Source organism: Coregonus clupeaformis, chromosome 30, assembly GCF_020615455.1.
Source record: "Coregonus clupeaformis isolate EN_2021a chromosome 30, ASM2061545v1, whole genome shotgun sequence".
In the NCBI taxonomy this organism is placed as follows: domain Eukaryota; kingdom Metazoa; phylum Chordata; class Actinopteri; order Salmoniformes; family Salmonidae; genus Coregonus; species Coregonus clupeaformis.
Genome location: NC_059221.1, coordinates 834271 through 893101, shown reverse-complemented (window position 1 = coordinate 893101; position 58831 = coordinate 834271). Strand labels below are relative to the sequence as shown.

At 42.8% G+C, this 58831-nt stretch overlaps 1 protein-coding gene across 1 annotated transcript; it reads right to left on the bottom strand.

The window, feature by feature from the left end:
- Positions 1-18097: 18097 nt before the first annotated feature.
- LOC121545965 (choline/ethanolaminephosphotransferase 1-like) lies at positions 18098-48346 on the bottom strand. The gene is made up of 9 exons (XM_045209395.1): positions 48064-48346; positions 46984-47517; positions 40967-41114; positions 25756-25897; positions 24370-24454; positions 23901-24032; positions 21304-21462; positions 20769-20894; positions 18098-20413 (listed from the first exon to the last, which is right to left on the bottom strand). The coding sequence occupies exons 2-9, from the start codon at positions 47401-47403 to the stop codon at positions 20270-20272; spliced, it is 1356 nt and encodes a 451-aa protein (XP_045065330.1). The 5' UTR covers positions 47404-47517; positions 48064-48346; the 3' UTR covers positions 18098-20269.
- Positions 48347-58831: the final 10485 nt, after the last annotated feature.

The window sequence follows — 58831 nt, the reverse complement described above, 5'->3', positions numbered from 1 at the left end:
CATTCAGATCTAGGATGTGTTGTTTAAGTGTTCCCTTTATTTTTTTGAGCAGTATACATTGTCAGTCACAGGCGTCATTAGGAAATGTGTTGATGCTGTACCCACAATAACAATACGGACAGAACCCAACCAAAAACCCTGGATGAACGGAGCCCAGGAGGCTGGTAAGGGGAGGATGGCTGGAACAGAGCTAATGGAATGGAATCGAACACATGGAAACCATGTTTGATGTATTTGATACCATTCCGCTTATTCTGCTCCAGCCACTACCACGAGCTCGTCCTCCCCAATGAAGGTGCTACCAACATCCTGTGGAACGGAGATATCCGTACCATGCTGAGAGCCCATACTGCAGCATTCAATGTGAGCAGAACGGACTCTGATGACTTGGTGGTGTGCGACTCGTACAAGGCAAGCAGGTACAAGCTCCGCAAATCCGTAAGGGATGCAAAAAGACAATACAGACTCAAACTTGAATCGATTTTCGACAACTCAGACTCTAGACTCATGTGGCAAGGACTACAGACTATCACGGACTGCAAAGGCAAATCCAGCTGTGTGGTGCCCACTGAAGTCTCCCTCCCAGATGAGCTTAACACATTCTATGCTCGCTTCGAGGCAGACGATACCAAGCCATTCAGTAAGGCTCTCGCTGCTCCGGACGACCAGATGCCTTCGCTCTCCGAGGCTGATGTGAGGAAAACTCTTGCTGGCCCAGATTGCATACCTCAGTGTGTGCTGACCAACTGGCGGGTGTCTTCTCAGACATCTTCAACTGTCTCTCTCCCAGGCTGTAGTCCCCACTTGCTTCAAGGAGACCACCATTGTCCCAGTGCCCAAGAAACCAAGGTGAGATGCCCAAATGACTATCCCCCCGTTGCACTCACCACGGTCATGATGAAGTGCTTCGAGAGGCTGGTCATGGCCCACATCAAAGCCAGCATGCCAGGCACGCTGGAACCACTCCAATTTGCCTACCACTCCAACAGATCCATGGAAGATGCCATTTCCATCGCTATTCACACGGCCCTAACTAGGGCTGTTGCGGTGACCGCATTACCGTCACACCGGCAGTCATGAGTCATGACCGCAGTAAAATTCTATGTGACCGCTGAGTCACGGTAATCTCCTTTTATGCACTCTGGACATGTGTTAGTGGTACCCAACTCACTAACGATCATCAGGTCGCTAATGGCCTGGTACTCAGGGCTCTGTTGTCCCTCTAACCAAGCTGACATCAATGTAAATGCAATCGAAAATCACTTCAAAAACTTATCATCAAAACAGTATGTGCTTTTAAAACTCACCTTACTGTGATTGATCAATTTGAAGAAAGTTCAACACAGGTTGAAACTGAGTGGAAAACATGGTCATTATGGATGGTTTCAAAGCTTAACACAAATATGGACAGCGCTTTCTAAGGTGATGATTAATCCAAAACCACCATATGCATATTAGAGTTTATGCATACCCATAGGCCTATAAATGAGCCCAAAAACGTAATTAAAATAATATTGTGCTTTTATACAACACATAGCCAACCGGCATATTACAGAAGGCAGAGAAGTGTTTTAAAACCCCCTGATTTAAACAAATTCAGTTGGCCTACAGTACATTATAGTGAATTTGATTTTGAATAGCCTTGTAATAGGGCATTTTTTATATTTTCATAATTAATAGACTGAAACATTACCTGTAGCTACAGAACATCTTACCACCATGCGTGTCCATCTCCTCCCCTTTTGCCTTCATTCCTTTCTACAGCACGCAGAGAGAGGGGCTGTCAACAGTTTAATGAAAGAGAGCGAAGAGAGAGGGGCTGTCAACAGTTTAATGAAAGAGAGCGAAGAGAGAGGGGCTGTCAACAGTTTAATGAAAGAGAGCGAAGAGAGAGGGGCTGTCAACAGTTTAATGAAAGAGAGCGAAGAGAGAGGGGCTGTCAACAGTTTAATGAAAGAGAGCGAAGAGAGAGGGGCTGTCAACAGTTTAATGAAAGAGAGCGAAGAGAGAGGGGCTGTCAACAGTTTAATGAAAGATGTTTCGTTGTGAAAACATGTTACTATCGATGTTCCCGAACAGATTTCACTTGGTTTCCCAAATTAAGTACTGGGTAGCTGCAAGAACAGGGCTGGAGAGCCCATGGCATACAGAGTTTGGGCGGAATATCACTTGTGCATTGCGAAATAACCGGAGTAGCCTACCCCACATGGGATGAACCGGTGGGAAAGTGGCCTCCATTCCTATTGGAGTGCCTATGGATGACATGTCTTTTTCCTCTTGCCCCTGTTCCTGCCAATTTGATAATAGGCCATTCTAAATCTAAACTACTTTTACATATTAGTAAAGATTAAATTGAGAATATTCTGATGGGTGAAATAATTATCACTTGATGAGAGCTGCAGAGAACAGCGTGTGCAGCCTGAGGCAAGGAACAGAGCACAAGCTTTTTTTGCAACTTTCTCAAATCATCAATAGCCTATAGTCGCATCATGCAGCCCATATATCTTTTGATTTCTAAGGCATATTCTAAGGTTTGTATCATTCACAACTAAAGTTGCCAAATAACTCTAAATCTAGCATACAGGACTTGTACTCCTGAGTGGCGCAGTGGTCTAAGGCACTGCATCGCAGTGCTAACTGTGCCACTAGAGATCCTGGTTCGAATCCAGGCTCTGTCGCAGCCGGCCGCGACCGGGAGACTCATGGGCGGCGCACAATTGGCCCAGCGTCGTCCAGGGTAGGGGAGGGAATGGCCGGCAGGGATGTAGCTCAGTTGATAGAGCATGGCGTTTGCAACGCCAGGGTTGTGGGTTCGATTCCCACGGGGGGCCAGTATAAAAAAATATGTATTCACTAACTGTAAGTCGCTCTGGATAAGAGCGTCTGCTAAATGACTAAAATGTAAATGTAAAATGTTTCAAATGACCACTTTTACGCTCAATATAGCCACTTCATATGCGTACCAGTGGCGTTTTGAGCCCCACCAGTTTAGCTAAAAATACTAATAATAAAAAATATATAGATACTTTTTTGTTGTTGTTGCCTGTGTTGCATGTTATTTTGGAATTAATACATGTCACATATCAGTTTGCAAACAATCATTGAGTTAATAAAGCCGCATACAAACATGGTCTCTTTTTGCTTTCTTGAGTAATTCAGCTCCGAAATGCAGGTGTTTCAGCCTAGCTCAGTGCTTTCTGTGGTGGTGGGGCAGCCAGCGGAAAATACATAGCGTAGGGGTTGGTAATGTTCTCTAGTTGCGCCGTGATTGGCTCAGTGTTCTGTCACTCATGGGGACACTACCTCACCGCAGAATCTACAGAGAGAGCTCGAAAATTCAAGCCCCTTGGGTGCTGCCATACATTAGAAGTGCCCATCCAAGAAGGCTCAAGGTCATTGGCCACAGATAAAATGACGTCAAATCACGTTATACCTACAGTAGCTTTGATTAGACTGATCATGTCAACATCATACTTTCAAAATCTTAGGTAGCAAGCTAGACAAGCAGTCATCATCATGAATCAAGTCGACAATCTACTGGCAAATCCTTTTCAATCCTTCTCATATGAAGATAAATTATAGATAAAACCTATCGTGCTCATCGGCCATTGGACATTAACATTACACAACAAGTCGGAAATCGCAAATTCAACAATGAGTGGTTTGGAAGGAATCAGTGGCTAACTGCAAGCGCTGCAAAGCAATCACTAGCCTGCTATTCAGTGGTCCAAGTCTGGGTTTAAGGGTCTCTTTTTTTCAAACATAAAAGGATAAACATTCACATGCAACACCAAGGGCCAGAAAAAATTGAATACATTGGCCATGCTGTCAATCCAGCATGACTTCTGCAGCGTTCAAAACAACTGGGAACTTGGGGAAAAAAACTAGCTCTCACTGGGAAAATACGTTTTGAACGGTCATCCAAATCGGGAACTCTGGCCTCTTTCTAGAGCTCCGACCTGAAGATCACTGACGTCATGATTGGACCTTGTTTTTTCCGAGTTCCCAGTTGTCTTGAAAGCACCATAAATGCAGAGAATGCCAGACTTTGATGACAAAATTTGCCCACAAGAAGGACCGCCACTCATCTGTTCAAGTGAGCACAGCACAACAAGGTGAGTCCAAAAACATATTGTATGCTGCCAGGGAGACGCTGACTTCGGTCACCAGCTGTACGGTGTTTCCTCTGACACATTGGTGCGGCTGGCTTCCGGGTTAAGCGAGAAGTGTGTCAAGAAGCAGTGCGGCTTGGCGGGGTCGTGTTTCAGAGGACGCATGGCTCTCGACCTTCGCCTCTCCCGAGTCCGTACGGGAGTTGCTACGATGGGACAAGACTGTAACTACCAATTGGATATCACAAAATTGGGGAGAAAAAGGGGGTGAAAAGTAAAAAATAAAATAATATGCCAGGGAGATATGTATACTGTAGGTAAGAAAGTAATACTAAGTGTATGTTGTGTAGTAAGCTGTTAGTAGCCCAAGTGCCTCACCCTAATAATTTGGTCCTTTTCCCTCTCATAACTTAGCCTACTGTTCTGACTTGGTGGTGCACATGTAGCCTACAGCCTGTTTTAGAGAAAGGTAATCATCGAATATTGTAAGAGCTTTCATTGTCTGCTCACATGCCCCCTTTATTTATCCTAGGGTTCTGACTTGGTGTACAGGGAGAATACTGTAAGAACGGCCCATGCTCTGAATTCTGTCACTGTACATTTCAAAAATGCTGAACAAATAGTTATATTGACTACGTCCATCTTAGCTCGCTCATTAATGTCTTAATCTAAATTACAGATTGCCTCTTATCCGCTCATTGTTTCCTTATGCCATAGTTTGTACATCTCAATTCTCAGTAGAAACCACATTTGTTTAAGTAAGTCAGACATATCAGCTATGTTTTTTAAAAAGGCAGGAAATGAGGCTGAATGAACAGTTTCGCTGCCAGACAAGGTTCGGCTGATAGCCAGGTGTAGCAGTGGTAAGGAATCACTCCATGGTGATGAAAAGAAAGCTCTGCTGTTGGGACAGCTTTATGTAAGCCCTAACAGTTTGTGGGCACCGTTTGTCACCGTTATAGTGCAATGAATGTATTGTTTAGTGTTGTTTTGTGTAGTGGCTTTGCTGGCATGCATCTAAAAACATTATTTTGAGTTTGCCCCACCAAGATTTACATGCTAAAATCGCCACTGATGCGCACTATAGCTCCGGAATAGGAAAAGTATCCTTTCTATTTTAGTTCATTTATAATCTTCTTACTATACAATCATATAGCCTAATATAAAATAATGGCATAGGACTTATAAGCATATTTTGTCTGCTAAATGAACAAGCATACAGCCTATGGCATGGCACATAGCCAGATAACATACGGTAGGCCAACTCATATTCTATTCTTCTGAAATACATTTTCTTCATATCATGTTTCTTTAGACCTGCCTAAAATAAATAATGGATTTATTGTGATGGTGGATATTCAATTGATTTATTCAACTTTTTTAAATGCAGTGGTGTAAAGTATTTTTACGTAAGTCGTTTCTTGGGGTATCTGTACTTTACTTTGCTATTTATATTTTTGACAACTTTTACTCCACTACATTCCTAAAGAAAATAATGTACTTTTTACTACACACATTTTCCCTGACACCCAAAAGTATTCTTTCCTTTTTTTCAATTCACACACTTACCAAGAGAACATGCCTGGTCATCGCTACTGCCTCTGATCTGGCGGACTCACTAAACACAAATGCTTAGTTTGTAAATTATGTGTGAGTGTTGGAGTGTGCCCCTGGCTATCCATAAATAAAAATAAAAATAAATAAAATCGTGCAGTCTGGTTTGTATAATATAAGGAATTTGAAATTATTTATACACTGTATATACAGAAGTATGTGGACACCCCTTCAAATCAATGGATTCGGCTATTTCAGCCACACTTTTTGCTAACAGGTGTATAAAATCAAGCACACAGCCATGCAATCTCCATAGACAAACATTGGCAGTATAATGGACTTACTGAAGAGCTCAGTGCCTTTCAACGTGGCACCGTCATAGGATGCCACCTTTCCAACAAGTCAGTTCGCCATATTTATGCGCTGCTAGAGCTTCCCCCGTCAACTGTAAGTGCTGTTATTGTGAAGTGGAAACGTCTAGGAGCAACAACGGCTCAGCCGCGAAGTGATAGGCCACACAAGCTCACAAAATGGGACCGCAGAGTGCTGAAGCGCGTAGCGCGTAAATATCATACGTCCTCGGTTGCAACACTCACTACTGAGTTCCAAACTGCCTCTGGAAGCAACATCAGCACAAGAACTGTTAGTCGGGAGCTTCATGAAATGGGTTTCCGGACCTCCCGAATGACACAGCAGTCTAAGGCACTTCATCACAGTGTTGCGGCGTCACTACAGCCTGTGGTTCGATCCCAGGCTGTTTCATTACTGGCCGTGACCGGGAGTCCCATAGCGCGGTGCACAATTGGCCAAGCGTCATCCAGGTTAGGGGAGGGTTTGGCCGGGGGGGCTTTACTTGGCTCATCTCGCTCTAGCGACTCCTTGTGGCGGGCCGGGCGCCTGCAGGCAGACTTTGGTCGTCAGTTGAAACGTGTTTCCTCCGACACATTGGTGCAGCTGGCTTCCGAGTTAAGCGAGCTGGTGTTAAGAAGCTCAGTTTGGGGGGTCATGTTTCGGAGGACGCATGACTCGACCTTCACTTCTCCCGAGCCCATTGGGGAGTTGCAGCGTTGAGACAAGATCGTTTCCATTGCATTTCCGAAGAGCCGCGCACAAGCCTAATATCACCATGTGCAATGCCAAGCGTCGGCTAAGTGGCGTAAAGCTCAACGCCATTGGACTCCGGAGCAACGTGTTTTCTGGAGTTATGAATCACACTTCACCATCTGGCAGTCCGACGGACTAATCTGGGTTTGGTGGATGCCAGGAGAACGTTACCTGCCTGACTGCCTAGTGCCAACTGTAAAGTTTGGTGGAGGAGGAATAATTGTCTGGGGCTGTTTTTCATGGTTCGGGCTAAGCCCCTTAGTTCCAGTGAAGAGAAATCTTAATGCTACAGCATACAATTACATTCTAGACAATATGTTCTTCCAACTTTGTGGCAACAGTTTGGGGAAGGCCCTTTCCTGTTTCAGCATGACAATGCCCCCATGCACAAAGCGAGGTTCATACAGAAATGGTTTGTCGAGATCGGTGTGGAAGAACTTGACTGGCCTGCACAGAGCCCTGACCTCAACCTTATCGAACACCTTTGGGATGAATTAGAATGCCGACTGCGAGCCAGGCCTAATCGCCCAACATCTGTGCCCGACCTCAGTATTTCTCTTGTGGCTGAATGGAAGCAAGTCCCTGCAGCAATGTTCCAACATCTAGTAGAACGCCTTCCTAGAAGAGTGGAGACTGTTATAGCAGCAAAGGGGAGACCAACTCCATATTAATGCTCATGATTTTGGAACAAGATGTTGTCCACTTACTTTTGGTCATGTAGAGTACTTTTACTTTTGATAGTTAAGTAGATTTAAAACCAAATACTTTTAGTATTTTACTAGGTATTTCACTTTTACTTGAGTCATTTTTCATTAAGGTATCTTTGCTTTTACTCAAGTATGACAATTGGGTAGTTTTTCCAACACTGTTTAAATGTAGATGTTCCAAAGGTGCACATCAGCAGCATGTATGTGTGGAGGCTTGGAGATGCTAAATGTGTTTATGTTAATGAACGTCAGTTACCGTGAGACCTGCAGTCTTTTGCATGACAATAACCGTCTAACAAAATGTAATGACCGCCACAGCCCTAGCCCCAACACATCTGGACAAGAGGAACTCCAATGTGAGAATGCTGTTCATTGACTACAGTTCAGCATTTAACACTATTGTCCAAGTTTTTTTGTTTTTTTGTCTATTTTGTATATATTTCTCAATTTTACTTTTCTTTCTTTAACTAAATATACGTTCCTGCAACCCGCCTCACCCAACATGGAAAGGATTCTATTATTTCTTTATAACTTTTATCAAGAACCTTAAGCTGAAACTAGTCTAGCTGCAACCGAATGGTTGTTGTAGCCAGCTAGCTAGCTACTTGCTATTAGCCACCGTTAGCGGTCTAAACCATTGTCCGTGGCCTGCATTACCCACCAGCCACCTCTAGCTCTAGCTTGGACAATTTGTCGGCCAGTCTGCACAGCGTGCTATCGACTCAGAGCATATCGGATTTTCTGCCGGAATCACTGGACCCTAGCGCCGGATCATCGCAACTAGCTAGCTGCAACCGAATGGCTGTTGTCGTTGGCTAATTACCATTGCCCCTTAGCAAGCACCAGTTAGCCTTGAGCTAGCCTCGAGACAGGCCCATCTCCCGGTTATCTACCTCTCTGTCAACCGGACGGGACCCCCTAGTGTTGACACGGAGCCCTGCCGATCCAACACGACTGGTCTGCCGACGGAATCGTCTGATGTGGTTTCAACAGGCTTCCCGTTACGACGTCGACCACGAAGATCCATCTGCTAGCCCCGGCCCGTTAGCACACGCAAGCCGTGGCCTCTTGCTCGTCAGTGATGTAGCAGACCCCGAACTACCTCTGAACTCTCCTATTGCTGTTCACCGGACCTTATGATAACTCAGCTATACAGCTCTTTATACGGTACCGCATCCTGTTTATGTTTAGCCTCAGCCCAAACTTTGTCGCCATTACCAGCTGTTGTCTTAGCTCTCTCGAATAACACTTATGATTGCTTTATGCCTCTCTCCCATGTCAATATGCCTTGCTTATTGCTGTTTCGGTTATTTCTTATTGTACTATTTCACTGTAGATCCCCCAGCCCAGCTCAACCTGCCATAGATAGCTCCTTTGTCCCACCCCCCATACACGCGGAGACCGACTCAATCGGTGCCTCCAGTGATGCTATCTCTTTCATCGTTACCCAACGCTTAGGTTTACCTCCACTGTACTCATATCCTTCCATATCCTTGTCTGTACATAATGCCCTGAATCTATTCTACAACGCCCGGAAATCTGCCCCTTTTTTTCTCTGTACCCAACGCACTGCGTTAGCACACTCCGCCAACCAGGATGTTCTAGCAGTGTCTGAATCCTGGCTTAGGAAGGCCACCAAAAATTCAGAAATGTCCATCCCCAACTACAACATTTTCCGTCTCGATAGAACTGCCAAAGGGGGTGGGGTTGCAATCTACTGCAGAGCTCTATCATACTATCCAGGTCTGTGCCCAAACAGTTTGAGCTTCTACTTCTAAAAATCCACCTTTCCAGAAATAAGTCTCTCACTGTTGCCGCTTGCTACAGACCCCCCTCAGCCCCGAAGCTGTGCCCTGGACACCATAGGTGAACTGATTGCCCCCATCTATCCTCAGAGTTCGTACTGCTTGGTGACCTAAACTGGGATATGCTTAACACCCCGGCCAACCTACAATCTAAACTAGATGCCCTCAATCTCACACAAATTATCAACGAACCTACCAAGTACAACCCTAAATCTGTAAACATGGGCACCCTCATAGATATCATCCTGACAAATCTACCCTCTAAATACACCTCCGCTGTCTTCAACCAGGATCTCAGCGATCACTGCCTTATTGACTGCGTCCGTAATGGGTCCGCAGTCAAACGACCACCCCTCATCACTGTCAAACGCTCCCTAAAACACTTTAGCGAGCAGGCCTTTCTAATTGACCTGGCCCGGGTATCCTGGATGGATATTGACCTCATTCCATCAGTAGAGGATGCCTGGTTGTTCTTTAAAAGTGCTTTCCTCTCAATCTTAAATAAGCATGCCCCATTCAAAAAATTCAGAACTAAGAACAGATATAGCCCCTGGTTATCCTCAGACTTGACTGCCCTTGACCAGCACAAAAACATCCTGTGGCGTACTGCATTAGCATCGAACAGCCCCCGCGATATGCAACTTTTCAGGGAAGTCAGGAACCAATATACACAATCGGTTAGGAAAGCAAAGGCTAGCTTTTTCAAACAGAAATGTGCATCCTGTAGCACTAACTCCAAAAAGTTTTGGGACACTGTAAAGTCCATGGAGAATAAGAGCACCTCCTCCCAACTGCCCACTGCACTGAGGCTAGGAAACACTGTCACCACCGATAAATCTACAATAATCGAGAATTTCAACAAGCATTTTGCTACGGCTGGCCATGCTTTCCACCTGGCTACCACTACCACGGCCACCAGCTCTGCACCCTCCGCTGCAACTTGCCCATGCCCCCCCCCCCCCACTTCTCCTTCACACAAATTCAGACAGCTAATGTTCTGAAAAGTCTGGACCCCTACAAATCAGCTGGGCTAGACAATCTGGACCCTTTCTTTCTAAAATTAGCTGCCAAAATTGTCGCAACCCCTATTACTAGCCTGTTCAACCTCTCTTTCGTAACGTCTGAGATCCCCAGAGATTGGAAATCTGCCGCGGTCATCCCTCTTCAAAGGGGGTGACACTCTAGATCCAAACTGTTACAGACCTATATCCATCCTGCCCTGCCTTTAAAAAGTATTTGAAAGCCAAGTTAACAAACAGATCACCGACCATTTCGAATCCCACCGTACCTTCTCCACTATGCAATCCGGTTTCCGAGCTGGTCATGGGTGCACCTCAGCCACGCTCAAGGTCCTAAACGATATTATAACCGCGATCGATAATAGACAGTACTGTGCAGCCGTCTTCATCGACCTGGCCAAGGCTTTCGACTCTGTCAACCACCGCATTCTTATTGGCATACTAAATAGCCTTGGTTTCTCAAATGACTGCCTCGCCTGGTTCACCAACTTCTTCTCAGATAGAGTTCAACGTGTCAAATCGGAGGGCCTGTTGTCTGGACCTCTGGCAGTCTCTATGGGGGTGCCACAGGGTTCAATTCTCGAGCCGACTCTATTCTCGGTGTATATCAATGATGTCGCTCTTGCTGCTGGTGACGCTCGGATCCACCTCTATGCGGACGACACCATTTTGTATACATCTGGCCCTTCATTGGACACTGTGTTAACAAACCTCCAAATGAGCTTCAACGCCTTACAACACTCCTTCCGTAGCCTCCAACTGCTCTTAAACACTAGTAAAACTAAATACATGCTCTTCAACCGAACGCTGCTTGCACCCGCCCACCCGACTAGAATCACTACTCTCAGCGGGTCTGACCTAGAGTATGTGGACAACTACAAATACCTAGGTGTCTGGTTAGACTGTAAACTCTCCTTCCAGACTTACATTAAGAGTCTCCAATCAAAAGTTAGATCTAGAATCAGCTTCCTATTTCGCAACAAAGCCTCCTTCACTCATGCTGCCAAACATGCCCTCGTAAAACTGACTATCCTACCGATCCTTGACTTCGGCGATGTCATTTACAAAATAGCCTCCAACACTCTACTCAGCAAATTGGATGTAGTCTATCACAGTGCCATCAGTTTTTGTCACCAAAGCCCCATATACTACCCACCATTGTGACCAGTACACTCTTGTTGGCTGGCCCTCACTATATATTCATCGCCAAACCCACTGGCTCCAGGTCATCTATAAATCACTGCTAGGCAAATCCCTGTCTTATCTTAGCTCACTGGTCACCATAGCAACACCCACCCGTAGTCTGCGCTCCAGCAGGTATATCTCACTGGTCATCCCCAAAGCCAACACCTCCTTTGGCCACCATTCCTTCCAGTTCTCTGCTGCCAATGACTGGAACGAACTGCAAAAATCTCTGAAGCTGGAGTCTCTTATCTCCCTCACTAACTTTAAGCGTTAGTTGTCAGATCAGCTTACCGATCACTGCACCTGTACACAGCCATTCTGTAATTAGCCCACCCAACTATCTCATCCCCATATTGTTATTTATTTATCATTCCAGTGTTAATACGAAATTGTAACTCTTTTGCACTATGTCTATTTATTGCCTTACCTCCATAACTTACTACATTCGCACACACTGTATATATATTTTCTGTTGTATTTTTTGACTTTATGTTTTGTTTACCCCATATGTAACTCTGTGTTGTTGTTTTTATCGCACTGCTTTGCTTTATCTTGGCCAGGTCGCAGTTGTAAATGAGAACTTGTTCTCAACTGGCTTACCTGGTTAAATAAAGGTGAAAAAATAGATCATCAAACTAATTGCTCCCCAATCCCTGCTAGGTCTAACAGGCCCAAACACATCCCACTGGGACAAACATCAATTCAATGTCTATAATTTCGTTGAAATGACGTGGAAACAACGTTGATTCAACCAGTGTGCCCAGTGGGATACTTTTTGCTTCACAAATAACATCCATGACACTAGATTTGTACGTAGCAAAGGCACTCTCCACCATGACTGAATTCCCTGGAAGTTTTCAACCGGGATTAGAATCGAGTTCGTGTTCAAGCAGTGTGTTGAACTATGTCACAGAGGAGACAAACTATCAGCCCTGCAAGCTGTCACCCACTTTAACAATATTTTCAGGCACTAAATTCTAGTAGGCTGATTGGAAGTGTAGAGCGCTTCATACTTTTAGTGAGAGGAGTTTACATTCCCCTTTTATTTTGGGACCACTCAACTATTATACCTGATATGGAGTGTGTTTGTGTTTTTGTGTGTGCCTGCTGCATAGTTGCGTCTGTTTTGTATTACCTAAAAAGGAAGATATGCTCAGCATGTGCCCAAAGACGCAGCGTTCGGAAACCGCAGCGCTGGTGTCACTAAGGAAACACACACCACAATCACCTCTGTTATATGTTGCACAAGCACAAGCATTTCACTACACCCGCAATAACATCTGCTAAACACGTGTATGTAACAAATAACATTTGATTTGAGTTTGAGTCAAACCATCAGGCAAAGAATGTTGAAACAGGCCAGAATGGAATCTGTCAGTGTTTCCTGTTGTGTACTCAAAGAATACTAACCGTTTAACCACAGCCTTCTTACATCTGTAGAAAGACCACTCACGTGCTTGAGTAGAGAGCATTGGGGTCACTGCATGTTGAGATGACTGCATATTACGGGAAGCAATTATGGTGCCTGTATAGCCTATTTAAAACAACATGTTTTGTTTAGAATTTGATTCGAATTATTCACTCTCTTTTTAGGCCTTATCAATAATGAATGTAATCTTGCTTATTGACAACATTTTGCATGTCCATGCTCAGCCATAATGCAATTTACAGTAGGCCTACCCCTATATCAGTGCGAATGCTACACTACATGACCAAAAGTATTTGGACACCTGCTCGTCAAACATCTAAAAATCCAAAATCATGGGCATTAATATGGAGTTGGTCCCCCCTTTGCTGATATAACAGCCTCCACTCTTCTGGGAAGGCTTTCCACTAGATGTTGGAACATTGCTGCGGGGACTTGCTTCCATTCAGCCATGAGCATTAGTGAGGTTGGGCACTGATGTTGGGCGATTAAGCCTGGCTCGCAGTCGGCGTTCCAATTCATCCCAAAGGAGTTCGATGGGGTTAAGGTCAGGGCTCTGTGCAGGCCAGTCAAGTTCTTCCACTCCAATCTTGACAAACCATTTCTGTATGGACCTCGCTTTGTGCATGGGGGCATTGTCATGCTGAAACAGGAAAGGGCCTTCCCCAAACTGTTGCCACAAAGTTGGAAGCTCAGAAACGTCTAGAATGTCATTGTATGCTGCAGCGTTAAGATTTCCCTTCACTGGAACTAAGGGGCCTAGACTGAACCATGAAAAACAGCCCCAGACCATTATTCCTCCTCCAAACTTTACAGTTGGCACCATGCATTGGGGCAGGTAGCGTTCTCCTGGGATCCGCCAAACCCAGATTCGTCCATCGGACTGCCAGATGGTGAAGCGTGATTCTTCACTCCAGAGAACGCGTTTCCACTACTCCAGAGTCCAGTGGCGGCGAGCTTTACACAACTCCTGCCGACGCTTGGCAATGCGCATGGTTATCTTAGACTTGTGTGCGGCTGGAAACCAATTTCATGAAGCTCCCGACAAACAGTTATGTGCTGATGTTGCTTCCAGAGGCAGTTTGGAACTCGGTAGTGAGTGTTGCAACCGAGGAGAGAGGATCTTTACGCGCTATACGCTTCAGCACTCGGGGGTCCCATTCTGTGAGCTTGTGTGTCCTACCACTTCGCGGCTGAGCCATTGTTGCTCCTAAATGTTGCCACTTCACAATAACAGCACTTACAGTTGACCGGGGCAGCTCTAGCAGGGCAGAAATTTGATGAACTGACTTGTTGGAACGGTGGCATCCTATGACGGTGCCACGTTGAAAGTCACTAAGCTCTTCAGGAAGGCCATTATACTGGCAATGTTTGTCTATGGAGATTGCATAGCCGTGCGCTCGATTTTATACACCTGTCAGCAACGAGTGTGGCTGAAATAGCCGAATCCACTTATTTGAAGGGGTGTCCACATACTTTTGTATATATAGTGTATGTATATACAGTGAGGGAAAAAACTATTTGATCCCCTGCTGATTTTGTACGTTGGCCCACAAACAAAGACATGATCAGTCTATAATTTTAATGGTAGGTTTATTTGAACAGTGAGAGACAGAATAACAACAACAAAATCCAGAAAAACGCATGTCAAAAATGTTATAAATTGATTTGCATTTTAATGAGGGAAATAAGTATTTGACCCCTCTGCAAAACATGACTTAGTACTTGGTGGCAAAACCCTTGTTGGCAATGACAGAGGTCAGACGTTTCTTCATCTCAGGAGGGATTTTGTCCCACTCCTCTTTGCAGATCTTCTCCAAGTCATTAAGGTTTCGAGGCTGACGTTTGGCAACTCGAACCTTCAGCTCCCTCCACAGATTTTCTATGGGATTAAGGTCTGGAGACTGGCTAGGCCACTCCAGGACCTTAATGTGCTTCTTCTTGAGCCACTCCTTTGTTGCCTTGGCCGTGTGTTTTGGGTCATTGTCATGCTGGAATACCCATCCACATCCCATTTTCAATGCCCTGGCTGAGGGAAGGAGGTTCTCACCCAAGATTTGACGGTACATGGCCCCGTCCATCGTCCCTTTGATGCGGTGAAGTTGTCCTGTCCCCTTAGCAGAAAAACACCCCCAAAGCATAATGTTTCCACCTCCATGTTTGACGGTGGGGATGGTGTTCTTGGGGTCATAGGCAGCATTCCTCCTCCTCCAAATATGGCGAGTTGAGTTGATGCCAAAGAGCTCGATTTTGGTCTCATCTGACCACAACACTTTCACCCAGTTCTCCTCTGAATCATTCAGATGTTCATTGGCAAACTTCAGACGGGCCTGTATATGTGCTTTCTTGAGCAGGGGGACCTTGCGGGCGCTGCATGATTTCACGGCGTAGTGTGTTACCAATTGTTTTCTTGGTGACTATGGTCCCAGCTGCCTTGAGATCATTGACAAGATCCTCCCGTGTAGTTCTGGGCTGATTCCTCACTGTTCTAATGATCATTGCAACTCCACGAGGTGAGATCTTGCATGGAGCCCCAGGTTTCTTCCATTTGCGAATAATCGCACCAACTGTTGTCACCTTCTCACCAAGCTGCTTGGCGATGGTCTTGTAGCCCATTCCAGCCTTGTGTAGGTCTACAATCTTGTCCCTGACATCCTTGGAGAGCTCTTTGGTCTTGGCCATGGTGGAGAGTTTGTAATCTGATTGATTGATTGCTTCTGTGGACAGGTGTCTTTTATACAGGTAAAAAACTGAGATTAGGAGCACTCCCTTTAAGAGTGTGCTCCTAATCTCAGCTCGTTACCTGTATAAAAGACACCTGGGAGCCAGAAATCTTTCTGATTGAGAGGGGATCAAATACTTATTTCCCTTATTAAAATGCAAATCAATTTATAACATTTTTGACATGTGTTTTTCTGGATTTTGTTGTTGTTATTCTGTCTCTCACTGTTCAAATAAACCTACCATTAAAATTATAGACTGATCATTTCTTTGTCAGTGGGCAAACGTACAAAATCAGCAGGGGATCAAATACTTTTTTCCCTCACTGTATACTGAACAAAAATATACATCAACATGCAACAATTTCAACGATTTTACTGAGTTACAGTTCATATAAGGAAATCAGTCAATTGAAATATATTATTTAGGCCCTAATCTATGGATTTCACATGACTGGGCAGGGGCGCAGCCATGGGTGGGCCTGGGAGGGCATAGGCCCACCCACTGGGGAGGCAGGACCAGAATGAGTGTTTCCCCACAAAAGGGGTTTATTGCAGACAGAAATACTCCTGAGTTTCATCAGCTGTCCAGGTGGCTGGTCTCAGACGATCCTGCAGGTGAAGAAGCCGGATGTGGAGGTCCTGGGCTGGCGAGGTTACACGTGGTCTGCCATTGTGAGGCCTGTTGGACGTACTGCCAAATTCTCTAAAGCAATGTTGGAGGTGGCTTATGGTAGAGAAATGAACATTCAATTCTCTGGCAACAGCTCTGGTGGACATTCCTGCAGTCAGCATGCCAATTGCACGCTCCTTCAAAACTTGAGATATCTGTGGCTTTGTGTTATGTGACAAAACTGCACATTTTAGTGGCCTTTTATTGTCCCCAGCACAAGGTGCACCTGTGTAATGATCATGCTGTTTAATCAGCTTCTTGATATGCCACCTGTCAGGTGGATGGATTAGCTTGGCAAAGGATAAATGCTCACTAACAGGGATGTAATCAAATTTGTGCACAACATTTGAGAAAAATAAGCTTTTTGTGCATATGGAAAATATATGGGATCTTATATTTCAGTTCATGAAACCAACACTTTACATGTTGCGTTTATATTTTTGTTCAGTATATTTCCACATTGAAGCCATGCAATTACTTAGAACAAGTGGATTGCAAACAGGTTGAAGTTGACATATTTAGCAAAGATGAGAGGCCTACTATTTTGTTTCTGTAAGCTGTTTGTTATAGTTAGACTAACTTTGGAGTTGATCCCAAGGCAATACATAAGACCTTAATACACAACTTGAAGCAACGACAGTTAGTGAGTGCATACATGTTTTTAATTTTTAATTTTATACTGGCCCCCTGTAGGAATCGAACCCACTACCCTGGCATTGCAAGCGCCATGCTCTACCAACTGAGCTACACGGGCCACATCCACAACTTGTTAATTCATCAAAACCCAGGCCTTTTGCGCCAACACCAGCAACTGAGCAGATAGTGGTTGTGAAAATAGCAAAAATATTTCACACACCCCCGAACCTATAGCGCTACCACCAGTGCTTAGATGTACCATTGCGTTAGGTTTGTTAAAATAGTTGAATGGTTTAATTTGTAAAATATTTACGGATTATGGTTTTATTTACTAAATATTTTAATATATTCACAGATCATAGTTTTCTTTGTGAGTTATGTTGAATATACGCACGGATCGTGGTAGACACACTTACAGAACAAAGAAAAACATCTAACTCCATAGTAAACTGCTCGGATGCGGAATGAAGCAGGGTGGCACAGATCTGTGTGAGCGAGCAACCGAATGATTGTGTGTGAGAGAAGCCCCGTTTATACCTGCTTCTAACATGTCCTTTGTCTTGATCTTGTCTACATTCAGATTGTGTCCACATTTTTAGATGGGTGTAGACAATTAAAATACACATTGTGATCCGATTGTGATCAGATCTTAAAATTGTAAACGGACAACGTCAGGACGATATCCACACGAAGGACGCCATATTAGAACCAGGTATAAATTGGGCTAGAGTGAATGTGAGTGTGTTTGTGTCTGAAACCTCATATTCCCCCCCGCCCCCTCCATTCAAAGTGCTTTTTAGTCCAGGATTTTGATGAATCTGTGTCCAGGAAGCTGCTCCATTAAAACACGTGTGTGTGTAAAACACAAGCTGAATATTAAAGCTACAGTATCCAACCCTAGAGTCTGTTTCCAATTATGCTGTCTTCCAATGGTCATTAGTCACATTTGCACTGTAGAACAATATTGCAGAACACTAAAGAGTGCATGACATACACTCAAGACTGATAGCAATAGACTCTAGATCTGTTATAAATATAGCAATCTTTATTTTATAGAAGCTTGTTTATTCAAAAATGTATTATTTTCTTTGACAAAGTAAAAATGTTGACCAAACCCCAAATAAAGAAACATTGAATATCATTAAACACCAAAAAATAAAATGACAAACATTTATTTTTTACAACGGCCAACGATTGATTCACCCTTCACATTTCATCTTCAAAATCTCTGCATTGTTCCGAAATGACAAACAATCCAAGGGAATATTTGTTACATTTGAATGGGTGTTTCAATTGGTTGAACACCATCAGTTACATATATATCCATGTGGCTATTGGCTGTGACCACTACAGTGGATTGTAATGCCCATCCCATGCATATGATACACACACAAAAGAGAACACTGACAAGCTCTTCTGTTGTTATGAGACATTAGCGGCAGACATTTTAATACTCTATGCATCACTGTTTGATATAAGCTAAATCGGTAGGGTAAGAGGCATTCCTTAATTTTTGCAGAAAAAAAAAAACATTCCTTATGTTTGACCATGGACAGTACTGCGTCCATCCGTATGGATCTAGTTCTAAAGTTGAATACTTGCTTAATGACGAGACCGCAGACAGAATGGGTGGATTGACCTGTTGCACACGGAGGGAGAGAACTGATGGGCTATTATGTAACAGCGTAACAGACCAGAGTTCACTATGAATAGAGAGAGCCCTAATGGGTATGGAACTGCAATGATACCAGTGTTGCTGTGGGGGAGTTGAAGTGACTAAGGTTAGGTTTAGGGAGTGAAGTGGAAGCGAACTGTATTCATCTGTAACTAATCAAGCATTTATACCACAACATTTAACACTAGCCTTTTCCCTTCCAATGCAAGTACTTAGCATTTAAGGCAACTGTTAACGACTGTATTGCATTTTTCACATCCAAGCAGTTCCTCCAAGTGGTGAGGTTATACTAGTGGCAGCCTGACCGACTCCTATTTGAGCAACGCTACAGTAGAACCAAAGCGCAACTAAAAAGCAACACAGCTGAAAAGAAAATGTAAGAATAATAATTAAAAATGGAGGAATAATGTAAAAGGAGTGTGTGGAGTTGGAGTAACACCTATCACCAAAACATCCCACATTTATTTTTGTCATCTATGATGACAGAATGACTTGTGGAAGACAGAACACTTACTCTTAACTGTTACTTGAGTAGCATAATAAGACCAAATTCCTCACGGTTAAGAGTCTGAATGCTTGTAACTGATAACTAGCAATGCTCCATTGACTTTCATCACATATGGCACAAGTTAACTGGAAGCATACAGCAGGAACCGTGACCCGTCTCTCATATACAGAGTTGTATAATGTAGAGATCCATTTGTATGGCTATTACATGGGACGAAAAGAAGTACGTAGCCATATTATGAAAATATGATGACAATGCTATCTTTGTTCGTCGGGGCTTATCGAAAAGATACTTCAGTGCCATACATGTGCGCCTTCATCATGTATACAGGACAAGGGTGACATAGGATCAACAATAGAAATGCAAGGCGGTCTTAGGACATTAAGCAACGCGCTCGTGACCATGTGTTCTTCCACTGAATACAATCCCCAAACTATGACAGCTTTTCAGATGGTTAAAACTGAATGCAGTACACAGAACTACACCTTGAACAGAGGACTAACGTTTTCTCTGGAGTGGAACAAGTAGTTATTGTACGTAGAGGAGCTGAACTAGTACCAATACTGAAAGAACAGATACATTTAAGTTCAGTCATACTGTTCTGACACAAACATTAATAAACTGTAGGTGTTTTTCACGTAGATAAGTATAATATTATTTGGTTAGGTATAACCAAAAAAATTGCTAATATACAGATAGTGGCAGCATAGTTATAGTAAGTAACATTAACCCCTATCCATAAAGTTTGGTTAGACAACTAATTCTCATAAATAGTGTTACCAAATAACGGGGTGCTCTTTTATGACAAAATAAACAAAACCTCAAAAGGAAACTCGCTCCCTCTTTCACCTCTTCGGCTATGAACCTTTAACACCAAACACAACATCAGCAAAAACAAAGCATTATTGCACACCAAAGAGATTGAAAGAAATTATTTTCATTTGTTTTTGTCCCTCCTCTTCTTTTCACCGCCCTCAATGTATTCATAATTTCATTGGCTAATACATTCGTAGAGAGACCGCCTCCAATTCGTCTCATCCAATGGGAATCCTGTGGCAACGAGGGGGAGGCGGTAGAGGTACTCCCACCAGCTCCAACTCCGTCCGGACGGTGTCAGTAGTGTCACCAGACCAGGGACACCAGTGTCACCACACATCTTTGCCTGACTGGGAGGCAGCGACTGGCCGCAGGTTGGGGGGTTTGATCTTGAATACAAAGATGTGCAGGTGAGAGGCGATCTGGTTGCAGACGCTGACGCAGTAGCGCACCAGGTCAAAGATGGATAGGAACTGGAAAGAAACAAGACAGAGGATGGGTGTCAAATAAAGTAAATTGAAAGCTCCCTATATACAAAATTGGTTGTGTTTTTTATTGTGTGTCTATCATCTTTTGAATAAATCCCCCCTGAAAAGTATTTAGTATTTTATTAGGATCCCCATTAGCTGCTGCCAAGGCAGCCGCTACTCCTCCTGGGGTCCAAACCAAAAAAAATATACAACTTCAAAAAAACTAATTGCCACAAATGTAAGCTAGGCATCTACATTGTACTGCAAACTAAGTAAAAGGAGTGAATCCTAACTTTCATTTAGGTTTCAATTGGCTTGGTACGTGCAAATGGATGAAGCGATTGAGGTGTAGACTTACTAGTGCCACCCAGAGGACCAAGTACTCGTCTATGATGCTGTTAAAATACTGGTCCAAGAAGAGCAGCCCTGGCCCCAGGTAAGCCAAGTCATGGAGAGACATCTCACTTTTCGTCATATGAGCCACCTGTAAAAAATACAATAAAAAAAAGAAGATGGGGCAGTGTTAAGGTAAAGAAGGAAAAACTATATTGAGTCCAAAAACATTGGACTAGAGTTGGGATTCAATGCAAGGTGCGTTATAGTGCAGCACACTAACAGACTTTCAAAGGTAATTTACTCGAGCCGACAGCTGTATACCAAAACAAGCAAGGCTGCTATTTTGCTGAATAACAAATCCCAGATTTTAGCTTTAAACCTGAGTTAACACAACTAAAACAGGGCACATTAGGCCAATGTTCCAACATCCACACGAACATAGCATATAGAATAAAGCAAAATATTGGACATGTATTCCAAGTGGTATACTAGTGTGGATATTGGAAAGTAATCTGGCTCTTTCAGTGTTTAATGTTTCAGGCCATCTGCTTCCTCACCACTAGCTTGATGGTGATCTTGGCCGACACAAACCCAAAGGCCAGGACGTAGAGACATGGGTGCTTCTCAAACAGCTGGGACGCAGACTTCTTGTAGATCATGACAGCCAGAGTGATAACTAACCCTATGTGGAAGAACGGTGACAGGACACTCGTTCCCTGAGGAAGAAGACGGGACATGGATGTCACAATCACTGTACCTAGCTGAAAATGCCACCATTCTTGTCCTTCTCTAAAGTGATCAATAAACTGCAAGGTAAAGCTCTGCAGAGAGGTCAGTGGCTTGGCTGAAATAAATGAAAAAGCATCCGTTGTCACCATTTTATGGAGGCCAAGAAATTAAGAATGCGATGTGCTGTGGTATTTAAAGAGAGACTGCCCCTAAAAAGCAACATCTTGTTTTGAAAATGCCCTATGTGGCATCGATATAAGTCAGAAACATTTATTCTAGTGTCAAAATTGACTACAAAGTGTAAATAGGATAATTTGTATCAGTCAGCCTCGTCCAAAAAAGTATTTAGTATTTATTAGGATCCCAAACTACTGTTCCTGGGGTCCAAACAGGAAACACACAACAAATAAAATACATAATATAATTACATAATATACACTGAGTTGATAAAACATTAACAACACGTGCTCTTTCCATGACAGACTGACCAGGTGAATCCAGGTGAAAGCTATGATCCCTTATTGATGTCACCTGTTAAATCCACTTCAAATCAGTGACCACGTTTACATGCACACCAATATCCTGTTATTATTCGAGATATTCAAGTATTCTGTGTTTGAGTTGACACACATAAACATCATGTCCCATTTACAATAACCCGAAAAAGCTTGTATCCCGGTTATGAGAAACCCAGGTAAGATGCCTGGGATATGCTGATCTAAAATGGGATACTGTGGCATGTGAACATCTTATCCTGTTTACTGTTGTTTTTGCGGTCTGCGCAGGCTGTTTCTCATATCATGTGTGTAGTGTGATGTTTTCATCTGCTCGTCAAACAAATCACTTCAAAAAGTAGGCCACCTGTGCAGTTCGATCCACCATAATAATTATATAATACTTTATCTACGTAATCTCATGTTTCTGCCTCACGCTTCAGAAACAGGAGATGGGTCCTGCCCTTTGAGCCATTCCGGCTCGCACAAGCCAAGGCTCGTGCAAGGTCACTTACCTACATAATACAATACAGTGCAAAATACAATACAAAATATATAAAAATGTCTCTCTCTCTTCACAGTCCATGTTGTGCCGTAAGGCGTTCTTTTATCTGGTTTTTGAATCTGGTTTTATTGCTAGCTTGAGTTACCTGGGGTGGCAGAGAGTTCCATGTAGTCATGGCTCTATGTCACGGAATGAAGGGTACCATAACAGTTTTCCTTGGGTTGGGTTTATTTTAATCCTGTCCACATGCCCACAGCTGGCATCACCCAAGTAATCATCAGTTCGGAGCATAGCTGCACACGACCTGATCGTTATGCCCATGGTCAATTTGGTTTGACATTAGATATCCCTATGGGGCTAGTTAGGGACAATCAGTAAATTACACAATGTACATGGGACAATATTTTAAAAGGATAATAGCTCCAAATTTCAAAAACAACCTCAACCCAACTATAAGTTGTAGAAATGTATATACAAATATTGAAAGAATTTAAATGAGACAACTAAAATATGTGCAAAATGCAAACAATTTATTGTTTAATTTACATTGTGTAATTTATTGATATTCTTCACTATCCCCAGAGATAGGCTACCTAAAATCAAACCAACTTTGCCATGGTCGCACACCAGTCGGCTAAAGCTAATTGGCTAAATCATTTGGCTAACTCTTCCCACCTGCGAACACACACAAGAGACACCCACATCAAACCACACCCCGAAACCAACTCGCGTTTGAATTAGTGTTTCTTAATGAACCAAATCAGGAAGTGCAGTCGCCCTTTAAGCATTAGAAAAGACTGGCCAGAACAAAAACAAATACTGTTGATGTTTTTTTAATTAAGCTTGACACACTCTGTACGATATATATAGTAATTGTAATTACGATTAAGAGATTAAGTTCACTTTATTCGTCAATTGTACACAAAGTCCAACCGAAATTTGACAAAGCCCAACCGAAAGACACAGGTTGGAGAGATTGGAGCAAGGCACCGTGGAGAAGTTGTTGTGGGTTGTTAAGTCCCTTGCTCAAGGGCACAATGGCAGCTCACTTCTCACCAGATTTTACCCATCAGACCCGGGATTCGCCTCTACCCGCTAGACTACCTGCCGCCACAGGAGGCTGCTAAGGGGAGGACGGCTCATAAGAATGGCTGGAACCGAGCAAATGGAATGGCATTTGTATTTGATACCATCAAATACCATTCCACTGATTCCGCTCCAGCCATTACCACGAGCCCGTCCTCCCCAATTAAGGTGCCACCAACCTCCTGTGCCTGCCACCCATATCATATTACTACTTAAGATGAAATAACCAATGCAATGAGCAGCAGGACTGTAACCTTCCTTCCTAGACTGTACTAAGTCACCTTTTATCAGCCATACAATTCAACTGGATCCTCATCAGCAAGGATGGATCACGTCTTACCGCTATGGTGGATCCGTTCTTTCCTACGCCTCCCGTGAATATGACCCGGAAGTAGTTGGTGCAGGAAAAGATGGCTCCTGCCACAGTGAGGATGGCTGGAATGATCTTAATCTGGATGTTCGCCACAGGGATCTGTGTGTGTTTGGGTGGTTAGTAAGAGCCTTGTTCCAATAAGTAAAGACAGATCAGAATTTGTTGGATTGGTGAAAGTATAGGCCGGTAACCTGGCTTTCACCTATCCAATCACTTATAGATTTGTGCTTACCTCCAGGAAACAGGGAAAGGATGCATTTCTGAAGTATTCACACAATCATCAACCAGGACGTGAGTCTTAACACTTCAACCAACATGCCAGATCAAATGCGTCAAACTACAATGCATGTACATATTAGCATTAGTGTCATTTTTTCAAATCCAAGCAGTAGAAACAGACCATAATTTGCTGAATCAAATGGTTTAAATGCATTACCAAGAACTGCCAAAAAGCTGATCCTCCGATGGCAGCCAGTAAATACATGATTATAATGAAGAACTGCACTTCAGTCACATCAACGCTGAATGGGAAGAGAGACAGAGGAATCATGAGCAACCATTAGTGATTTCACACAGCACTCATGAAAAACATGCACATAGCACCCCCTAGCAGGTGCTGCACAAACTGCACCCATTCCTCTTGGTTGTGAATGTGTGTGGGGGATGTAAAGAAGATTTCCCTCCAAAGGCTGAGAGGAACCTGATCTGATAGTTAATTTTTTTATTCTGTCTGACATCCTACTGTCTGACATCCTACGCTTACTTACTCTGTCAAGGGCTTACATCATATCAAATCATATTGTTAAATAAAAATCAACCATACTCCAAGGACATTCATCCCTTGTCCTTGTGGTTGTTCCCGAAAGCCAATCGGATTAGCCAATGTTGATATGTGAAGTCCCATCTTAATCTAAATCAGCTGCTTAAGTCCTGGTGTCACTCAACACGGCTGCTGGTACAGAAATGTACTGGGTGAACTAGCTGTCATGACAGACCTATCATTGTTAAAAACAATCAGAATAAACATGTTTAGTTTGAGGTCAAAATATAGCCTATGACCTCAAAGCACTGCACAAATGTGGTGGGCCCAAAACATTTGTCGTAAATTATAACTGGCCCAAACCTTTATGTGAATTCCATAATCTCTCTGCATCCTAAAATGATTCCAGTGGTCAACAGAGATCAACGTAATCTAGGATAGCTCATTTCTAATCAAATTGAGTCATCTCTATCAAATACCAAATTCCTGTATCAAAGCGATGTGAGAATGAATGAAACAGGGTCTATGAAAAAGTTGTCCTATTGCATAGGAATTGTACAACGTTGGCTATGGGGGCAGTCTGTGCAGGAAGTGGGGCCTGATTGCCTTATGGACACAAGGGTTATCTTCAACAGGGAAGTCACACGGATTATGCTCTCGTTTTACCGTCAAGTTCCAGAACCCGGGCCCAAACGTGGGTGTGCATGTCTGTAACAGTGCTACACAGATCAGATACTCTGTGACATCAAATCTGCCCACCAGGGAAAAGACCAGGTAGCTCTGTTCCCACGGTTGCATACATACTAGACAAATACTAAAGGGTGCAATTACATAGCTATTTTATTTCTAAATTTCAGGACCTGTGTTCATAAAGCGTCTCAGACTAGGAGTGCTGATATAGGATCAGTTTTGCCTTTTTATTCAGAAAGAATAAGAGGGGGGACCTGATCCTAGATCAGCACTCCTAGTCTGAGATGCTTTATAAATACGGCCCCTGGAACATCAGGCATGATGCTCTTGTCCTGGCCGTTTGCCTGGTTTGTACCCCCCCAACTCACTCACATGCCAAAGCGCAGGGTGCCCGATACGTAGGTCTGCCAGTGGGCACAGTAGAACATGAACATGCCGGCAAAGCAGCAGAAGAACATCCAGTCGGGGTTAGTGCCAAGCTGGACGGCGATACAGGTGCCCAGGACCACAAACACTGAGGGAGGGGGAGAGAAGGAAGTCGGAGAGAGAATGAGTGAGTGAGAGAGAGAAAGATTCAAAGAGGCAGGTATCCTCTAGCCTGAGTGTCAGTCTGTTTGTGCTACCATGCCAACTCCTTCTCACTCATTGTAATGGCAATGACAGTAATCAATGGAGTGGGCAAGAGCACAAACATATCTGGAACCAGGCTAGGTATCATCCTTACTGAGCTTAATTGCGTGTGGAAATGAACACAGGTAAGAAAAATAGATTTTACTATGGGTCAAGTAACAGTGACATCAACGGATGCAGAGAGAGAGGGAAAGAGAGAGTGTGACAGAGAGAGAAAAAAGTTCAATTACATGAGAAATAATGATAATACTACACTGACCAAAAATAAAAACGCAACATGTAAAGTGTTGGTCCCATGTTTCATAAGATGAAATTAAAGATCCCCAAAATGTTCCATACGCACAAAAAGCTTATTTCTCTAAAATGTTGTGCACAAATTTGTTTACATCCATGTTAGTGAGCATTTCTTTCTTTGCCAAGATAATTCATACAAAAAAAAAGTGTTGATAGGGGACAGAATGCGGTCGGACCATCATATAATAGGCATATACATTACTCTTACTGAATTTCCACGTGGGCGAGGATATTGGAAATTTAATGAAAGCCTATTGGATGATAATTTATTTATAATTAGAACAAAGGAAATTATAACTGACTTTTTCCAACATAACATAGGTACAGCGAATCCCCTTATTGTATGGGACACCTTTAAATGTGCCTTTAGAGGCCATGCAATTCAGTACTCATCAATTTAGGTCAAAAGAGTTTATACTAAGAAAGGAAATAGAAAGTCTAAAAGAACAGATAGATGGCAATAAAAACTGTAACATAGAGGCTCAGAATGAATTAGATGAAAAACAAAAAGAAATGGAGAAACTTATTCAAGAAAGATCAAGTGTAATATATTATAAAAATAAAGCAAACTGGATGGAATATGGGGAAAAATGCACAAAATTCTTTTTTAATCTTCAACATAGGAATGCTACCAAAAAGAACTTAATGAAACTGGTTACAATTGACGGAGTCACCCATAATTCACCAAATGATATTTTAAGCATATGTTTTCTTTTCAGTCGCCTCCATCTCCTCTAACTGAAGCTAATTGTAGAGATTTTTTTTCTATTGATAATGTCAAATTAACAGCCACACAGAAAGACTCATGTGAAGGTGAAATTACAGAGGAGGAACTTCTGGATGCATTTAAAGACTAAGTCTGGGAAAACTCCAGGGTTGGATGGCATACCAGTCGAGGTATACCAAACCTTTTTTGATATACTAAGAGGACCATTATTAGCATGTTTTAACCACTCCTATGTAAATGGTAGATTATCTGACACTCAAGAAGAAGGTCTGATCTCATTATTACTGAAACAGGATACAAGTGGAAAATATAAAGATCCAGTCCATTTACAAAATTGGAGGCCCCTTACAAAATGTATAGCGCATAGAATTAAAAAGGTATTGTCGGATATTATTAATTCTAAACAGACAGGTTTTTTACATGGAAATAACATTGGAGATAATTTAAGGCAAGTATTGGAAACAATAGAACACTATGGAAAATATGGGAAACCAGGCCTGCTATTCATAGCAGACTTCGAAAAGCCATTGATAAAGTTCGACTGGGGTTTATATATAAATGCCTGGAGCATTTCAATTTTGGAGAATCTCTTATAAAATGGGTCAAAATCATATATAGTAACCCTAGGTGTAAAATAGTAAATAATGGCTATTTATTCAGAAAGTTTTAAACTGTCAAGAGGAGTGAGACAAGGTTGTCCACTATCGGCATATCTATTTATTGTGGCCATCGAGATGTTAGCTATTAAAATCAGATCCAATAATATTATCAGAGGATTAGAAATCCAGGGCTTAAAAACAAAGGTGTCATTGTACGCTGATGATTCATGTTTTCTTTTAAATCCACAACTAGAATCCCCCCACAGCCTCATAGAGGATCTAGATACATTTTCTAACCTCTCTGGATTACAACCAAATTATGACAAATGTACTATATTACGTATTGGATCAATAAAAAATAAAATTTTTACATTACCATTTAGTTTACCAATAAAATGGTCTGATGGTGATGTGGATATACTCGGAATACATATCCCAAAGGAAATAAATGATCTCACTTCAATACATTTTAATGGAAAGTTAGCAAAAATAGATAAGATGTTACTACCATGGAAAGGAAAATACCTGTCAATTTGTGGAAAAATCACCCTGATTAACTCTTTAGTAGTATCCCAGTTTACCTATTTGCTTATGGTCTTGCCTACGCCTAGCGAACAGTTTTTTTTATTCTATGAGAAAAAAATATTCCATTTTATTTGGAACGGCAAGCCAGACAAAATTAAAAGGGCATATTTATATAATTAATATGAATTCGGAGGACAGAAATTATTAAATATTAAAGCATTAGACCTATCACTAAAAGCTTCAGTCATACAAAAGTTATACTTACAGTGGGGTAAAAAAGTATTTAGTCAGCCACCAATTGTGCAAGTTCTCCCACTTAAAAAGATGAGAGGCCTGTAATTTTCATCATAGGTACACGTCAACTATGACAGACAAAATTAGATTTTTTTTCTCCAGAAAATCACATTGTAGGATTTTTAATGAATTTATTTGCAAATTATGATGGAAAATAAGTATTTGGTCAATAACAAAAGTTTCTCAAAACTTTGTTATATACCCTTTGTTGGCAATGACACAGGTCAAATGTTTTCTGTAAGTCTTCACAAGGTTTTCACACACTGTTGCTGGTATTTTGGCCCATTCCTCCATGCAGATCTCCTCTAGAGCAGTGATGTTTTGGGGCTGTCGCTGGGCAACACGGACTTTCAACTCCCTCCAAAGATTTTCTATGGGGTTGAGATCTGGAGACTGGCTAGGCCACTCCAGGACCTTGAAATGCTTCTTACGAAGCCACTCCGTTGCCCGGGCGGTGTGTTTGGGATCATTGTCATGCTGAAAGACCCAGCCACGTTTCATCTTCAATGCCCTTGCTGATGGAAGGAGGTTTTCACTCAAAATCTCACGATACATGGCCCCATTCATTCTTTCCTTTACACGGATCAGTTGTCCTGGTCCCTTTGCAGAAAAACAGCCCCAAAGCATGATGTTTCCACCCCCATGCTTCACAGTAGGTATGGTGTTCTTTGGATGCAACTCAGCATTCTTTGTCCTCCAAACACGACGAGTTGAGTTTTGACCAAAAGTTCTATTTTGGTTTCATCTGACCATATGACATTCTCCCAATCCTCTTCTGGATCATCCAAATGCACTCTAGCAAACTTCAGACGGGCCTGGACATGTACTGGCTTAAGCAAGGGGACACGTCTGGCACTGCAGGATTTGAGTCCCTGGCGGCGTAGTGTGTTACTGATGGTAGGCTTTGTTACTTTGGTCCCAGCTCTCTGCAGGTCATTCACTAGGTCCCCCCGTGTGGTTCTGGGATTTTTGCTCACCGTTCTTGTGATCATTTTGACCCCATGGGGTGAGATCTTGCGTGGAGCCCCAGATCGAGGGAGATTATCAGTGGTCTTTTATGTCTTCCATTTCATAATAATTGCTCCCACAGTTGATTTATTCAAACCAAGCTGCTTACCTATTGCAGATTCAGTCTTCCCAGCCTGGTGCAGGTCTACAATTTTGTTTCTGGTGTCCTTTGACAGCTCTTTGGTCTTGGCCATAGTGGAGTTTGGAGTGTGACTGTTTGATGTTGTGGACAGGTGTCTTTTATACTGATAACAAGTTCAAACAGGTTCCATTAATACAGGTAACGAGTGGAGGACAGAGGAGCCTCTTAAAGAAGAAGTTACAGGTCTGTGAGAGCCAGAAATCTTGCTTGTTTGTAGGTGACCAAATACTTATTTTCCACCATAATTTGCAAATAAATTCATAAAAATCCTACAATGTGATTTTCTGGATTTCTTTTTCTCATTTTGTCTGTCATAGTTGACGTGTACCTATGATGAAAATGACAGGCCTCTCTCATCTTTTTAAGTGGGAGAACTTGCACAATTGGTGGCTGACTAAATACTTTTTTCCCCCACTGTAAATCCAAACTGGTTCTCAAGCAAATTAGTAAGATTGTCTCACCCAATGTTCAAGAAAGGCCTTTTTCCCTTTATTCAGATTACAACAACTCATTTGCAGTTATTTGAAAAGGAAATCATCTCCCAAATATCACTATTTCTAAAACAAGCCATAGAAAGTTGGTTGCAATTTCAATTTAATCCTCCAGAAACGACAGAACAAATAATGCAACAAATATTGTGGTTAAATTCAAATATACTAATTGACAAAAAACCTTTATCTTTTGACAGAATGTTTAAAAAAAGGTATAATCTTCGTAAATTATATCATCGGTAGGACTGGTGGAGTTGTCGCACACGCAGCTAACAAAAACATATGGAAATGTCTGCTCTACCCAAAATTACAACCAAATAATTGCAGCCTTACCGCAAAAGTGGAAGAGGAAAGTGGAAGGGGGAGAAAGTAAGGAACTTGTCTGTCGGCCTTGCATTAAAGAACATAATTAGTTAAGGAAAACTGTGATAAATAAAAAAGTATATCAGTTTCACTTAAGGACCAAAGGATTGACAGCCGTCCCATTTAGATTGCAAAAATAGTTGGGAAGATATTTTTGACGTACCGATCCCATGGCATAGTGTTTATGAACTGACACGCAAAACGACACCAGATTCAAAAATTAGAATCTTTCAATTTAAATTATTATATAAAATTCTTGTTACCAATAGAATGTTATTTATATGGGGGATACAATCTTCCCAGCTCTGCAGATTTTGCTGCGAAGAGACAGAATCATTAGATCATTTGTTTTGGTAATGTCCATTTGTAGCTTGTTTTTGGACACAGGTCCAGGAATGGCTAAAGGATTGCAATATTTACCTGGAGCTAACCTTGCAGATAGCATTACTGGGTGATCTGAAAAGTCATAGTCAATCGATCAATAATATAATAATACTTTTAGCAAAAAAATGTATTTTTAATTCACAATCTGTAGAAGCAATGAGAATAGAAAGGTTCAGAACTTTTGTAAAACATCACAGTACGGTTGAAATATATATGGCAAATAGAAATCCTATATGGATGGTGTTAAGAGATAGATGGGAGGTATTGAATAGAGTTGAAGGATGGGACTAATAACAAATAACAACAAATAATAACAAAGATAGCTAATAATGTAAGCATACTGTGTCCATAATAAGTATATAGGTTGTATGTTGGGAGCTTTTGGGAAAGAGCACAGTTAGAAAGATATGGCATATAGAAGCAAACCGGATGGACATCATGAAAATGATCGGAGAGGTTGAGAGTAGAAGAAGTTCAGGAGCAAAAAATAAAATAAAAAAAAATATATATATATACACATACACACACAGTGGGGAGAACAAGTATTTGATACACTAACGATTTTGCAGGTTTTCCTACTTACAAAGCATGTAGAGGTCAGTAATTTTTATCATAGGTATACTTCAACTGTGAGAGATGGAATCTAAAACAAAAATCCAGAAAATCACATTGTATGATTTTAAAGTAATTAATTTGCATTTTATTGCATGACATAAGTATTTGATACATCAGAAAAGCAGAACTTAATATTTGGTACAGAAACATTTGTTTGCAATTACAGAGATCATACGTTTCCTGTAGGTCTTGACCAGGTTTGCACACACTGCAGCAGGGATTTTGGCCCACTCCTCCATACAGACCTTCTCCAGATCCTTCAGGTTTCGGGGCTGTCGCTGGGCAATACGGACTTTCAGCTCCCTCCAAAGATTTTCTATTGGGTTCAGGTCTGGAGACTGGCTAGGCCACTCCAGGTCGTTGAGATGCTTCTTACGGAGCCACTCCTTAATTGCCCTGGCTGTGTGTTTCGGGTCGTTGTCATGCTGGAAGACCCAGCCACGACCCATCTTCAATGCTCTTACTGAGGGAAGGAGGTTGTTGGCCAAGATCTCTCGATACATGGCCCCATCCATCCTCCCCTCAATACGGTGCAGTCGTCCTGTCCCCTTTGCAGAAAAGCATCCCCAAAGAATGATGTTTCCACCTCCATGCTTCACGGTTGGGATGGTGTTCTTGGGGTTGTACTCATCCTTCTTCTTCCTCCAAACACGGCGAGTGGAGTTTAGACCAAAAAGCTCTATTTTTGTCTCATCAGACCACATGACCTTCTCCCATTCCTCCTCTGGATCATCCAGATGGTCATTGGCAAACTTCAGACAGGCCTGGACATGCGCTGGCTTGAGCAGGGGGACCTTGGGTGCGCTGCAGGATTTAATTCATGACGGCGTAGTGTGTTACTAATGGTTTTCTTTGAGACTGTGGTCCCAGCTCTCTTCAGGTCATTGACCAGGTCCTGCCGTGTAGTTCTGGGCTGATCCCTCACCTTCCTCATGATCATAGATGCCCCACGAGGTGAGATCTTGCATGGAGCCCTAGACCGAGGGTGATTGACCATCATCTTGAACTTCTTCCATTTTCTAATAATTGCGCCAACAGTTGTTGCCTTCTCACCAAGCTGCTTGCCTATTGTCCTGTAGCCCATCCCAGCCTTGTGCAGGTCTACAATTTTATCCCCGATGTCCTTACACAGCTCTCTGGTCTTGGCCATTGTGGAGAGGTTGGAGTCTGATTGAGTGTGTGGACAGGTGTCTTTTATACAGGTAACGAGTTCAAACAGGTGCAGTTAATACAGGTAATGAGTGGAGAACAGGAGGGCTTCTTAAAGAACAACTAACAGGTCTGTGAGAGCCGGAATTCTTACCTGTTAGTAGGTGATCAAATACTTATGTCATGCAATAAAATGCAAATTAATTACTTAAAAATCATACAATGTGATTTTCTGGATTTTTAGATTCAGTATCTCACAGTTGAAGTGTACCTATGATAAAAATTACAGACCTCTACATGCTTTGTAAGTAGGAAAACCTGCAAAATCGGCAGTGTATCAAATACTTGTTCTCCCCACTGTATATAATAGAATTATTGTAAAATTAACTGTGTCCATAAGGTGTAGATAGTAAGTATAGACCGGAAGTAGAGGCCTGGGCATTGTTGTTCACTAATTTACTCCAAGTAGGGAAAGGATGGTGGGGTTGAAAAGTAATAAAGGGGAGTATATATATAAAAAACATGGGGGATTGGAAGTGATGCAGACAATAACATTGATAGAAGATACAATCTATCTGCAATATTATGCTGATCCACCCCCCCAAAAAAAAAATAATAATTAAAAAAAAAAAAAAAAAAAAAAATAGATTTCATACACCTGATAGGTGTGGCATATCAATAAGCTGATTAAAGAGAATGTTCATTACACAGGTGAGCCAATAAAAGGCCACTAAAATGAGCAGTTTTGTCACACAATGCCACAGATGTCAAGTTGAGGGACCGTGCAATTGGCATGCTGACTGCAAGAATGTCCACCAGAGCTGTTGCCAAAGAATTTGAATGTTCATTTCTCTACCATAAGCCGCCTCCAACGTCGTTTTAGAGAATTTCGCAGTACGTCCGACCGGCCTCACAGCGGTTTGCTGATGTAAATGTTGTGAACAGAGTGCCCCATGGTGGCAGTGGGGTTATGGTATGGGAAGGCATAAGCTACGGACAACGAACACAATTGCATTTTATCATTGGCAATTTGGATGCACAGAGATACCGTGACGAGATCCTGAGGCCCATTGTGAGGCCCATTTTTTTTAAAGGTATCTGTGACCAACAGATGCATATCTGTATTCCCAGTCATGTGAAATCCATATATTAGGGCCTAATGAATTTAATTTCAATTGACTGATTTCCTTATATGAACTGTAACTCAGTAAAATCTTTTAAAGTGTTGCGTTTATATTTTTGTTCAGTATAATAATAAATGGGACTTAGTGGGAAAAAAAGTATTTAGTCAGCCACCAATTGTGCAAGTTCTCCCACTTAAAAAGATGAGAGGCCTGTAATTTTCATCATAGGTACACGTCAACTATGACAGACAAATTGAGAAAGAAAAAAAATCCAGAAAATCACATTGTAGGATTTTTTATGAATTCATTTGCAAATTATGGTGGAAAATAAGTATTTGGTCACCTACAAACAAGCAAGATTTCTGGCTCTCACAGACGTGTAACTTCTTCTTTAAGAGGCTCCTCTGTCCTCCACTCCTTACCTGTATTAATGGCACCTGTTTGAACTTGTTATCAGTATAAAAGACACCTGTCCACAACATCAAACAGTCACACTCCAAACTCCACTATGGCCAAGACCAAAGAGCTGTCAAAGGACACCAGAAACAAAATTGTAGACCTGCTCCAGGCTGGGAAGACTGAATCTGCAATAGGTAAGCAGCTTGGTTTGAAGAAATCAACTGTGGGAGCAATTATTAGGAAATGGAAGACATACAAGACCACTGATAATCTCCCTCGATCTGGGGCTCCATGCATGATCTCACCCCGTGGGGTCAAAATGATCACAAGAACGGTGAGCAAAAATCCCAGAACCACACGGGGGGACCTAGTGAATGACCTGCAGAGAGCTGGGACCAAAGTAACAAAGCCTACCATCAGTAACACACTACGCCGCCAGGGACTCAAATCCTGCAGTGCCAGATGTGTCCCCCTGCTTAAGCCAGTACATGTCCAGGCCCATCTGAAGTTTGCTAGAGTGCATTTGGATGATCCAGAAGAGGATTGGGAGAATGTCATATGGTCAGATGAAACCAAAATAGAACTTTTTGGTCAAAACTCAACTCGTCGTGTTTGGAGGACAAAGAATGCTGAGTTGCATCCAAAGAACACCATACCTACTGTGAAGCATGGGGGGTGGAAACATCATGCTTTGGGGCTGTTTTTCTGCAAAGGGACCAGGACGACTGATCCGTGTAAAGGAAAGAATGAATGGGGCCATGTATCGTGAGATTTTGAGTGAAAACCTCCTTCCATCAGCAAGGGCATTGAAGATGAAACGTGGCTGGGTCTTTCAGCATGACAATGATCCCAAACACACCGCCCGGGCAACGAAGGAGTGGCTTCGTAAGAAGCATTTCAAGGTCCTGGAGTGGCCTAGCCAGTCTCCAGATCTCAACCCCATAGAAAATCTTTGGAGGGAGTTGAAAGTCCGTGTTGCCCAGCGACAGCCCCAAAACATCACTGCTCTAGAGGAGATATGCATGGAGGAATGGGCCAAAATACCAGCAACAGTGTGTGAAAACCTTGTGAAGACTTACAGAAAACGTTTGACCTGTGTCATTGCCAACAAAGGGTATATAACAAAGTATTGAGAAACTTTTGTTATTGACCAAATACTTATTTTCCACCATAATTTGCAAATAAATTCATTAAAAATCCTACAATGTGATTTTCTGGATTTTTTTTCCTCATTTTGTCTGTCATAGTTGACGTGTACCTATGATGAAAATTACAGGCCTCATCTTTTTAAGTGGGAGAACTTGCACAATTGGTGGCTGACTAAATACTTTTTTCCCCCCACTGTATATAGCTGTTTTCAAGGACCCAAAAGTCACTTTACAATTGTAAAACAGTAGTCAAAACAAAACATCAGACTAAACAAAAACATGAACAAAGAGAGGGGTGGGCTCAAGGAAGTGAAAGAGTGTGATGTATCAGTGTATGGGGAGGGTAGGGTTGGGGTTTGGATACAAACCCAGTTTAGGGTAAGGGGCAAGATTGGGGTTAGGATACGAACACGGTTTAGGGTATTGGGTAGGGTAAGGGTTTTGGGTTAGGTGGTGCTCAATATGGTGGAGAGAGGAGTGTCGTTGTTGGATATTGCTTTGCTTGTATGTGGGCTTTATGAGGGACTGAAAGACGGTGATGGACTCGCCGAAGCTCTGGAGCTTCGACCTGGGGATGACAAGGTGAGAGCACGTGTGGGTTAGCAGGGGAGAAGGTCTGAGAGGTAAGGGGGTCAAGGTGGTGAAGGGCGTTGGGAGACTGGGAGACAGTGGAGTTCACGGAGGACAGGGGTGATGTGCTGCACAGGAATTAATATGGGTGAGAAGTCGGGCTGCAGAGTTTTGAACTATTTGGAGCTTATGTACGGAGCTTGAGTATGAGGTGTGGCCATTGAGGGAGATGTAGTGGGTAAGCGGGGGGAGAGTGGGACAGCAATGGTGAGTAGTTCAGAGAGATCAGACAGGAATTATTAATTAGATTTAGGAGGACGGTACACAAGGATAGTGGTCATGGAGAAGGATAATTTGTATGGAAATTAGCGCTGACCCCAATTAGTCGACTGGTCGATTGTATGGTCGTTAGGCTGTTGGTCGACCGAGATTGTTTGTTACTGCTCGACTAAAAACAAACATATATACACACACACACACACACATTAGAAGTCGGTAGTTTACATACACTTAGGTTGGAGTCATTAAAACTCGTTTTTCAACCACTCCACAAATTTCTTGTTAACAAACTATCGTTTTGGCATGTCGGTTAGGACATCTACTTTTTCCAACAATTGTTTACAGACAGATTATTTCACTGTATCACAATTGCAGTGGGTCAGAAGTTTACATACACTAAGTTGACTGTGCCTTTAAACAGCTTGGAAAATTCCAGAAAATGATGTCATGGCTTTAGAAGCTTCTGATAGGCTAATTGACATCATTTTCAAATCAAATCAAATTTTATTGGTCACATGCGCCGAATACAACAGGTGCAGACATTACAGTGAAATGCTTACTTACAGCCCTTAACCAACAGTGCATTTATTTTTAACAAAAAAAGTAAAAATAAAACAACAACAAAAAAAGGGTTGAGCAAAAAAGAGCAGAAGTAAAATAAAATAACAGTAGGGAGGCTATATATACAGGGGGGTACCGGTGCAGAGTCAATGTGCGGGGGCACCGGCTAGTTGAGATAGTTGAAGTAATATGTACATGTGGGTAGAGTTAAAGTGACTATGCATAAATAATTAACAGAGTAGCAGCAGCGTAAAAAGGATGGGGTGGGGGGGCAGTGCAAATAGTCTGGGTAGCCATGATTAGCTGTTCAGGAGTCTTATGGCTTGGGGGTAGAAGCTGTTGAGAAGTCTTTTGGACCTAGACTTGGCACTCCGGTACCGCTTGCCGTGCGGTAGCAGGGAGAACAGTCTATGACTAGGGTGGCTGGAGTCTTTGACAATTTTGAGGGCCTTCCTCTGACACCGCCTGGTATAGAGGTCCTGGATGACAGGAAGCTTGGCCCCAGTGATGTACTGGGCCGTACGCACTACCCTCTGTAGTGCCTTGCGGTCGGAGGCCAAGCAGTTGCCATACCAGGCGGTGATGCAACCAGTCAGGATGCTCTCGATGGTGCAGCTGTAGAATTCTTTGAGGATCTAAGGACCCATGCCAAATCTTTTCAGTCTCCTAAGGGGGAATAGGCTTTGTCGTGCCCTCTTCACGACTGTCTTGGTGTGTTTGGACCATGATAGTTTGTTGGTGATGTGGACACCAAGGAACTTGAAGCTCTCAACCTATTCCACTACAGCCCCGTCGATAAGAATGGGGGCGTGCTCAGTCCTCTTTTTTTCCTGTAGTCCACAATCATCTCCTTTGTCTTGGTCACGTTGAGGGAGAGGTTGTATTTTTATATTTGAGTCAATTGGAGGTGTACCTGTGGATGTATTTCAAGGCCTACCTTCAAACTCAGTGCCTCTTTGCTTGACATCATGGGAAAATCAAAAGAAATCAGCCAAGACCTCAGAAAATAAATGGTAGACCTCCACAAGTCTGGTTCATCCTTGGGAGCAATTTCCAAATGCCTGAAGGTACCACATTCATCTGTACAAACAATAGTACGCAAGTACAAACACCATGGGACCACGCAGCCGTCATACCGCTCAGGAAGGAGACGCGTTCGGTCTCCTAGAGATGAACGTACTTTGGTGCGAAAAGTGAAAAATCAATCCCAGAACAACAGCAAAGGACCTTGTGAAGATGCTGGATGAAACAGGTACAAAAGTATCTATATTCACAGTAAAATGAGTCCTATATCGACATAACCTGAAAGGCTGCTCAGCAAGGAAGAAGCCACTGCTCCAAAACCGCCAGAAAAAAGCCAGACTACGGTTTGCAACTGCACATGGGGACAAAGATCATACTTTTAGGAGAAATGTCCTCTGGTCTGATGAAACAAAAATAGAACTGTTTGGCCATAATGACCATCGTTATGTTTGGAGGAATAAGGGGGTAGCTTGCAAGACGAAGAACACCATCCCAACCGTGAAGCACGTTGGTGGCAGCATCATGCTGTGGGGGTGCTTTGCTGCAGGAAGGACTGGTGGACTTCACAAAATAGATGGCATCATGAGGAAGGAAAATTATGTGGATATATTGAAGCAACATCTCAAGACATCAGTCAGGAAGTTAAAGCTTGGTCGCAAATGGGTCTTCCAAATGGACAATGCAAGCATACTTCCAAAGTTGTGGCAAAATGGCTTAAGGACAACAAAGTCAAGGTATTGGAGTAGCCATCACAAAGCCCTGACTACAATCCTATAGAAAATGTGTGGGCAGAACTGAAAAAGCGTGTGCGAGCAAGGAGGCCTACAAACCTGACTCAGTTACACACGCTCTGTCAGGAGGAATGGGCCAACATTCACCCAACTTATTGTGGGACGCTTGTGGAAGTTTACCCAAAACGTTTGACCCAAGTTAAACAATTTAAAGGCAATGCTACCAAATACTAATTGAGTGTATGTAAACTTCTGACCCACTGGGAATGTGATGAAAGAAATAAAAGCTGAAATAAATCACTCTCTCTACTATTATTCTGACATTTCACATTCTTAAAATAAAGTGGTGATCCTAACTGACCTAAGACAGGGAATTTGTACTAGGATTAAATGTCAGGAATTGTGAAAAACGTAATTTAAATGTATTAAAAGGTGTATGTAAACTTCCGACTTCAACTGTATATATATAGTACCAGTCAAAAGTTTGGATACACCTACTCATTCCAGGATTGTTCTTTATTTTTACATTGTAGAATAATAGTGAAGACATCAAAACGATCAAATAACACATATGGAATCATGTAGTAACCAAAAAAGTGTTAAACAAATCCAAATACATTTTATATTTTTCAAATAGCCACCCTTTCCCTTGATGACAGCTTTGCACACTCTTGGCATTCTCTCAACCAGCTTCACCTGGAATGCTTTTCCAACAGTCTTGAAGGAGTTCCCACATATGCTGAGCACTTGTTGACTGCTTTTCCTTCACTCTGCCGTCCGACTCATCCCAAACCATCTCAATTGGGTTGAGGTCGGGGGATTGTGGAGGCCAGGTCATCTGATGCAGCACTCCATCACTCTCCTTCTTAGTAAAATAGCCCTTACACAGCCTGGAGGTGTGTTGGGTCATTGTCCTGTTGAAAACCAAATGATTCTATTCCTGTCTTCCTGTTCTCATTGTCAGAGTGGACACATTGTTTGCAGAGTGCACAACCTATATTGTGAGAAACAAGTTTTGGTTTATTTAATTCAATTTCCAAGTTTTGTCAATTTAGTTATTGTCTTTTGTTTGGAGCGCTCCTGTCAAGGTTGAGTAAGGATGCATAGAAGTACGCCTATAGGCTACCTGGCCTGCGCGCAAATGTAGGCATATAAAATGTGCCCACTTGGGGATCTGATAGTATTTCTGATTGGCTTAACGCACCACTACTAATGATCTGTGGAGCTTCTCAAAGTAATGTTTTCTTCACCTCAAACAGCAAGCAAACAAAGTCTGTTTTTACATCCATTGAGAATTACAATGGTTCCTCAATGTATTTGAAAAATCTTTCCAGCTCTCTCTCTTTCGATAACCACTCAGCGTGAAAGGGAAAAATGTCATGCTCTGATCCAGTGGACACGTCATAAAATAGGCTTCTTATCAGTGCTTGAGAGTGCTAATATTCTATAAGAGGAATAGGAGCTCAAGCAGTAGAACATTTTAGGTGCCAGTACTCAGCTCCGGTGAGCTCCTGCCCAAGTCAAGCACTGCTTCTTATCCCTTGCGCAAACAGACTACAGTTGTGGCTGTCCCGAGCTCACTGGTGCGGGAAACTGAGGGCCCAGAATATTTTATACAATGTTGCAAGTTCGCTAGTGCAAGCTTTGGGCTGGACCCAAGTTAACAGTTGATACAATGTTTCAAGTTCAGTGTAGACAGGCCATGTGTAGCCAATGTGATTTATAGGAAATTAATTTTTAAATCAGGATATTTTCTACCTGCAGGCTGCAATGTTTTTATTTGTTGGCTTTATGTAGGCTATTTTTACATAGTTGGCAATGACAATAGAAGCTACTTTTTAGGTTTGTATCATTTTCATTTAGATTTGGATCGAATTTTGATTAACCACGACAATGATTGAGATATGAAGATGTTATTATAAATTAAAGGAAACTGTTTCACGAAACTGTGCATATGAAAACCATAACTGGCACGCAGATCGGTAGAATTTGTCAAATAAATTGGCATTCCACATGAGAAAGGTTGCCGACTCCTCATGTAGCCTATTACCGGCAACTTCAGGAGAGTAATGGCAGAATCTGCGAAAGCCAGCAGGAGCGGGAGGAGAATAGTTGGGTCAGGTTAAGGTTTTACTTCTTCTGGTTATCTAGATCTCTGGCGCCCTCGAGGCATCAAACGTAAGCTTAAAGCATCAGACAAGCTCAATGCACATAGTTGATTTTATTAAATCACATAGGGTGTGTCTATAAATGGAAAAATACAAGTTAAAAATTGAGCAATCGATTGGTTGAAAGAACAGACGACTTTCGGTCGACCAATATAATGCAAATTATTCTGTTTATGAATGTAAGTGTTTGTTGTTTATGTCTGCAAGTGTGTTATGTCTACATCTATGGGTATGTTGCATCTCCATCTTAGAGAGCGTATTTGTAGGAGTCTGTGAGTGCATTTTGTACTGTCCTTTGTAGTCTGAGTGTGTTGTGTATGTTCGTTTGAAACTGTATACACACGCTTCAGCACACACACCTGTCGAGAGGGAGTCACAACCATGGTCAAAGAGCTCTCCCAGTGGGGTGCTGCTATTGGTGCGCCGTGCCTGCTTCCCATCGATGGCGTCCAGTGATTGGTAGATGAAGAGGCCCACTGCACAAGACAGGTACGCCCACAGAGGTGCCTGAAAGGAAAAGGGCACAGACATTCAACATCATAAATGAGGCTGCTCTCTATGGCATCAAACAAAACTTTCACAATAATTGTATTAGTCTAGTGCTCCTCCACATTCACAGAAAAGCATGGGTTCTGCCTTTTTAATGTAATTTCCATGTTTGAGTAATATGATTACAATTACATTTGTCATTTAGCAGATGCTCTGCACTCAACTAAGGTAGGTAAGACAACCACATATCACAGTTATTGTAAAACACTTTCATCAAAAAAGCAGCTATCGGCAAAATCAGTGCTAGTATGAAATGAAAGTACGATAGTGTTAGTGCAAGAAAGACAAGTACAAAAATATTCAATTTTATTTGGAACGGCAAGACAGACAAAATTAAACGGGCCTATTTATATAATGAATATGAATTCGGAAGACAGAAATTATTAAATATTAAAGCATTAGACTTATCACTAAAAGCTTCAGTCATACAAAAGTTATACTTAAATCCAAACTGGTTCTCTAGAAAATTAGTAAGATTGTCTCAACCAATGTTCAAGAATGACCTTTTTCCCTTTATTCAGATTACAACAACTCATTTGCAGTTATTTTAAAAGGAAATCATCTCCCAAATATCACTATTTCTAAAACAAGCCATAGAAAGTTGGTTGCAATTTCAATTTAATCCTCCAGAAAAGACAGAACAAATAATGCAACAAATAGTGGTTAAACTCAAATATTCTAATTGATAAACTATTTTTTTGACAAAATGTTTAACAAAGGTATAATCTTCGTAAATGATATCATCGGTAGGACTGGTGGAGTTATGTCGCACATGCAGCTAACAAAAACATATGGAAATGTCTGCTCTACCCAAAATTACAACTAAATAATTGCAGCATTACCGCAAAAATGGAAGAGAAAAGTAGAAGGGGGAAAAAGTAAGGAACTTGTCTGTCGGCCTTGCATTAAAGAACATAATTGTTTAAAGAAAAGTGATAAATAAAAAAGTATACCAGTGTCATTTAAGGACCAAAAGATTGACAGCCGTCCCATACAGATTGCAAAATAGTTGGGAAGAGATTTTTGACGTACCGATCCAATGGCATAGTGTTTATGAACTGATATGCAAAACGACACCGGATTCAAAACGTAGAGTTTTTCAATTTAAATTATTATATAAAATACTTGCTACCAATAGAATGTTATTTATATGGGGGATACAATCTTCCCAGCTCTGCAGATTTTGCTGCGAAGAGACAGAATCATTAGATCATTTGTTTTGGTAATGTCCATTTGTAGCTTGTTTTTGGACACAGGTCCAGGAATGGCTAAAGGATTGCAATATTTACCTGGAGCTAACCCTGCGGATAACATTACTGGATGATCTGAAAAGTCATAGTCAATCGATCAATAATATTATAATACTTTTTGCAAGAATGTTTTTTTTCAATTTACCATCTGTAGAAACAATGAGTATAGAAAGGTTCAGAACTTTTGTAAAACATCACAGTACAGTTGAAAGATATATAGCAAATAGAAATCCAATATGGACGGTGTTAAGAGATAGATGGGTGGTGTTGAATGGAGTTGAAGCATGGGACTAATAACAACTAACAACAATTAATAACAACAAGATAACTAATAATGTAAGCATACTGTGTCCATAATAAGTATATAGGTTATAGGTTGAGAGCTTATGTGAAAGAGCACGGTTAGAAGGATATGGCATATAAAAGCAAACCGGATGGACATCATGAAAATACTCAGAAAGGTTGAGGGTAGAGGAAGTTGAGAATAGCTGGAAGTAGAGGCATAAGCATTGTTGTTCACTAGTTCGCTCCAATTAGGGAAGGGGTGGTGGGGTTGGAAAGTAATAAAGTGAAATATATATTTTTTAAAGGATATGTACAGTGGGGAGAACAATAATTTGATACACTGCCGATTTTGCAGGTTTTCCTACTTACAAAGCATGTAGAGGTCTGTAATTTGTATCATAGGTACACTTCAACTGTGAGAGACGGAATCTAAAACAAAAATCCAGAAAATCACATTGTATGATTTTTAAGTAATTAATTTGCATTTTATTGCATGACATAAGTATTTGATACATCAGAAAAGCAGAACTTACTATTTGGTACAGAAACCTTTGTTTGCAATTACAGAGATCATATGTTTCCTGTAGGTCTTGACCAGGTTTGCACACACTGCAGCAGGGATTTTGGCCCACTCCTCCATACAGACCTTCTCCAGATCCTTCAGGTTTCGGGGCTATCGCTGGGCAATACGGACTTTCAGCTCCCTCCAGAGATTTTCTATTGGGTTCAGGTCTGGACACTGGCTAGGCCACTCCAGGACCTTGAGATGCTTCTTACGGAGCCACTCCTTAGTTTCCCTGGCTGTGTGTTTTGGGTCGTTGTCATGCTGGAAGACCCAGCCACGACCCATCTTCAATGCTCTTACCGAGGGAAGGAGGTTGTTGGCCAAGATCTCGCGATACATGGCCCCATCCATCCTCCCCTCAATACGGTGCAGTCGTCCTGTCCCCTTTGCAGAAAAGCATCCCCAAAGAATGATGTTTGCACCTCCATGCTTCATGGTTGGGATGGTGTTCTTGGGGTTGTACTCATCCTTCTTCTTCCTCCAAACACGGCGAGTGGAGTTTAGACCAAAAAGCTAAATTTTTGTCTCATCAGACCACATGACCTTCTCCCATTCCTCCTCTGGATCATCCAGATGGTCATTGGCAAACTTCAGATGGGCCTGGACATGCGCTGGCTTGAGCAGGGGGACCTTGCGTGCGCTGCAGGATTTTAATCCATGACGGCGTAGTGTGTTACTAATGGTTTTCTTTGAGACTGTGGTCCCAGCTCTCTTCAGGTCATTGACCAGGTCCTGCCGTGTAGTTCTGGGCTGATCCCTCACCTTCCTCATGATCATTGATGCCCCATGAGGTGAGATCATGCATGGAGCCCCAGACCGAGGGTGATTGACCGTCATCTTGAACTTCTTCCATTTTCTAATAATTGCGCCAACAGTTGTTGCCTTCTCACCAAGCTGCTTGCCTATTGTCCTGTAGCCCATCCCAGCCTTGTGCAGGTCTACAATTTTATCCCTGATGTCCTTACACAGCTCTCTGGTCTTGGCCATTGTGGAGAGGTTGGAGTCTGATTGAGTGTGTGGACAGGTGTCTTTTATACAGGTAACGAGTTCAAACAGGTGCAGTTAATACAGGTAATGAGTGGAGAACAGGATGGCTTCTTAAAGAAAAACTAACAGGTCTGTGAGAGCCGGAATTCTTACTGGTTGGTAGGTGATCAAATACTTATATCATGCAATAAAATGCAAATTAATTACTTAAAAATCATACAATGTGATTTTCTGGATCTTTGTTTTAGATTCCGTCTCTCACAGTTGATGTGTACCTATGATAAAAATTACAGACCTCTACATGCTTTGTATGTAGGAAAACCTGCAAAATCGGCAGTGTATCAAATACTGGTTCTCCCCACTGTATAAAACGCAACATGCAACAATTTCAACGATTTTACTGAGTTTCAGTTACATATAAGGACATCAGTCAATTGAAATAAATTCATTAGGCCCTAATCTATGGATTTCACATGATTTGGCAGCGAAGCAGCCATGGGTGGGCTTGTGAGGGCATAGGCCCACCCACTTGGGAGCCAGGCCCACCCACAGAGGAGCCAGGCCTAGCCAATCAGAATGAGTTTTTCCCCACAAAAGCGCTTTATTACAGACAGAAATACTGCTCAGTTTCATCAGCTGTCCGGTTGGCTGGTCTCAGATGATCCCGCAGGTGAAGAAGCCGGATGTGGAGGTCCTGGGCTGGCATGGTTACACGTGGTCTGCGGTTGTGAGGCCGGTTGGACGTACTGCCAAATTCTCTAAAACTCCATTGGAAGCGGCTTATGGTAGAGAAATTAACATTGAATTTTCTGGCAACAGCTCTGGTGGACATTCCTGCCGTCAGAATGCCAATTGCACACTCCCTCAAAACTTGAGACATCTGTGGCATTGTGTTGTGTGACAAAACTGCACATTTTAGAGTGGCCTTTTATTGTCCCCAGCACAAGGTGCACCTGTGTAATGATCATTCTGTTTAAATCAGCTTCTTGATATGCCACACTTTTCAGGTGGATGAATTAACTTGGCAAAGGAGAAATTCTCACTAACAGGGACGTAAACAAATTTGTACACAACATTTGAGAGAAATAAGCTTTTTGTGCATATGGAACATTTCTGGGATCTTTTATTTCAGCTCATGAAACATTGGACCAACACTTTACATGTTGAGTTTATAGCTTTGTTTAGTATAGAATAGCAACCACTGTATTCCTATTCTTCTCATTCAAACCCATGTTAGACCCGACTGCAGTTCGGCGTCGTAACCGACTTCAGTCGGCAAATGCTCACCTTCGATGGCCACTGACACACTGGAGAAGTGTGCTCTTCACAGATGAATCCCGGTTTCAACTGTACCGGGCTGATGGCAGACGTCATGCAGGCGAGCGGTTTGCTGATGTCAACATTGTGAACAAAGTGCCCCGCGGTGGCGCTGGGGTTATGGTATGGGCAGGCATAAGCTATGGACAACGAACACAATTGCATTTTAACGATGGCAGTTTGAATGCACAGACATTCCATGACCAGATCCTGAGGCCCATTGTCGTGCCAGTCATCCGCCGCCATCACCTCATGTTTCAGCATGATAATGCACGGCCCCATGTTGCAAATTCCTGGAAGCTGAAAATGTCCCAGCTCTTCCATGGCCTGCATACTCAACAGACATGTCACCCATTGAGCATGTTTGGGATGTTCTGGATTGATGTGTACGACAGCGTGTTCCAGTTCCCGCCAATATCCAGCAACTTCGCACAGCCATTGAAGAGGAGTGGAACAACATTTCACAGGCCACAATCAACAGCCTGATCAATTCTATGCGAAGGAGATGTCGTGCTGCATGAGGCAAATGGTGGTCACTCCAGATACTGACTGGTTTTCTGATCCACGCCCCTACCAATTTTTTTAAGGTATCTGTATTCCCAGTCATGTGAAATCCATAGATTAGGGCCTAATGAATTCATTTCAATTGACTGATTTCCTTATATGAACTATAACTCAGTAAAATCTTTGAAATGGTTGCATTTATATTTTTGTTCAGTATAGCTAGTGACAAAAATGTTACTAGCTAGTGTCAAATCCTTGCCTCCTTGTTTCCATAAATTATTCTCAAAGCACATTGGAGGAGAGGATCCAAGGTCTCTCCATTTGACCTCCTCCTCCAATGAGCTTTGAGAGAAATTGAGGAAACTAGGATGGAGGAAGGGAGAATTTGACAGCTAGTAACGTTTTCAGATACATCCAAGTGAGTGACATTGAAATTCAGTGAGGAAGTCACGGTTTATGACATTCTGGTGTTTTACCGCAACATAATGTTCATCAAAGGCTATTACTGTAAGCTGGTTTAGAATACAGTTTTCACATACAGACAATGTGGATAGTATTAGGCTATGTAGCATACTTATCTAGAAAAAAGTGCAGCAAACATTGGCAAAACAATCATATCTAGACTTTGGCTCTGAAAGGGTAGGCTATATCTGACAATCAATACTTTTCAATCAAGAAAGTCTGAAGGCCCTCGTCTTTTCTCGATGTCCTGTCAGTAGTGTATATTAGTTGTACAGCTGTGACAACATAAACATTGACCTACTAATCCATGGTTATTATTAGTAGCAACAACTGCTCATTAATTAATATGTGTATGCTCAGTGGGTGGGAGGGTCATGTGATTGACAGTGTGCGAAAGGGCCCCAACGTCAAATTCTTCCCCAGGGCCTAGAATTCCCAGCAGTGCCCCTGCACCTACCTGTTCAGTGGCAGTGGGGCAGTAGTACACCAACACCAATGTGGTGAGGATGTTTGTGGCCAAGCCCACGATAGTGATGAGGTTGGGGGCTATCCATCCCGGCACACGCGCCACTAGCCACTCCCAGTACTGCTGCATGAAGGGCTCCAGAAGGGAGTGGCCTGCACTGCTATACCTGTGCTCCTCCAACTTCTTCAGCTGGTGGCGCGATAGCGGCAGAGCCGACAGCTGGATCAGCTTACTCAGGACACAGGAGCTCCCTCCACCACTGCAGGCTGTGGTTGGGCCTGCAGTGGGGGTTGGCCTGTAGGAAGGGTCCACACTCTGGTTCTGAGGGATCCGTGTCATTGTCCCCCCTGCCCCCTGGGCTTCCTTCGCCGCCCGAGTCCGTGGAGTTCTTTGACCAGCATTGTTACTCATGGAGGAAGCCGAAACCACACTTCACGTGGCGCCCACTCTGCCTACGACTGCCTCCACTCTGGTCCTATTCAGGGAATCCACAGTGGGGCCACAACCGTTTTACTGGGCTGTGTCCTTATGAGGAGAGAGTTATTTTTTATTTGACAGTATGTTTTGGTGAGCACAATTTGACTGTGGCAACATGTTGGGCACAAGCTGCAGAGGGAGGGCTGGTAAAAAAGAAACTCCTAAACCCACACATGCATATCACAAGTTTCCTGATAGATTGTACTGATATTGCAAGCAGCAGTCAGTGAGACAAAATAAGTAAATACATTTAAGGCTTGCAATATAGCTAAAGCATTGAATTAGCATGGAAGGGTATATACTTAGGGCAGACATTTGTAAGTCTACCTATAGTGAATAGTAACCAAATCATGTCTACAAAAATGCCATTCAAAAAGCAATGTTAAATAGCTAGGAAGTTAATGTCATGTTGCCCTATAAAATCATAGTAGTTAGCTAGGCTAACGTTAGCAACAAAATCAACTGGCCAGCTAGCTAGCTTGCTATCAATATATGTAGCTAACTAAACATATAATAGATTGTCAACACCATACAATCATGATTATGAAAAGCTGAGACAAGTTGACAGGCAGTCGTCGTTTGGAAATATCTTACCTTAATGCTTGATCCTATGCGGAAGCGATGGCCTCTATCGTGTGGTCTGGCTGACAGCTAGTGTGCTAGTTTAACTATGCGGCAACCTCGGACTCTTTTGTCAGTGTATATGTAGCTAACAAGTAAACAAGTGTATACACCAGCAGCAGGAGTGTAATTCCCGCACAAAGGAGTCTAGTTCCCAACGAGCTATGAGCTGTTTTTGTGGTTAGAGCGGAGAGATATTTAAGAAAAACGGAGCGATATTTCACAGCCGTAGGGATATCCCACTTCCGTCGCACAATAGGCCTTTCAGTAGGGGGAGGTTTCACTAGCTGGGGGAGGTTTCACTATATATATAAACGTCAGTAACCAGGTTTCCAACCGACCTTTTTATGCGAGTAAAGTACATGTCGGATGTTTTATGCAAGTAAAGTACATGTCAAATAAAAAAATGTAATGACAGGCCTGATGGAAACATTTTTCAGTAAATGTTCGAAATGTAGACAAACAAAAATACGCTAGACAAACTGGGATCTTTATGTGTTGGTCAAATTAATAATGCGACAAATGTCGGTGGAAACGATTTTATGCGCAAATATTAATATAATAACCGTCATTTATTTTTATTTTATTAACAACAATTATAATACAATATACAAACATATCTTTAAAAAATCTACAAAATAACACAGAACCTTTATACACATGGGGTATACACATTTAAACAAAAATACACAAGGCTTCACAGGCATTTAGGGTTCGTTTTGCTTAATGGTTTTTCAGATTACGCAGAATTTTCAAATAAAATTCAAGTCAACTTTAAAAAGTAAGAATTTGGGATTTTCTTTTGACCACTTGCAGTTATGTATATAATAGTTACCATACATAATGAAGATATTTATTATATACACTATGTTCTGATCTAAGTCCTTATCATGAAACAAAAGTAAAACATATTTACCATCAAGAGGAACCATAGTACCAGTTGATCTAAAAAATGTAATGTTGTACACAGTGGCGGCTCCTGAAAAAATTCTCAGGAGGGGCAATTTTTCTGATGATTTAGGTGACCTACACACATTTTTAAAAAGATATGTCCAGCAACAACATGAAGACAGGGGCAGCATATAAGTCAATACCAGAATCATTTATTGACTGATCTCAGGGAGTGCTCCTAATCTCAGCTTGTTACCTGTATAAAAGACACCTGTCCACAGAAGCAATCAATCAATCAGATTCCAAACTCTCCACCATGGCCAAGACCAAAGAGCTCTCCAAGGATGTCAGGGACAAAATTGGAGACCTACACAAGGCTGGAATAATAATAATAATAATAATAATATGCCATTTAGCAGACGCTTTTATCCAAAGCGACTTACAGTCATGCGTGCATACATTTTTGTGTATGGGTGGTCCCGGGGATCGAACCCACTACCTTGGCGTTACAAGCGCCGTGCTCTACCAGCTGAGCTACAGAAAGTGGATACTCATGGATGCGCATCGCAATTGTAAAATGTCAACACAATTGGAGACACCACGTCATTTTTGGAGACATGTTATTGACAGTAAACTATTGTAGATGCGACTGCTAACTAAATAAAACATTTTAGCTGGCTAGCTAATCATCTTAGCTAAATGTGGGGCAAACAATTCAGTTATTTACCGTTAATTTGAGGGATTGGGGTGAAAGAAATCGAGTTACATAGTGATACTTTACGATATACTGTATTGACAATATCGCAATATAACCATATCCACCCTGTCCAAAGTCTCTACTTGGTCTCAGTTCTCCAGTAAACTTGTGATTATCAACACTAACCTCATCGTTGTGGCGGCGGACAGCTAGCCTGTATCCCTCATCCAGTTGAGTGGCAATGTTATTTTTTTCGTTCGTACCATTTTTTTGGAAAATCCTCGGGTGTAGGACTTCCCCCCTTTAGTAGAAACCTTTTGAATTATTAAATTTGGTCTGGGAGGTCCTAATTGTTTCGTTGCCAATTTATCTTCATTTGTTCGCCGACAAAAAGGAAATTCTTTCAAAGACACAATCGAGTTGCACTGAAGCCTAGCCATGTTGATAGTAGTAGTGAATTGATTGACGCTGCTACCCTCTCTTTTCTTAGTTACGTTCATGTGACGAAAGCGCGTAAGTGCAAGCCCACAGACACCCATTGAGATTGTATTGAAGGCTCTGAAATTTGAAAAAAATAGATTTTACATGGGAGTCTATGACAGAAGTTCTGGGCGATTTTCAATCTGACTGAAATCGCCCCAAAAGGGGGTGGAGCCATTTGAAGCACGACTTTAGCCTGATTCGACATTTAGTGGCAGTGTGGCACTGTGGCAGATCAGACGTATAGATTACAACACTGATAACTACTGTTGCCGTGATATAATTGATTAGAAAAAAAATCCCTTCCTTTTCCCGTTTGGCAGTGCGTCGCCCATATCGCCCTATTGAACAGGCCGTCCCTGGTTGTACATCCATCCAAAAGATGTTAGTACAAACACATAAAAAAAAAAGACTTATAGTTTAATTTTCAATTTTGCAAAACACACACTTTTCATCAATATCAATTTTAAATCTTGTCAGTACCTGGTTTACTGGATAATTTTAAAACACACTTCATGGACTTTGTTAGTGACAAACTACTTTCTACTTAAGTTCCATACCGCTTTCCAATTAATATTTTAAAATTCAGAATTCCAGAATACTTTTGCAGGAGGAAAAGAAGGCTCGGTACTCACCTTCCTATATATAAGTATTAGTGCACTTTTTATCCTTGATGCATACACCATCTAACAGAACGCTGAAACTGAATTCCACATTCCTTTCAATAACATAATTTCACTGTAAAAGTCTTATAAGGCCTGAAGGTATTGCATAAAAAACTGGAATTCCATATCTATTCAAAAACTCAACATAACTATACAGTTGTCAATTTTTATTAAATAATTGTGCCACTAACAAAACACCGTTTTCAAACCATCTATGGAAAAATATATTTGATGTCTTTGTTACTCCAAATCAAATATCTATGAGGGGAGAAGTTATGTTTATATACAATTAACCAGGATAGTAGCACTTGCTTATGGAAATTGGCTAATTGTGACACTCTGGCTCTAGGACTTTTGTATGTGAGCTAGAGTGTATGTTGTTTTGTTGGGGATTTGGGTGTTTTTCTATGTTGGTAGTTCTGTCGGGTGTATTTCTATGTTTGCAGGTCTGTGGGTTGTTTTTCTAGGTGTTGTATGTTGTAGTCAATGACTCCCAATCGGAGGTAACGAGTGTCAGCTGTCGGCTCGTTATCTCTGATTGGGAGCCATATTTAAACTGTCAGTTTTCACCTTTGTTTTGTGGGTTATTGTTCCGTGTTCAGTCGTGTCACTGAGGACTTCATTATCGTCATTTGTTGTTTTGTCGTGGTTGCTTTATTAATAAAGTCATCATGTTCACTCCACGCGCTGCGTATTGGTCCGCTCCTTCCGACGATCGTGACAGAATAACCCACCGTAAAAGGACCAAGCAGCGTAACAAGCGGCAACAGGACCTACCTAGACAGGATTTGTGGACACCTCCTAAGGATTCATGGACTTGGGAGGAGATTCTGGATGGAAAGGGTCCTTGGGCACAACCGGAGGAATATCACCGCCCTCGTGAAGAGCTGGAGGCAGCTAAAGCCGAGAGGAGGTGGTATGAGGAGGCAGCACGGAGTCGAGGCTGGAAGCCCGAGAGGATTACCCAAAAATTTCTTGGGGGGGCTAGAAGGGAGTATGGCGAAGTCAGGTAGGAGACCTGCGCCTACTCCCTGGACTGACCGTGGAGAGCGAGAGTACGGGCAGACACCGTGTTACGCAGTAGAGCGCATGGTGTCTCCTGTACGCAGGCATAGCCCGGTAAGGTACATTCCAGCTCCACGTATCGGCCGGGCTAGGTTGAGCATTGAGCCGGAGGTCATGAAGCCGGCCCTACGCATCAAGCCACCAGGGCGTCTCCTCGGGCCGGCTTACATGGCACCTGCCTTAAGCATGGTGTTCCCGGTTCGCCCACATAGGCCGGGTGCGGGTTATTCCTCCTTCCCGTACTGGTCGGGCGACGGGGAGTATACAACCAGGTAAGGTTGGGCAGGCTCAGTGCTCAAGGGAGCCAGTACGCCTGCACGGTCCGGTATTTCCGGCGCCACCTCCTCGCTCCAGCCCAGTACCACCAGTGCCTACACCAAGCCTCCTGTGTGTTCCCCGAGTCCTGTGCGTCCTGTTGCTGCTCCCCGCACTAGGCGGTATGTGAGTCCCCAGGGTCCAGCATGCCCTGTTCCGGCTCCCCGCACTAGGCGTTATGGGAGTCCCCAGGGTCCAGCATGCCCTGTTCCGGCTCCCCGCACTAGGCGTCATGTGCGTTCCCAGGGTCCAGCAAGCCCTGTTGCTTCTCTCCGCACTAGCCCTGAGATGCGTGTCCTCAGCCCGGTACCTCCTGTTCCGGCACCACGCACCAGGCCTACGATGCGCCTCAGACGGCCAGAGTCTGCCGTCTGCCCAACGGGGCCTGAGCTGTCCGTCTGCCCAACGCCGTCTGAACTGCCCGTCTGCCCAACGCCGTCAGAGCCTTCCGCCAGACAGGATCAGCCAGAGCCTTCTGCCAGACAGGATCAGCCAGAGCCTTCCGCCAGACAGGATCAGCCAGAGCCTTCCGCCAGACAGGATCAGCCAGAGCCTTCCGCCAGACAGGATCAGCCAGAGCCTTCTGCCAGACAGGATCAGCCAGAGCCTTCTGCCAGACAGGATCAGCCAGAGCCTTCTGCCAGACAGGATCAGCCAGAGCCTTCTGCCAGACAGGATCAGCCAGAGCCTTCTGCCAGACAGGATCAGCCAGAGCCTTCTGCCAGACAGGATCAGCCAGAGCCTTCTGCCAGACAGGATCAGCCAGAGCCTTCTGCCAGACAGGATCAGCCAGAGCCTTCTGCCAGACAGGATCAGCCAGAGCCTTCTGCCAGACAGGATCAGCCAGAGCCTTCTGCCAGACAGGATCAGCCAGAGCCTTCCGCCAGCCAGGATCCGCCAGAGCCGTCCAGCCAGGATCCGCCTGAGCCGTCCAGCCAGGATCCGCCTGAGCCAGCCAGCCAGGATCTGCCCCTCAGTCCGGTGCTGCCCTTTAGTCAGGTGCTGCCCCTTGGTCCGGTGCTGCCCCTTAGTCCGGTGCTGCCTACTAAGCAGTTTGTGACTGTGGTGGGGTGGGGATCACGACCGGGGCCAGAGCCACCACCGTGGACAGACGCCCACCCAGACCCTCCCCTAGAGCGTATGCTGGTGCGCCCGGAGTGCGCACCTTTAGGGGGGGGTACTGTGACACTCTGGCTCTAGGACTTTTGTATGTGAGCTAGAGTGTATGTTGTTTTGTTGGGGATTTGGGTGTTTTTCTATGTTGGTAGTTCTGTCGGGTGTATTTCTATGTTTGCAGGTCTGTGGGTTGTTTTTCTAGGTGTTGTATGTTGTAGTCAATGACTCCCAATCGGAGGTAACGAGTGTCAGCTGTCGGCTCGTTATCTCTGATTGGGAGCCATATTTAAACTGTCAGTTTTCACCTTTGTTTTGTGGGTTATTGTTCCGTGTTCAGTCGTGTCACTGAGGACTTCATTATCGTCATTTGTTGTTTTGTCGTGGTTGCTTTATTAATAAAGTCATCATGTTCACTCCACGCGCTGCGTATTGGTCCGCTCCTTCCGACGATCGTGACACTAATTTAAGGGGAATTTTATTTAGCTCAAAGTTACATTTGAGGAGAAATTCAATGCCACCAACCTTTTCAAAAGCAAGATTTGGAATAATATTCCAAATCCTATCCTTAAATTGGATGTAATTCTTGATCGATATAGTCTGAAAGATAATATTGGATGTACCTAAATCTAGCACATTTAAACTACCCTGATCTAGAGTATTACATAATACTATTTTTTAAATAATGTTGTTTATTCCTCCAAACAAAATATAAAAGTTTCAAGTCTACTTCTTTAATTGTTGTTGGAGAACATCAAATGCCACTGCAGTATACAGTGGGGAAACAAAGTATTTAGTCAGCCACCAATTGTGCAAGTTCTCCCACTTAAAAAGATGAGAGAGGCCTGTAATTTTCATCATAGGTACACGTCAACTATGACAGACAAAATGAGAAGAAAAAATCCAGAAAATCACATTGTAGGATTTTTAATGAATTTATTTGCAAATTATGGTGGAAAATAAGTATTTGGTCAATAACAAAAGTTTCTCAATACTTTGTTATATACCCTTTGTTGGCAATGACACAGGTCAAACGTTTTCTGTAAGTCTTCACAAGGTTTTCACACACTGTTGCTGGTATTTTGGCCCATTCCTCCATGCAGATCTCCTCTAGAGCAGTGATGTTTTGGGGCTGTCGCTGGGCAACACAGACTTTCAACTCCCTCCAAAGATTTTCTATGGGGTTGAGATCTGGAGACTGGCTAGGCCACTCCAGGACCTTGAAATGCTTCTTATGAAGCCACTCCTTTGTTGCCCGGGCGGTGTGTTTGGGATCATTGTCATGCTGAAAGACCCAGCCACGTTTCATCTTCAATGCCCTTGCTGATGGAAGGAGGTTTTCACTCAAAATCTCACGATACATGGCCCCATTCATTCTTTCCTTTACACGGATCAGTCGTCCTGGTCCCTTTGCAGAAAAACAGCCCCAAAGCATGATGTTTCCACCCCCATGCTTCACAGTAGGTTTGGTGTTCTTTGGATGCAACTCAGCATTCTTTGTCCTCCAAACACGACGAGTTGAGTTTTTACCAAAAAACTATTTTTACTCTAGCAAACTTCAGACGGGCCTGGACATGTACTGGCTTAAGCAGGGGGACACGTCTGGCACTGCAGGATTTGAGTCCCTGGCGGCGTAGTGTGTTACTGATGGTAGGCTTTGTTACTTTGGTCCCAGCTCTCTGCAGGTCATTCACTAGGTCCCCCCGTGTGGTTCTGGGATTTTTGCTCACCGTTCTTGTGATCATTTTGACCCCACGGGGTGAGATCTTGCGTGGAGCCCCAGATCGAGGGAGATTATCAGTGGTCTTGTATGTCTTCCATTTCCTAATAATTGCTCCCACAGTTGATTTCTTCAAACCAAGCTGCTTACCTATTGCAGATTCAGTCTTCCCAGCCTGGTGCAGGTCTACAATTTTGTTTCTGGTGTCCTTTGACAGCTCTTTGGTCTTGGCCATAGTGGAGTTTGGAGTGTGACTGTTTGAGGTTGTGGACAGGTGTCTTTTATACTGATAACAAGTTCAAACAGGTGCCATTAATACAGGTAACGAGTGGAGGACAGAGGAGCCTCTTAAAGAAGAAGTTACAGGTCTGTGAGAGCCAGAAATCTTGCTTGTTTATAGGTGACCAAATACTTATTTTCCACCATAATTTGCAAATAAATTCATTAAAAATCCTACAATGTGATTTTCTGGATTTTTTTTCTCATTTTGTCTGTCATAGTTGACGTGTACCTATGATGAAAATTACAGGCCTCTCTCATCTTTTTAAGTGGGAGAACTTGCACAATTGGTGGCTGACTAAATACTTTTTCCCCCCACTGTATGCTGCAATAGTCTATGTGCTGGGGGTTAGGTTCAGTCTGTTATATCTGGTGTAATTCTCCTGTCTTATCTGGTGTCCTGTGTGAATTTAAGTATACTCTCTCTAATTTTCTCTCTCTCTCTCCCTCCCCTCCCAGAGGACCTGAGCCATAGGACCATGCCTCAGGACTATCTGGCATGATGACTCCTGGCTGTCCCCAGTCCACCTGGTCGTGCTGCTGGTCCAGTTTCGAATGTTCTGCCTGCGGCTATGGAACCCTGACCTGTTCACTGGACGCATTACCTTGTCCCGGACCTGCTGTCTCGACCTCTGTATGCTCAGCTATGAAAAGCCAACTGACATTTACTCCTGAGGTACTGACCAGTTGCATCCTCTACAACCACTGTGATTATTATTTGACCACGCTGGTCATTACTTTTACATTACATTTGACATTTTAGTCATTTAGCAGACACTATGAACATTTGAACATCTTGAAGAACAATCTGGCCTTAATGGCCATTTACTCTTATAATCTCCACCTGGCACAGCCAGAAGAGGACTGGCCACCCCTCAGAGCCTGGTTCCTCTCTAGGTATTTTCCTAGGTTCCGACCTTTCTAGGGAGTTTTTCCTAGCCACCGTGCTTCTACATCTGCATTGCTTGCTGTTTGGGGTTTTAGACTGGGTTTCTATATAAGCACTTTGTGACATCTACTGATGTAAAATTGGATTTTGATTTGAAGTGTAGCTCGTCAACTGGAGGCACACAAAGCATATGGATCTGTGCAAAACTGCTACAGTAAGTGATATCTTATTTATTTTAAATATTTTTTTTCTCGCTGATATGAAAGATGGGACATATCAGCATGTGTTTCTAAAACTATTTTGGAAGCGATGATTATTGAAGTTTCTAACCGTTCAAACCCAGCGTCAAAATTGTAGTTCACACACAGCCAACCATCTGCTAACTGTTGAAAACCCTAGGACCCTCAAACTCAACTCTGGACCTCGAAGCCAGTTCCACTGCATTTTTTCATTGTTCCCCTCTAATCAGGGATTGATTTAGACCTGGGACACCAGGTGTGTGCAATTAATTATCAGGTAGAACAGAAAACCAGCAGGCTCCGGACCTCGTAGGGTAAGAGTTGAGTACCCCTGTCCGAGGATAATGTGCATTCAAAACAACTGGGAACTAGGAACTCTCACTTCAGTGCGTGGGAACTCTGGAAAACTAGCTCAGACTGAGAAAAATAGTTTTGAATGGTCATCCAACTCAGAATCCCATGTCGGAAACTCAGGAATCTTTCTAGTGCTCTGACTTTCCGACCTGAAGATGAGTGACTGTCACGACTTCCGCCGAGGCTGCCTCCCCTCCTTGTTCGGGCAGGCTTCGGCGTTCGTCGTCACCGGCTTACTAGCCACTGCCGCTCCATTATTCATCATTCCATTTGTCTTGTCTTGTCAATCACACACACCTGCTTCTTATCCCCTCATTAGTCTGTGTATAAGCGTTCCCTCTGCCCCCCTTGTCCTTGTGGGTGATTGTTTCTTTGTGAGAGTAGTGTAGCTCGGTGGAGCTACTCGTACCTTGTTATTGCCGGGGTAGATATTTCCCCTGTGCCTGTTATTGTTGGAGCTACTGTTACCTTGTATTGCCAGGGTAGATATTTCCCCTGTGCCTGTTTCGTTTGTCGCTATCCAGCGCTATGTGTGTACAACGGAATAAACTCTGCATTCGTGATTGCCCTCCTGCACCTGACTCCTTCTATCCCACTCATTACAGTGACGTCATGATTTGACTTTTTCAGAGTCCCCAGTTGTCTTGAAAGCAACATCAGAAGGGTTTTCAAGCACTAGTACAGGCTATGAACCTCAGCTAGCATAGCCGGTTGTATAGATTTTAGACACGATTTGTATTAATCATTTTAAAAAGCTTAAATTACTATTTACCTGTGAACAAATTCATGAAACGGAGAATGGATTAAACTATTTACCCATTTAATAAGCAGACCTTCATACAAACTTGCTATGCATAACCGAATGAACGCCGGTGAGAGTCACAAGAAGTGGTCTAATTTTGATTTTTTGTGTGTCTGCCGAGCAGAAGAAGCGTGTTTTAAGACTCAAAAAGATATCGGTGTGGAATGTTTACTGTATGGATTTTCGTAGCCTATCAAGTGGGTTATTTCTGGAGTGGAGCAAGAAATGAAGGTAGAGGATATTTCTGAAGACATCGATGGAGTGGTTGGTGCATGTCGACTGACCTGTATGGTGGATGGAGAAAATAAATTCACTTCATCCATGCTACTGTTCTTTGATGAAGAGTCTCTCCCTTCTCATATAAAGTTAGGATTCATCAGATACCCTGTAAGAGCTTTTGTGCACAAGCCCCTTCAGTGTCATAAATGTAAAAGATTTGGTCATGTGTCAAGTGTGTGCAGAAGAGAAGAGTATCGTATGCCAGATGAAGTGAAATGCTGCATCTGTGGAGGTGAACATGCGCCTGAATTCCTGGAGTGCCCTGTTAGGGTGAAGGAGAATGAGTTGGCAAGGGTAAGGAGTGTCCAGCGTGTCTCTTATCTGGAGGTGGTGAGAAGATTGGAAGAAACGAGTGGCGGGGAAGAAAAAATGGTAGTAGAGCCACCATGACCAGTGAAGGGTTCTCATCAACCGAGGGATAGTGAAATGCTACATGTTTAAAAGGTGGACTTTGTATTATTTATTGCAATGGTCATAAACTGTACAGCACAAGTGGAGAAGAAGTCCAAGAAAATTGGAATCATTATGAATGCCGCTGAAAGTTTTTTGATTTGTTAATTTGCGTCAATTCAAATCTGGTATAGGAACAAAAAGAGGTCAATACACGTCTTCTAAAATAGACTAGTATTTTAATTAATGCAAACACTTGAATGGTAAATATGATGTTCGTATATACGGGCCCACTGAAAGACCACGCAGGGCAGTCAGAGAACTGAGCTTTTGTTATAAGTTCTTCTTTAAATACTCTGACAGAGATAGTTCCCGCTCCCGGCTGGGCCTGTCAGGATAGAGGCTGGGCGTGGTTTAAACTTACCCAGTCTATCGATGGCGCACAGGCTGGTCCCAGCCCCTTGGCGCTTCACTGTTGCCAGGCATTAGTTGTTATCTTCACAACTTGTCTCGAGTCAGCAACCTCAGACATAGTTTGTCCTTGAGCGGTTTAACAAAGAGGC

What these genes read in the sequence shown, in the direction of transcription:
- LOC121545965 (XM_045209395.1), bottom strand. Translation starts at nt 47,403, where the DNA reads ATGAGTAACAATGCTGGTCAAAGAACTCCACGGACTCGGGCGGCGAAG. An exon ending in CAGCTTTTTGGCAGTTCTTG is followed by an intron (nt 24,033 to 24,369) that starts GTAATGCATTTA and finishes AAACACACACAG; the next exon opens with ATCCCTGTGGCGAACATCCA. An exon ending in AGAACGGATCCACCATAGCG is followed by an intron (nt 21,463 to 23,900) that starts GTAAGACGTGAT and finishes CTTCTTCCTCAG; the next exon opens with GGAACGAGTGTCCTGTCACC.